This window comes from Falco biarmicus, chromosome 5 (assembly GCF_023638135.1).
Source record: "Falco biarmicus isolate bFalBia1 chromosome 5, bFalBia1.pri, whole genome shotgun sequence".
In the NCBI taxonomy this organism is placed as follows: Eukaryota; Metazoa; Chordata; class Aves; order Falconiformes; family Falconidae; genus Falco; species Falco biarmicus.
The window spans coordinates 33,074,992-33,147,080 of record NC_079292.1 but is presented as its reverse complement, the minus strand read 5'-3'; the positions used below and the strand labels follow the sequence as shown (position 1 = coordinate 33,147,080).

Sequence of the window (72,089 nt, the reverse complement as noted above, 5' to 3'; positions counted from 1 at the left end):
ACAGAGGGCTGCTCTGTGGGGAGCTGCATGGCACAGCACCTCTGCAGTGGTGGCTGACTGCGGGCGGTCTGGAGGTCTGTTTCACCGGAAGCACCAAGATTAAGGCCATCTCCAGCTGATCCCAAGATGAGGAGGAGACCGAAGGGGCATAAATGTGACTTATGGTCTCCTCCATGGACACCTGAACCCAAGCAGGGCTTGGCTGGGCTTCAGCAGCCTGCAGCTACAGAAACCGATGGTGCTGAGTTTCATCTGCAGGGGCTTTCAGAAGCCAAGACATCTGCACCTTCCTCACATGTCTGGTCCTGCTTGGTCTGTCTCCATACAGTGACACAGAACGGCAGTAATGTTTAAGCCAGGATTCACAGCTGCATGTGCCAGATCCCTTTAAAAAAAATGGAAAAATGAACTGGACAGGGTGCAGTAAGCCTGAACTTCCTTATGTAAAATGAGGCTGAACAAAGTACTTGAGCAAATGCTACTGGGAACAGCCCTGGTGAGGATGGGGGAGACCAGTGCATCTGCTGAGCCAGTCTGTATCTTTCAAGCACCACCTCTTATGCTTCATATTCCCCTCAGAGCTGAGCCAACAAGTACACAAGCTCTCCTGATCTTTTTGCCAATTCTATTTAAGGCATATACAGTTCCACGTCTCATTATTTTTGTTGCCATCTCTGTGAATCCAGCAACCGAATTATTAATATTTAAGTAATTTAAATAGCTGCAAAACTGCATTATAAAGTAGATTCATTCTTATTCAGGTGTTACTGATAAAATGCTACAAGCCTACTTCATCATAAGCTCTGAGATCAATGCCCGAGGAGTCCTGGACAAGAAGGGCTGCTCCAGCTAAGTGACAGCATGAAGGATGCCAAGGAACCACTCACAAGGTGAATGCATTGCTCTACACGTGCAGTAGTTTTTAACTGCTGGCCTGCATGTGCTAAAGAGTCATGGACACTCCCAATAAGCCTCTGTTCGAAACCTGAAAAGGCCAGGAAAGGTTTTGATGTAATTATTCTCTGCTTTTAAAAAAGCACACAGAAGAAAGCAGGCTGCTTTCTCCCATTCTCTCCTTCCATCTCTCTACTCAGCTCCTTTCCTTGGCTGGAAAGATGTTTAACAACCCCCTATCTTAATTAGGGGAGGCTGAACAGCAGGTTGAACCAGATGGAAGTAACTGAAATACTACTAGAGTCACAGTAATTCTCCATTCTTATAATTCTTTTATATTATTTCTTTGTTATATTTTTTCTTTCTTTTTTTATGTTCTTTGTTGCTGTCCTTTATTAAAAGCCTTCATTGATTTTGGTTATCTGTCCCTCTGCCTGCTCTGCCCCTGGTCACTCACATGCTTGCAGGAATTTAAATAGATTTTGAGAAATGACGCTCCCAATTCTGAAGGCTGTTTAAAAGGACACTGTCAGGACACTTCCTCCACTTTTATTTTAAAAGCTTGCTGTCTTAAAATTTGAAGATACTTTATTTTGATGGGATTGATGTTTAGTGAAGCATAAGTCAGATTCAGATTTCACTTATTACCTGGGCTATAACTGACCTAATATTTTTCATTCATCGGAGAACTGCTACCAGTATAAATATTCCTCACGCTAACATAATAAACTCAGGTCTTCTGCAGAAAAAACTAAAAATGAAAAAAAAAAAGGATTGTGACATTAACTTGCTGTTTTACGTAGTTACAGGAAATGGTGCTGAACTCTTTTTTTTTTTATTTAGGATGTTTTTGATATAAAGATGCATGGGGAGAAAGGAAAAAATCATCAGCAAAGTCAAACATTTGTTTCCTGCACTTACTTAAACAAACACACTTTTTTTCTGTGAATATTCTGGTTTGGAAATTTTACCATGTAACAAATCCCAACTGTAAGATCCCTTCTTGTTCTTCACTACAGCATATGAAAACTGTTCTTGGAAAAAAAAAAAACCAACAAATCAAGTATTATCTTTGACACAGCCATGTTGAATGATGCATCTTTCTCTTTTCCCATGTGTTTTTGTTTTGTTGCCAGGGTAATCTTGCCCACAAAAAATGGTTCCTGACCAAAAGAAGCATATGGTAATGAGATAAGGGCCATCAACGGCTGCAGCAGAGAAGGAGGAAATTTAGAAGGAGATAACTAGATGAATAGCTTTTACACAACTGAATGTTGTGTGAAGGAAATGAAATTGGACTACAAAGCTTGCAGTATGTGACCCCATTATTTAAGTTTATCAACAACGTACAAGACCAATTCCCCTCTCCTCTGTACTCATATGTTTCCACAGCATCCTATTTATCTCTTCAATGATCCAGTTGCTACTGCACTCTTCTGTTGGGTCCTAAAATTCCCCAACAAAATAATTATAACATCATTTCTTCTCTCTCCTCTCCCTCTTCTCCTTTCTGAATTTTCTCTTCCCATCATTTCCACAATGCATTCACCAACATGGGCCAAGCATGTGAGAGATTTTAGTATCTGGTCATAGATGTTTTCTGCTTTGTCCCATGCTCCAGGAGCACTGTGCTGCTGCATGGGTTGGGAAGCAATGTCAGGTGCTGCTGACATGATTTGGAAGTATTTAATCCCTTTACTGATACTATTTGTACAATGATGGAGTCCCAACAGAGGGAGACAAGCTTGCACACGCTGCAGAGCTGACCTGCACCCACACCTGACGCCAGATACCTTCTGTGGGCTCTGCTCAGCTGCACAGCGCAGCTACACTCTCTGGCACATAATTGCAAGGGGCATACGGGCACTGCCACTGTGGTCCCCAGGGTGCTGGTAAGGACAGAGGTCCCCAGCACTCCCCCTCTGTTCTTGTTTCAACATATAGGAACCTTCAGGCTCCTTCCCAAAGAGGATACAGTAGCCAACTTGCCGAGGTCTCCCATGCATCCCCAGACAGCAAAACAGAGAGGAAATAATTTTCTCTGAGAGTCCCTAAGCTATGTCCTTGCCAGACTTATGCTGGGCACATGTCTTCTGCCCACCTAGCTGGCAGTTTCTTCCTTTTGGGGTACAGGGGATCAATCATATACACTGTGCTTAATCCAGTTCAAAGTAATTTAAATATCTCATTAAGGTAGAAATGGGTTTGTACACTGGTCCTACCCTTCTCTGAGCAGAGAGAAGATAGCACAAGTATCATAAGCATAGGCTTAAGCAAAGCATAAGCCGATGGGCTTTGGAGCTAGCCTGTACTTTTCTTTGTGACTCAAAAGACCTAAACAGCAAACAGAATATAAACACCGTGAGGCCATTGATGGTGGGCCATCAATCAGGCTCAGGAAAATTAAGGGCTCTTCTTGCGGATAGCTGACTTGGAATTGCTACCAGAGAAAAAACTGGTAACAAATAGGGTTTGAGGTGTTTGTGCTCTGATCACCATGCCTGTTGATTAAGAAGCTGTTATTAGTTACACACAGTCATCCCTCCAAAAACACGAAATCCTCCAAAAGCAGCTGCTCTGATGAAGTGGTGAAATACTGCACATATGTCAAAGGGTAGCTTCTCCAGGCAGAAACATGCCCTGGGCAGAAACACCTCTTTTTGCTGTAAACATGAAACTACAGCAAATGTCTGTGTCTGGACCAGCAATTACCTGCTCTGCACCCTTCACCCCCAAAAGAAATGAACTTAAAGTTTTCACTGATCATAATCATGCAGGAATTCTCCCAAAAACCATCGTGTTGATTTGTAATTTTCAGACATGAAATGCTTTCCTCAGATAGAAACGGAAAGTAAAAGAGAATCTGACATAATACGACTGCAAAGAAACCCAGAGGTATTTTGGACAAAGCCACCTTTTTAGTCTTGTCCAAGAATCACGAACATGAATTAGTTGGCAAGCAGTTGTGGATCCACTCAGTTATCTGTCCTAGAAAAAGAAATTATAGTCAAGTCAGTAAAAGAAGCTGGTTGAGAGAAAGGAGGAACCACAACAATTTTAACTAGCACTGGTCAGCAGGTTAGTTTGTTGATGGAACGCTTCAAAGAGCCATCAAGTGTCCATCTCTGCATTTCTCCCTCCTGCTGGTGGGCTTATTGAAGATTTTGCTGCTTTTATGCCTGAAAGAGCACCATTAGGATGCTAACATTTGAGAACAAATAAGATGGTCGGACTTTTTTTAAGGGCTTCACTTAGACACCGAGTGGGGGATGCTTTCACAGAAATACTGCTCTTGCCTATAGAGAACCTGTTGATGTCTCAGTCTGGCACCGAAGCACTGTCATTGCAGAGAATATCTCTGAAGCTATCCTTTTAAAGGGAACTGACTGGGAAGACAGAAAAAATCTGTTCTGAAGAGAAATCAACGTCATTGTTGCAGCTCTTGCTTATATAGAGCCCAATTATTTCCCTTTTAGGTCTAGCTTTTTTGAACTTTACCTCAGTAACAGGCCTTCTTGCATCACAGTTTGAAGTAACCACAAAGATAATCTTTAAAATCACCTCTGTGCAGCTGACAGAACTAAATTCCCTTCTACTGACTAGAACAACCTTATTCTAAATGCTGTGAAATGAAAGCTGATCTAGTGTCTCAACAGTGTATTTTACAAACATGTTCTTTTCTCCAGCACCCAAGAACAACAGCAAAAAACATATCATGACAAAAGCATTGTTAAGGCAAAATTAAATTTTGTAGAATTTCACATATATGTTCATTTCCATATATTAGCAAAGTAATGTCTAGCAGATGTGCAGAGATGAGGGATGTTTAGGGCAGTCAGATTCAAGAGAACTGGGTCATCTCCAGGTCTGATACAGGCTTTCTGGTTAGAATGGTCTTGTACCATTGTGTCATTTTCCCATCTGTGAAAAGGAGACAATACTAATTCCTTTGGGTGTCCCAGTCGTGAAGAGTTTATAACCTTCATTGGAAAGACAGTCTCTTATACTATGTGCAATGCCAAGAACCAGGCAGTCTTCCAAGACTGGGAACCCACAGACAAAGCTAATATAAATATGAGGTTATCATTGCAATGACTAACTTGCTATTAATTCAGCTGAAAGATTACTCAGGCTAGTATAAAGCACCTATTCTATATTGTATATTGTATATCATATATTGTATATTGTATATTGTATATTCTATATTCTATAAAGCACTGGCTGCTCTGAAGTATTACGTGTTTTTAGACATTAACATATCAATTGTCCTAGCCTAAAGTATGCTTGACTGACACAAGTGTTACTCAGTTCAATTATTATTAAACAGTTGAAAGTCAGTTGAGCAAACTTTTCATTTTCTTACTGACTTTTTAGAGAGGTTTGCTTGGAGTTAATTGCCAATTAAGCCAACAAGTGGTTTACAAGTGAAAAGATACCAGTAAGTGTTGATAGCTTCTAATACATGACACCTTCCAGAGATTGCTTGGAGCTTCATTTCCACCTTAGACAGAGCTGAACAGGGCAGCCAGGATTTTAGCCAAAACCAGGGTGGGTCAGAGTCAGATGGAAAATTACAGATTGCTTAAAAGGAAACACAGGCAACATGCAAAATCTTGAGATGTCTTAGAAACATAAATGCTCACATAAACACTGCAGATCTAGCACTGAAAAGCAGCTTCCTTGAACATCAGAAAACATCTATTTACTCCTGTGAAGAAGTGTAAAGTAATCAGACATGCATTTTCCTCACTTTTGCGAGACATTTTCTCTTACAAGCTTTTGAATTGCAACAACGTAAAGTAAAAAATGAGAAAATAATATGTATTTTTTTCACAGTACTAAAACTAAAAACATTCAGAGCTCTTTTAAGAGGGATGACTAGCTTGTGGTTTTGGTCAGTTCCAGTGAAGACAGAGGAGACATTTTCTGCACCTTCTTTTTTCTTCAGCACAAAGCAGTACAGGCAGATGATACAGCCAGAGATGTGCATATTTGTAGTTTTGGATCCATTTGTCATCTTCCTGCTAGATCGTTTACTCTGTGCCTGCACCTGTTTCAGTAAATGGAGGTCTGTGCAGTGGCTGACTGCTGTAAGCAGAGCAGAGGGGGTCTAAGGGCCAGGCTGGGACTTTGGGGACATTCCTAGTGGATGGCTTCAAAGAGGATGCTGGTTGCTTTTTTTCCACTCAGGGAAACGAGTTCCCAGGATGAGTTTGGGTGCCAGCCTACAATAACCTGTGCTCTCTAATGAAGAGTTTGTCCTCATCAGTTGGCTTTTGTGAATACTCTGCTAATAATACATTTGCCGCCAGTGTCACTTTTATGAGGAAGCCAGGGCAGAAGCAACAGCAGCTCAGATGCTGCTTGTTGTACATTTTTAGCTGTGGATAATAAACCTGACACAAATGCTTCTCCATGTGCTCAGTGAGGGAAGGGTTCTCATGGGCACGGGAGGCTGTGGAGGTGGGACCCAGCCTGCCCAGCTCCCGGCACAGCCACCCACAGCGCTCTGCATCAGAGCATCCTTAGGCATGGGCACAGGGAGCAAGGAGGAAACCAGCCAGGTGTTCTGGTAGAAATCTGTCTGTGTTTCACCAGAAATTATGCTTCCTGGAAGACATTTTTATTTCCACAAACTGGTACACTCTGATCTGAGAAAAAAAAAAAAAAAAGAAAAGAAAAGAAAAAAGCTTTCTAAGAACCTTTTGTGTGGTTTTGACATCTCTGAATGGCTTCTGAATTGCAGGGCTTTTAGTTCTGGTAAGCAGATACTGTTTTGGCTAGCTCAGGAGACTGTTCTGTAACTTCATCTTCCCTGCTGAACTAGATGTTCCCTGAGTGGGAGGAACTGATATCTGAATTTCAAAGCAGTTAATAGTCTTACTTGCACTTTTGCAATATTTGGAAAATTGTAATTAACCAGCTTAGCTAATTTACGTTTTTAATATTTAAATGTTGCTTGTTACACAGAAGCTGATTGCTGTAGTAGCTTCATTCTGAAAGCTCATTAGAACTGCTAAAAGGTTTAAATACACACAGCTGAAGAAATACATGCATTTTTATAAGGCAGGTATTATGGCAATACTTTGAATTTCATTGGCCTGAACAAATACGCCAGCCTTCTGCAGGATTTTTTAATCAAGCTCATTTGCATTTGCTTGGAAAGGTACATTGCTATTTTTCTGAGCTAAATACTTAAATGACATTAGCTAGCAGGATTTTTAGGTTTATGTTTTCCACTGTCATTAACCTTCTATTATGACAGAGCCAAGGAAAATCAGACAGGGGCCCTTTTGTGCTGTGTGTGATTCACACAGGATGTAGATAACACACGGACAGGAGGAATAAGACTGGCATCTGGAATTTCCTTTTAAAATGTAACAATATTATTTAAGCACATCATCTCTTTACTTAAGGATGCATGCTTCTTTTCCTGAGCTGGGATGAAAAGAATGCCTGTGGGATTAGAAAACCAAGTTATTACCTGCTCATTGGAAAGGTGATACAGATGAAAGGGTAAGAAGGGGACATGAAGAGAGGAAGGATGTGGCAGGGGCATGCTGCTTCTGCTGGGCGAAGTGGTGCGACCTGACGCTGGGCACAAGGACAAGACAGAGGTCTGGGACAAAACAGCCTCTTGTTATTTTCAGTCTTGTTTTCCAGCCCCATCCCAGCCAAACCGGGGGGTTGGGTCAGCCTGGCAGTAGGCCTTCTTTGCTTTTTAAGGTCTTTTTACCAGCATGTGTGATAAAACTGTTATCTACTGTGGTAATACAGCACACATTTTCCTTCAATGTTTTTCCCTCTCTGTCATGTTTTCCCCATTTGTGGTTATTCTTCCTGCTCTAGTAGCTCGCTTTTCCCAAAATGTAACTGATTTCTATCCATAGATATCTCAAAATGTGCAGAGTGCCAGACTGATTAGGAAACCATCAGCAGACACATCTGAATGTGTAAATACCCCTTTGTTGTTAGGGCTTTTCTGTCTGTTCAGCTATTTGGGAAACACACCCAAGAAGCCAAAAGATAGATATAGATACACACACACGCGCGCGTGCGCGCACGCACACACACACGCACACACGCAGAATTCTCCAGTCAGCAGATCTTATAAATGAACTGGCATTACCCCGCCAGCATAAGCCGCGGTGTGCTTTGTTTAGCATGCTGAAGCACAGGGCTTTGCCCTTCTGGCCTCCTTAGTCCTTTTCAACTATCCCTGGCCCTGCGAAACTCCTGCTGCTGTCCCTTCATCCATTCCCTACCTCTCTCCAAACCTGACTTCACCATCTACCTCTTGCCCTCTTCCCTGGATTTCTCTGGAGGCCCCGGTGCAGAGCCCAAGCTAATGAAGTGGGATGCACTCTGCTGGTAACTGCACACCTTGGGACCTGCAGCTGCTGGTCTTAACTGTCCTTCAAGTGAAACAACACAGAACTGAAAGAGAGTGCTCTGGTATTTACGGCATCCCTTGGTCCCATGTCAAGCTCAAACAAAGGGATGGGAGATGTCCTGCAGGTGCCACATCCTTCTGCCCCTTTCCTGCCTTTTTTTCCCCCTGATATTAAACCCTTGATACTTCTTAATCTGTTCTTTTCTGAGACTGGTAAATTTCACTGCTTGAAATCAATAGCTTCATTGTCAGAAAAAATTCCCAGCACAATAGAAGAGGTTACTACTGCAAGATCTAAGCACAACAGAGATCCCCAAATGACGGTTCTTCTTTCCAGTTCTCCAGAGAGACAGACAGCTATATTGCGGTCCTGTCAAACAGCATCTTTAAGACAAAGCAAAGGCAATAATTTTTTCCTTTCTCCTAATTTACCGTAAGAACCAAATACCGGCTGAGAGCAGGAAGAGCTTGGGAGGAAACATCAAGTGCAGAAGCTCTGGTCAGGGTAGAACAGTGATGCTGCATGAGGCAGTGCCATGGACCCCACAAACCAGAGGTGGGAAATCCCAAACAGGATGGAACAGCCAGGGCCCAGGCTAGCAGGTTGCCCATCTCATGAGAGCTGTAAAGGAAAATTAAAAAAAAGCTTGACAGAAGTCTTTAAAGGACTGCCATACTGCACTGGCTCCTGAGGGGATCTAGACAAGTCACTAGTGGGCTGAGCCATGTCCACCCCAGGTGTGCCCATGCTGGTGAACCTTACTGGAAGCAGGCTTGAAAACATGGTGCTGGAAGGCAGGAGATGAGGGTGAAAGGTGTTGGAAGAAACCCAAGCCACACCTTTTTGCAGGCAGGTCGTCTGTTCTGGCTGGTTTAGTTGGGAGTTTGGCTTTCCTCAGCTCAGTGTGGAGGAGGCAGCACACCATCAGACCCCCACCTCACAACACCCAGGAGGAACATAAGCTGAAGCTAGAAAGCAGTTGGTCTCTCTTACCTTCCAGTCCCCTGACAAGGACAGACTCCTCAGGAGTCAAGAAGCTATACCTTGCCATTGCTGCTTGGCTTCCGCACCCGGCAGTCTCCTGTTTCACCTCTCCTTTGGATTTGGACAAACACAAAAGCTTTCAGTCCCTACAGTGCAGCTAAAGGGCTCATTTCTCAGGCTCCTCATGCCTCTTGATTTCCTCTCCGTCGCTGGGAAGAGATAAAAAAGACAACTCTCTGTTTCCTGCAAAACACAGGGGGCTTGACACCACCCTGCTGCTGGTGCCCCGCTTAGTTGGGTGAAGCCAGGTCGGCCACAGGCACAAAAAACTGTGTCCTGGCTCCATGGCAGCTTGTGGCAGGTGGGTGTGCTGTGGCCTCCAGCTTCCCCCAGCCCCCCCAGGTCCCTGGCTCTCTGAGACCATTGCGGAGGGCCTGTTTTGGACCAGGACCCATCTGACAAGGCGTCCGAAGAGAAAAGGAGCTACTGTTCATTTATCTAAATTGCTTGTCACAGCTGCTGCAACGCTGCTGCCAGGCTCCAGAAAGCTGTCCGTCACCCACAGGCATCGTAAAGCTGAAACGAGGTCAGGAGAAAGTAGCTTGGATGAGTTTTCTTTTTCCCAGCTGTCTCCCAAGGGTGCTGCTCAGCCCAGGAATGGAATACCCAGCTCCATGTGGGGACTCTCACAAGCAGTTCTGCATGTGTGCATGGAAAGCAGACACACTTTCCTTCTCACAGTGCTCAAGTAGCATGTAATAACTGCTTACACCAATGGCACTTACTTGCAGTCCTAATGATTCCTTTCCTCCTCTCCTGCTCTGATGTGAAGATCAAGTTACTCATCAGGGGCTCTTAGCACTTCCCACGCCAAAACCTTCTTTCCCACCAAACAGTTCTCACATCCAGCCAGAGCCCTGTTGATACCTTCCTTCCTTTAAAATTGGGCGAAACAAGGCAGGGGATAAAGCCTCTTGATGGGCTGCTTGAGTGAGAGTCAGTCTACTGCAGTGGAAGTGGGGGTACCGTGGGATCAGAGAAGCACAAACCTTCATAAAATAAAATAGAAACTGCAAAAAGTACTGTTGAAAACCCCAGAGGTGCCGACAGCCAGCCTCATACTTTCCAATAACCCAAAAGATCTAAGGACAAAGCCTTGGCCCTGCTGAAAGAGGGGATTTCCATTGATCTCAAAGAAACTGAGGTTTCAATAAAAGTTGGGGGTTTTGCTGCTCACTTACCTAAATTCAGTTTCTAAATGTTCTGGAGACACTCGCAGAAGTACAAGCCAAACATGAGGAAATCTATCTCTGCCTCAAGTTTGTGACAAAGCATTACAGGAAAAGAGGCCTTCGTATTAAGTAATGGAAAAAGTCTAATAAAAAGGGGGATTTTCATCAAAATCTGCACGGTAGTGTGACTACAGCCTGAAGTATGTGAAAATACCAGAATGCAGTAATCAAACCCATGGAGGTCTGGGGGAAATCTCTTTCAGAGTCTCATTCTCAGTAACTGAATAAAGAAGAGTATTTAAAAACAGTATTCACTGCATCTGTTCCCTGTCACATGTCCTCCACAAACAGCCTTTTACTAAATTGCAGGCATAGTTAATCTATTAAGCATAACAAGAAAGAAACAGTAATAGCATCATATTTTCCCTTCGAGGATACTAATTGCCTGTCATTTTTTTCTCTTTATAAAGGTCATTTTATTGTTTGTCTTGATGCTGTTGGGAGGGGCAGGGGAGGAATCCCAAGCCAGAGGCAAGCAAAACGCTCTGGTTTGAGTTTTGCAGAGAGGTATTGACATCTTTCACAGGAGGGAGAGCGTGTGTGTGTGTGTGTGTGTGTCTGGAGAACGTCACGGCTCACATGCAATCTGGTGCAGCTTGGCAAGCTGCAAACACGGTGCCCACGCTTCTTCTGTGCAAACGGTGTTAATTCCTGTGGACATCCCTCACCATTAAAAGTGTGGCAGCTGTTAAACAGCAACATTTACAGGAGATAACTCCCAGTAATGATTTCAAAATAAACTCCAGAAACCTGGACCAGCACCAAGAGCAGAGTGATTCCGTGGTTGGAGGTGGAAAGGAAAAGGTCTGACCCTACAGAAGTAATTACTCGCATGGCTGTTGAATTGCAGTATTCACTAATTTTATTGCTTTTGTGTTTCTTTTCACAAATAGCCCATGGGTAGAACCATACATCTGAAAATGTCCTGCCAAATGAAGCAGAGGGAATAGCAGGAGCAGCTAGTGTGCGGCTCAGCTACCTGCCAACTGTTTTGGCAGGGGTGCTGGTGTTTTTTTCTGCTGCCTTAATTTTTATCATCACCATTGAGGAGTTAAGTTTGATCAGGAGAGTGGTATAGCAGTGAAAAAAAGCAGGAGAGATGAGGGTAGGAAAGGGCATGTGAGAGTGATGCTGAGGTGAGAGGAGGGGAGGGAGAGGCTGGGAGCCAAAAGCTGTGCAACCCTGAGGATGCTTCCCACCTCCACGACAAAAGCAGGGCCAGCTTGACTGTGAGCATGCCAGTGAGAGGAGGGCTTTGGGAACATAATTTATGAGTCCTGCTGTTAGGGATTCCTCTTTGTCATTTGCTCCTTAGTGCATTGTGCGTACTGAACATGTCCCCAACAAGTGCTTTAATGCTACAGAGATCAAGATACTGCACCTCCTGCTTCACCTCTGCTGCTTCAAAAAGTAACCTGCAAAATGCTTATGCAGCATTTAAATTTGTCATCTATATTTTAAAATACCATCTAAACAGATCGTCATGTTTCGTAAGGTAGGAGGGCTTAAAAAAAGTGTATCATTGCTTCTTCTCAATGTACCATACGAAATTACAGTTTCATCAGCTGTAACTGCACAGGTCTAAGATATAATTTCACATCTCTAAACAATTTTTCATATAACATGGTAGTTATAGTCAATGAATAAGTTATTCAATAAATATTTTAATTTTGTTTAATTAACCTGCTGTGGAATGCAAGTATATTTATAGCTGCTGCTAAGGGCACATTTCTAAGCAGTAAAATAATGGTATTTTACAGAAATTGGGTACATAATAGCAGTGCAATTATACTTCTAGCTGCAATGTGCATAATTTGTGATCTTGTAGGTTAATTCTGCTGGGCTGCACTCCAGTATTCAGCAGTAGCAGGCAATGAGCAGCAGTATCTCCCCGAGACACTGGCTCCCTCTTGCCTCTATGCATACTCCTTCAGACAAGGACATGTGCAACAAAGTACAGGTATGCCTAGAAGGATGATCCTGAGTTGCTCAGAGGGTGTAACTGTGTGAGAGCAACAAAAACCCTCAGTCATGGCACTCAGCTGAGGGCTGCAAGGGAGTTGCAGGCACAGAAGTCCAAAACCACGATGCCAGATCACAGCTGCTGCCTAGTGCTGGCAGTGTCAGCATCCCTGAGCACTTGGCTTTTTTCCTTTAGAAAGGAAAGTCCCAGGAGCTGCTCCTGTGCTGGGAACCATCAAGGTTGGATGGTGCACACACTCCTGAAGTGTGTGGGTTGAGCTCCCTCCTGTCCCTTTGGACCGTCAAAACCTCCTCCTGATTCCCATGTAACGACTTGGATCTCAGTGTTGCCTTAACAGAGGGCATAGGGCACTTGTCCTCCTGGTAAAAGCAAGTTGCCCATGGAGGAAGGAGTGATATGGGGCTCAGGACACAGCAGGGTTTGAGCACAGGCTGTGCAGGGGGCTCAGAAGTGGGAGGATTGTGAGCAGGGCGCTCCCCCATGCCAGCTCAGCTGAATAAAGGAGAGAAGGGTCAAAAAACAACAGTGTTATGGGGACCTGGGTGAAAGCTCTTCCTTCTTTGATATGCTGACACTTGCTTATTTGCAGTTCTGACATCTACGTTCAACATTGTGTAGAATGTCAATGATACCAAACACTGATGAAAGCATTCAAGGGGAAAAGAGAGAGCAGGGGAAACTGTTCCCTTTGAAAAGGTAAAGGATGAGAGCAGAGTATGTTCCACCAAGAGTTGGTCCACAGACAAAAGGAAAGCTTAGAAAGTTTGGCAGTCATTGTCCAGTGTCAATATTTATTATGGAGGAGCATGCCTTGCCCTAACTCGTATTATCTGGGGAGGGCCAATTAAATACTGTAATAAAGACAATTCCCATTTGTTCTATGTAACAAGACTGCCCATCTGTGTTTTGAACTCAGTAATAAACCCACCAAAGCTGCATGCCTAAGCAGTGAAGATCATTTCACAGTGCTTGGCTTGGGGAAAATCATGTAAGACTCTCACTTTCAAAGGGAAGATTTTTCAAATATTTTATCACACTTCAGATAAATATAAACTGGGGAACAAAGCAGATGCTCAACTGTATTCACGTCATTGTTTAATTTTTCCCCTACGTTCTTTCTGCAGATATTCATATTTGCTGTTGGACTTTAAAAGCTATGTTTCTGCCTCATTAAAATAATTCTGTCTCAGTAGTGACTTGTAACGTAGCAGTGTCTACTCTCTCCCACGACGCTGCCAGCTATGAATTCCCAGGTGCACTGCCCGTGAACTGGGAGTTATGGCCTTTTGTGATTCCATGGCCATGAAAGTGGGTATTGCATGTGCTGACATCTACTGTGTTCTGCTGCAGGGAAATAAATGAAGAAGAAAAAAAAAAAGGGGGGGGGGGGGCGGGAATCTGGTTGATCATTAATGTTGAGATTGGTGTTTCAAACAGGAAAGAACAAAAACTAATTGTACATGTTGGCTTGTCTCCTCTGATGGCTCCTGGACGCCTGAGTGTCCAGCATTCAAGTAAGTGGGCAGGTAATGAAGGAGGCAGAGTGTCTGTGTGATGGAAACAGGATCAGGCTAAACTGCACAGGGTGATGCAGAGCACTGTTACAATGACAATATCTGTGTGTTGCAAACTGGATATCAACTGCTACCACCTCCATTCAGAAGGAGGCAGTACCTCCACCGTGGTGGGGTATGAGGATGGGGCTCCAGCTATAGGCCTGCAGGGTCTTAAAACATTATTTGGATGTGTGTCCATCTGGGTATTCCTGTGAACAAGGCAGGACATCCCTGCGCTGGCTGCAGGGTGATTTGTAGCTCTGACAGAGCTCAGGTCCTGGGATGAAGCAGCCAGAGCAGGGTGAGCTTTGGCACAGAAAGTGACATAGATGACAGTTTGATCCAGATAAGGGACTTTTTACCCCTCTGTTCCCTGTAGGGCACAAGCACACCCTGGCTCCAGCCAAATAAGCCCTGCAAAGGCACTGAGTGATTGCAGAAAACAGGACTTCTCTTCCGTATGCGTGAACCTCCAGGTGATGTTTAGCAGCTCCTGGGTCAAACTGTCCTCAGGGGCGGGTAAGCCCTTGTGAGGTGGGATACAAAATGGAAAGATGCCATCAGGGTGTCCCAGGAACAACCCTGCCCACTGCAGTGGGTGCTGCCTGCTGTGCCACGCTGGGCAAAGCAGCACCAGCACAGCTGCCGAGCCAGCAGCGCACCCACTGCAGGCTGCTCCACAGCAGTAATCTGGAGGTAAAGACAAGACAACTGACTGTAAATTATAACCCAAAGAAGAAACTCCATTGACTCCAATGTGTTTGATGTGGGACTGAATTTCACCTATTGTCCACCATGCTTGAGATACAAACAGGCTTTTCTTGAACATCTATGACTTCTCACACCACTGAATTACAAGTATGTTTATTGTGGGTAATGGTAAGAAAACAAGTCTCCATTTATAATCAGATTTCCTCTTATTTCGTTTGCTGGAACAACCTAAGATATTCATGGGCTGGAGCATGTACAGTGTGTGCTTACATCTTTGCTCTTGCAAGGCAGCAGGGTCACACCACAGCTGGTGGGACTCGTGCTATGTTGTGCCAGTAATTGTGCCTCCCAGGAAAAGCCTCTCCCACTGTCCACCAGCAACAGAAAGGACCAGGCACATCAGCTACTTGTCATTACTCTTCTCTGTTATAAAGTGTTTTAAACAAGAAGCTCCTCTTCTGTGTTAGAAGGGGGCTGCAGAGGCATGAGATTTATTCTTTAACAGATGGGCTATACATACATGTGGTCAAGATAGAGATCTTGAAAGACTGGGAAAATACAAATGCGCTCAGGACTGGAAGAAAAAGAAATTATAATTGCGGAGCAGATAGAAGTCTGAATAGAGAGATGAAAAATAGAAGTTACTTCAGTTGATGGAAGGGCGTGGAGATCATTGCGAGAAAAGTACAATCAAATTTAAACATATAAATGCTTTGTCCTTGCGGACAAGAAAAGGGTACCTACTTTGCACACAGCTTTTTAGCTTTGGATTTATTAGTTTAATTTGCAATTGCATTTTTAACCTACCTAGAGAATATCAAATGTGAAATATAAAGCAAATCGCCCGCTTCTTGCTGAAAGGCAACAGACAATACTTTAACCTTGTATTTGCTGAGTTTCTGCTGTGTGTGTAACTCTAATTAGATTCTTAGCTCACACTAATATTGTGGTACCAACTGCTCAGGAGCCACATAAATATTTCTCAAACTTCCCAGCTGAAAACTATTCATAAGTCAGGGTTACATATTGATTTTCAAGACTGACGACATTTGAGCGGCTGAGAAAATGAATGGGGTTCATCTAGGATCACATCCTTAATCCCTTTGTGTAATTGATATCTGGCTTCTGTAGCTCCTTCCCTCAATTGAGAGATAAGCAGTGTAACTTAGCATTACCTAATTGCTACTATAGCCCAGGGAACCAGAGAAATAGCACCTGTACTTCCTTAAAGGAGTTCTTTATGAGTTCTTAGAGAAGATACACGCATGTCCTCTAAAGCCTTGACTTGCAAGTATTGCACAGGTCAAAGATAGTGCGTAAGTGGAGAAAGTTTCTGGAGGTGTTATGTTTGCTGGCTGGATTGAGAAAGCTTGCTTGCTGTAACCCCTTGCTCCGCACTGGCTCCAGTCAAGAAATGTAGAGGCACAGCTATGGAGTTGGTCTGACCTCCACTTGCTTCCCGGTGCACTCCAGTCCCATCAGCCAACCCTACAGGAGGAGGCAGCGGGAGAGGGGGCTGTCCCTGCTCTCAGACCCTGCGTGCCACACACAGAGGGAAGCCAGCCAGGTTCAGACCTGTTACACGGTCATACTGCTTTGCAGATTTTGCAGTTGCTGTCCAATGATGGTGGATTTCAATTTGGTACTGTGGATGGATGCAAGAAGAAAAAGTTTAAACAATAAAAAAAAAAGCAGCCAAATTCAGTTCAAATGAAACATGCTGCGCTTCTGGTTATAAGAGGCTTTCATCTTGGTGGGTTCCTGGAAACAGCTCCGTAAACCACAGGCAGGGAAGAACGGACAACATTTCTAAGTCATGGAGCTTCCTTTCAGTTCCTTAAACCATATCTATGAGCCCAAATTTGATTTTCGGGCATGGTGGCACCAGCTTAACACTGTCTAAATTTAATCTGAGTGGCACATAACCTGTGATCTTGAAGATCACACTTATTAGGTTCCTAATGTAGTTTTCCAAAGAGGTCATTCTCCTTGAGCAATATGAAAGAGCTCCACTGAACCTCATCTTAACAAATTGCAATTGCGCTCAGTAATTCAAGGCTGGTTGTCCTGAGCTTGTTCTTCCCAGGGACCAACTGCTCTCCAAAGCCACTGGAAAGACCTTCTGCAGCGGAAGAGTGTGGGGCAAAGCAGACTCCTCCCGTCAAAGGCTGTCTTCTTTAAGGTCAGACCAGCTAGGGAATGCTAAACCCTTCACTTCTTGCTGTAGTTATCTTTGAGGGGGGAAATAATTTCCTAGTATTCTTAGTGGGTCTTACTCTGTAAAGGTTTGTGCTACAACAGTCCTAAAGAACCAAGTTATGCCAGGAGTACTGTGCTAGCGGCAGTAGGTGTTAAAAGTAGTCGTCTGCCTACAAGATTACTATTTTAGATTAAGCTGAGAAATAAGGCATGGGAAAACATGACTGACACAAAGGAAGAAGAGTGAGGCTGGCATGGTTTCCATGGGTTGACTGTGTACACAGGTTTAGGTATGTGTGTAAGTATCTAAACAAATACTTAATAGGACATTTCCTCAATTCAGCAAGAAGGGTGAGGAATCCAATTTAACTATGTAAATAGTCAGATACTGTGTCTAGAGAAGCAAATGAGTTTTGATGCAAGCATTCATACACAGCTTTGAGTAATGACTGATTTTCATGCTATGTAAATCTGATCTTCTAGGTATTACTCTCTGGATAAGACGTGTGATTAAATTTAATGTCAAAACTTCAATGTGTTCTCAAAGCTTCTGGTTAGATAGCTGCTTACATGGTGATTTATTATGCTCATGAAGGCATGACTACTACTGTTCTGCTGATTGCTTTCAATGTCCTGGCTATGGAGAAAATTAATATTTCTGCATTGCTAAAATGTTTACAATTCATACTTCCAGGAAGCCAGCAAGTGGATAAAGTAAAAAAGAATAGATGTGGTGGATTCATGCTAATAAAGAACAATATTTTCTTAATTTCTTGAATTTTGTCCCACAATATTTGCAAATTGTTCAAAATGAGATAATGTGAGCAACCCTTGCCAGTCTTCTGCACCCTGCTGAGAAGACCTTGGTGGTCAGGACAAATAAAGCCATATGGTATTGGGAAGTCTGCATTCAGTGCCCTGTCAGATCAGCTAAGCAGATGCCTACACAGAAACAGTAAGCTAATTTTACCAAACTATGTCCTGGAACTTGCAAATTGCACGGGTATGAAAGAGGTGAGCAAATGTGTAACTTCTAGCAAAACTGGTGACACTGCAAAATCAGAGGGTTGGGAGGGCGGAGCTGAGAGACCTACATTTCTGCAATAATAGCTGAGCTTTCAAAGCATTTGTTATGGTGTAACGTATAAAAAGGTTTCAAAAATAGCACAAAACATAGAACACAAAAGGCAAAACTATGACAAATGGCAAGTGTATTAGAAAGTGATCTGAAGTATTTGCAATCAATGAAAAGCTCCCTCCGCACAATGGGTTATGTCCTTGTTTTTCTTCTATTCCTGATGGACATGACTGTCCTCAGCATACCTGGTGTGGTTATCTGTGAAGAGGAGGAGCAAGCAGGTACATTTGAGTCTCACAGCATAAGGAGCTAGGATGGCCTCTAGCTTGAAAAGCAAACAACAATTAGAATGTGGCTCTGGAAATGTTCATCAGGAAACGTGCAATTTCAACCCTGCTGGACATGACATGTGTTTATGTGGTCAAAATATTCTTTCTTTCAAAAGGAAGCTTTCTGAACAGCCAACAACTTCGGTAAAGGAGAGGAGCTTTTCTGCATCCAGCCATTACTCCTGATGCTATGTTGCACAAACCCCTCTCTGCAGCCCAACAGTGTGGCATAAGCTCTGTGGACTTGGGGAGGCTTATGCTCAAAGTCCTGTGTGCAGGGAGGTGCTTTGGATTCTGAGAGTTTTGAGTTGTCTAAGTATTTGAACAAACAAAATGTTCCTTTAATATCAAATCAAAGTCAAATCAGTTGATGCTTTTCTTCTCTAATACCAAAAATGAAGCTCAGGGTGCTTCAGGGCTCTGTGATATGCACATTACAAAGGTGTATTCCCTCCAGCCTCGTTACAGGTTTGAATTATTCATGAAAACCTACCTTCTATATCTGCGGATATAGAAGGTGACACATTTTTCAAATGAAAAGTCTACTTTGTAATGCAAACCGTTTGTGGCAGAGAGAACGCAGAAACAGCCAGGGTGTAGGTTGGCACAGGTAACAAAATTGGTTCCAGAGACCATCGCTGGCCTCTCTGGCTGACAGAGAGATTTTGCATGTCAGTCTAGAAGACCATTGGAAGAGCAGTGAAAAACAAGAAAGGTTTAGTAGAGTTGGCTTAAACTGTGTCTGACTAGGCACTCAGGGTAAGTCATTTTATTTTTACGCACAAGCAATGAAATACGATGCAGTAGCTTCGATATTGATCAGCCCTTATAGAGCTTCTGTTTACCTTCTCTAGCAGGCTGTATTTGAGATCAAGAATGTGCTGTAAAACACAGATGATATAAAGCAAGTTGTAAAGAGAGATCACTGGGGTCTCTACCCTGTGGTCTTCTTCCTACCCATACTGCCCAGTTCTTAACATCCTAACCAGGAATCAGCAAGGCCACAGCTGTCCAGATGTTGAGCTGTGGGAATTCTCACTTCAGGTCCCCACTGGGCTGAGGGTCACTTAGACACCAGGTCTCTGCCCTGGGCAGTGGTTGGCCACCAGACTGCTCTGCGATGCATCAGCACCACCGTTGTCCCTAATTGAATATACAGTTAGGGTCAGAGCAAACATTTTGGGCTTCTCCAGGAACAATGTGGACAGCAGTGGGGGACATCCCTCCCCCAGGTGCTGGGAGTGCCAGCTCCATCCCCATCTCCCTGGCATCCTCAGGGTATGCCTGACAGTTTTTAATGAAATCTGGGTGGATCCAACTAATTCGCGGAGAGAGAATAAGAAGCAGGAGCCAGAGCCTCCTGGGGAAGGAAGGCTGCCTGCCTGCTGGAATTAGCCCCTGCTAATACCCCGAGGTATTTAACCTCAGACACTGATTGTCAGACATGCCAGTGTGATGTGAATTCATCTGAAAACAGTGACTTTTTGTGTTTCAGTTTTACACACATACAAAAGCACATATAGATATAGGTACAATCTGTGCTAAGAATAAGTTTGTACAAGGGCAAATGTAGCTTTGGGCTATGTTGGGGGTCTGAGCCCTTCAGGCAGCTCTTCAAATGACCTCCAGCCTGCAAAGCAATAGAAAACCATGTGCTGTGCACGCAGAAGTGAGCATGTGAAGGCTGAGAAGTCGCAAAGCCACACTGAAGTTACAGTGGTTGTAATTTCAGGAGGCTGATGGAATGCTGCAGGCATCATTCAGCTCTGCCGTAGCTGAACGCGAGCCTGAGGACATTAACTTGGTCCTGGTGGAGAGACAGGCACAGAACAACCCCACGAACAGAGCACTTTACCTCCCTTAATAGCATTTTCTCCACACTTTGGTTTCCTGCCTCTGCCTTGCCTTTACTACCTTTTAAGCAATTTCAGCCAGAAAATGCATAAATTACCTTCAGCTGGACACATCTTTCAGACTGTATACGTTTGAAAATGTTGTTCATCCTCTTCGAAATGACTCTCTATATCTTACTAAACACAGTGAAGGGGGTTGCTTTCTCACTCAGGAGCCTGCTGGTGTGGAGAGAGAACGGTACCTTAGTGTGTTATGAAATCCATATCCCTGCAGTGAAAGGACCACTGCCTTCATAAAATATTAATTTACCTGGCTCTGAAATCACGCTTTCCCTCAGCCTTCCCAGATCTGCCCTGCAGAGTCCCTCCGTGTTCCATCTATCCTTAGCCTTTTGCGAATCCTTTAACATCCCTGTCTCTCGTTCTTTCTCACAGACACACACATTGAAAAAAATAAGTTGAAAGAAGCAGCGCAAAGGCACTACAGATGATTTATGTCAGGCTGGGTGCATCGGAAGAACTCACTGGAGCAAGAAGGCTCTGCATCGGGAAGAGGTCAGCCCACTATTTCAAGTGCTGTCATTAATCCCAGGGACACATTATGGCTGGTGACACCAGTGAAGTGCACTCATGTGTGTACCATTTTATGCCACAGAACCGGAGACAGCAAAGCCACTAATTCCACCTAGGCTGTGATAGGATTTGAGCACCTAACCCTCTTAAATCCTGTTGTAAACCCGAGTGTAAATGTCTGATGTAAAGCAAGAAAAATTTCTCCTGTCAATAGAGCACATCTGTACTGGTTCTTAGACTGTGCCAATACTGTGAAACATAACACATTTAATTCACACCGAATGCCTCCTCCCTCCAACCCTGGAGTGCTGTATGCTTGTCTGTGTGTACATGAGAGAAAGTAAGGCTGAGTGAAAGCATGTCTTGAATTTTGTCCCATTTGTGCAAAAAAAGTGAAGAGAGAATTTTTTTCATCACTAACATTTAGAAACCCACTATAAAAAATAAGAACACAGAAGTGAGGGTGTGCAAAGTTGAAAACATTAAGGGATTTGTGCTGCTGGGTGCATCATCCACCTCCTCCTTTCATTATGTTTTTCTGTATATATGACACAGAGGCAGTATTACTTCATACTTCTGGAATAAGTTTAAGGACCCAAAGCAATTTTACAAGTATTAGTCTGATAGCAGCTCTGGATATAGGGCAATGATCAAGCAGGGAACTGATGACAGGGCTGAGAAAAAGCTCCTCTTTCCCCTGGAAGTAGGACTGCTCTGGAACACCATCACCACCCTTTTTCCACATCTCAAAAATGAGGTTTTTGCATATTATTTTGAGTTCCTACTCTTTATTAAATCACCGTGGAAGAATACAGACAGCTCCATGGTCACTTGAAGTCACAGATCTATTTTGTTCTGCTTCATCATAAGACACAACGATCGTCTGTAAGAGGCAGAAAATAATCCTGATGGAACAAAGGAAGGAAAGCAAATATTTCTTTCAGTGACCTCAAAGTAAGCAGCTAGTGAACTGTGAGCCCTGAAGCAGATGAACGAGTGAGGTGCCTTGATCTACAGCAGTCACCATTAGCAACCGCCGCAGTGGAGGCTGTGTATCACCAGGGACAGAGGAAAGCAGGGGGCTTTTTGCCTGCTGATTTAAAGTAGCTGAAGACTGTGGAATACAGAACCTTATATAGATTGCATTGTTGTAATCTTTCAACTTCTTTTAGGTGCCCTGATTAATATTTTCTAACTGCTAGAAAATAGGAGCTAATGCTTTGTGCACACTGAAAAAGAGGGATTTCAGCTCTTCCCCAGCAGCGTGAGGGCTGTGTGTTCCTCACCCTAACGGCTTGCAGTGCAGCTGACCTCTGACCTGTCTGCCTGGACTGTCCTGCCCTTCTGGGAACAGACCCTGCATTTTGCAGAGCCCACATAACAAGGAGTTTGACACATCTGGCAGGAGCAACCAGCTGCCAACACAAATCAGACTCCTGAAGGAGAGGGGCTGCTGATTTAGCTCAACCCCTCTCCTTTGGCTTTACCTTATTTTATAAATGGTGCATTTATGTCTCTGACAACAAGCCTTGGTACCAGTGAAGTGATGAACTTCCTTATATACAGCAGCAAGTGACAGCCACCGCTCTAGCCAAGAGAGCTGATTTGATTATGGAGTCTGGAAAATATTTCTTCTGAAGATTCTTGTCCCTTTTCCAAGACCTAGGAGAGTCTGATAAATATTCAGACTTCTGGATGATTATATTGACTAACAAAAGCCATTAGCTAACCTCACGTACACATACCTGTTTTCAATTTTTCTTCTATCTAAAAGGCATAATGAGGATGCCAGAGGATACAATATTCCTCTGAAAGACATATTCCTCTAAAAGAATAAAATATGTTGGTGTAGAATATAAAAATATTCCTCCTTAATGACTCCAGGACAGAAAATTTTACATTTTTCCCAACCTCAGACACACCAGACACATACCTTTTAATGTATACACTTATTTTTCTTTCTTGGTAGAAAATGCTGTTTGTCTTTCAGAAAAACCTGAGGTATTGATTGGGTTTTAATTCAAAAGCTTTACTAAATATGTAAGCTGGTCAATCAGACACATTTAGAAATAAACTTAGGACGTGACCCAGTAGGGGCTCTAGACTGTCTTTTCTAGTTACCCACGATTTTTTCATCATAGTACCAGATTAATTTTGACTGTGAATCTGCCTTAGCTTATTCTAGTAGTCATTTAAGATTTTTTCTATATTTCTGTTCTTCTGAGAATCAACAGATTCTTCTTTTTCAGGGCTCCTCACTTTTAGTTCATATAAATACCAGCAGCACTGGTGGCAGTAGCAGATTCTGTGCTCTGCCCCACCACCTGGAGGAGGAGATGTTCAGCTGTTTAGATGGCATGCAAGTACCACTTTGCATTACCTTGGGCATCACTAGTGCTATGTGACCACATCTTCAAAATCCTCTTCTGTTTAGTGGAAATTACATTACCTACATAAAATAAATTCTTAGATTAGAGTGGTAAAGCCCTTATTTTGTTACTTAAAAAAATACCAGATTAGGTGTCCCTTCCCTTCCCAGCCCAGCCCAGATTGGCTTCATGAGCAAGGTTTAATGTCAGACTGTGCTGAAAAATAACTGCAAGGACCAGCTTCTTGTTGCAGCAAAATGCCGCTGATTTGGACATGGTTCTTGCATGAAAAAGCTCTGCAAAGTAGATGTGTTTGCTGTCAGTGAGGTGTATTTTGTCTGTGCAATTTTTGCAATAGTGCTTTCTACCCTCACATTTTCTAAGCATGCCCTCAGAGCCTGACATTTTTGGTTATGTTGTGAGAGAAGCAAAACTTGCAGATGTGTACTTTTTTCCCTTTGTCTGTCTTTGGAGATCTTTTTTAAAGCACCTTGCTACCAGCCAAGCTGACTGCAAAATTAGAGAAACCATAAAAGAAGGGAGTGATTACAAGAACATTAGGAAAGAAGTAATGTGTTTAAAAAAGTGAAACCTCCTTCTAGAGCCTGTGCCTCAAGGTGCTTGTGGTAACTAAGTAGAATCACAGCATCACAGAATGGTTAAGGTTGGAAGGGCCTCTGGATGTCATCTGATCCAAGCTCCCTGCTCAAGCAGGAGCAGCTAGAGCAGATAGCTCAGGGACATGTACAGCTGGGTTTTGAAATTCTCCAAGGATGGAAACTCCACAACCTCTACGAGCAACCCATGTCAGCGACACTCCTCACAGTAAAAAAAAAAGTGTTTTCTTGTGTTCAGATGGAATTTCACATGCAATTTGTTTCCATTGACTTTTGTCCTGTCACTGGGCTCTGCTGAGAAGAGTCTGGCTCCCTCAACTTCATTCTCTACCATCAGGTGTTTATACACATTGATGAGATCCCCCCTGAGCCTTCTTTTCATGCTGAACAGTCCCAGCTCTCACAGCCTCTCCTCACAGGAGAGATGTTCCAGTCTGTTAATCATCTTAGTGGCACTGCTCTAGACTCAATCCAGTATATCCATGTCTCTCTTGTACTGGGGAGCCCAGAACCAGGCACAGCACTCCACACGTAGCCTCAACGGTGCTGAGCAGAGGAGAAGGATCACCTCCCTCGAGCTGCTGGCAATGCTTTTCCTAATGCAGCCAAGGGTACTGTTGGCCTTCTTTGCTGTGAGGGCATGTTGATGGTTCATGTTGTCCATAAGGACCCCGAAGTCCTTCTTGGCAAAGCTGCTTCCCACCTGAAGCGTCCAGCATATATTGGTGCATGGGATTGTTCCTCCCTAGGTGCAGGACTTGGCATCTTCCCTTGCTGAAGAAGTAACTTTCGGATACAGTCCCCCAGATGTTTACCAATATGCATAAGGGATATACTTCTGTTTTATTTCTAGAGTATTTCTCACATGCCAGTATCATCAGCAAAGTGTCATTTTCCCCGGCAATAACCTGAATCGTATGTTGGGCTGGAATTATTTTTGCCTTTCCCAAACCCACATTTGGCTCTGCATAGCTTGTCCTCATGATGAATGAAAACAACACATACCCCTGCATTGGCAATAGCTCCCTTGTTGAGAGGGTGGTAAATAGTATCATTATACCCCCAAATGGAGATTGAAAACAAAACAGGGAGATTAGAAAACAGCTGTTGGGGGAGTGGTGATGATGGGGCGGAAAGAGGACACTCCCAAGGCAAATATCCTTCTGCATCATGGCTCAAACCAAAATAAACCAATCTAAAAATAGAGGGAACTAAAGGGATAGTCACTGGATATAAAATGTGAGTCAGACCATACTGAAAAACAGGACAGGTGGTGCAGCACATTGGACAAAAGGCTGTTTACCTTGTGCGGAGAGGAGACATGGAGAGTTCTGATGGGCCCCAGAAAAGCTTTCCCCCTATGGTCTTGGAAAGCACCTCCACCTGTCACCCTGAGGTGCAGTGTGGGCTAGGAGGGGCAATTTCCATCTCCACTCACGTTGTTCTACCCCATGGAAGCTGCTCTCCCCAGATCACAATGACGCTGCAGAAACATGGGCAGTATGAACCTCCTCCATATTCTCCTTTTGACCTGCTACCCAGCCATGCCGACTCAGCCCCTCTCTCCGCACCGCTGCCCAGTGTGGCCTCGGCCCCTCGCCTGCTGCTGCTGTTTTTTCTGTTTTCTGGGGGCTGCTGCCGTACTGCTCCCAGCCTCGGGGCAGTGGGCAGAGCCGGATTAGCTGGAGAGGACACCACCACCACCAGGGACTCACCAGCCTGGGCAGTCACTGCAGTGCCCTAAGGGCCAAGAAACCTGTGCTTTTGGTGACAGGCAAGGTGAAGAGACAGATGAACTACTGGGGTGAGTAACACCTAAGAAGAACCTGTGACCAGGCATGACTTGCTCATAGAAGAGAGCACTGAACATAAGAAGCATCTCTAAAAATGGACTCAGTGAAACTAGAATCAATCCCAATAAAAGCCAAGGTGAACAGAAATAGTGGTCTTAACTACTTATACCATCAATCAACACCTACAGCTGATCACCCCACCCCTTCCCTAAGCGGAAGAAATTAATGACCTTGTCCTCTGGTGTAGCCAGTTCACTCAGGAATTAACCTTAGCAGAGGCTCTGACTCCCAGCTCCAGACAGCAACCAGTGACTGCCACGGGAGAGCTCATGGGTCCTGCTTTCTGAGCAGGAGGGATACAGACACATCCCTTTATGTGATGAAGAGACATCTGCATTAAGGGCACACGTGGGTATGCATTACATGAGGATAGCTTCCCAGAAATAACCACCAAGGCACCATCAAACTAGTCATGAGCTTCTGGATTAAAAAGTAACATTATTCAAAAGCTACTACAAACATTGATTGATGCACTGCTGAGGAAAGCTCGCACTGTTGTTTGGAAAGGGAGAAATCGGAACAAAAATGTGTAACAGAGACTGTTACAGTGGAGTTGCTGACTGTGCGAAGCAATGCTGGCTCATGACAAACTGGGCACCATCCCTCCACCGCGGTCTAAGGAAACTGGTGCAAATGCTGTGTTGCTCAGGGCATTGCATGTCGATTGTTCTTGTCTGTGAGTGGGCTCAGGGCACTGACCGTACGGGCTGCTGCTGCTGGTGGGCTTGCACTGAAAGGGACCTGGCTCCTCCTTAAACCCTCTGAAGACAAACTAATACAACCCCATTGCTTCTAGTGTTAACTTCATGACTTCATTTCATTACACGCTTGATGAATTTACTGTCTGGATAATTTGAGCCCATTGATTTATAGATTCTGGTTTAATTATAACCTTAGCATTATCATTACATTATTCCATTTTTAATTAGCTCCGTAAGACTGCAGTAAGTCCAACAGTTAGGCTTATGTGTTTATTTGTCTGTTTGTACTTTGCAAAAAAATGCAGAAAAAATGTGTGCTAATAGCTATTTAGAATCTCAGACACTGGGAAGGAAAACTATAACAGATGCTAGATGTGTTTGGCTTTTTTCCCCTAAGTAACTCACACAAAGCAGAAGATACTGCCTCTCCCACACAGATAACGAGCCACACTCACCAAAGGAACAAATGACAAATTACTAACAAGCCACTACAACTTCACACCTTATCAAAGAGGCACTGATTTTCCTAGGTGAGGAAAAAAAATAAAACCCGAGGAAGATGAAGAAGAAAAACCATCAGGAGAAAATATTCTCAGGCAAAAAGTACACAAATCAGTGCACTTTTAGAGAAGTACCTTCAAAGAGAGAGAGAAAAAAAAGGGCAACAGTTATTTTCAGGGATTTTCTTTGCTTCAGGTCTTGACAAAGGAGGGGAGGATCTGGACATAGAAAGGGAGAGAGGCACAAGGTAAGTGACTGTAGCTGTGTGGTAGATGTGCAGCTGGGTTGTAAGCAGCCCCTGTACGGTGCTCGGCATTCTCCCACATCAGAGAGCATGTTGCCATGTCCCTGACAATGCACAGAAGGCCAAATCCTCTGACCTTATGCCTCTGTGCCATTTATTGCTGGCTGCTTTTGTTTACTACAGTGCCAGTGACAACCGCTTGAGCTTACTCTGCTGCTGTCTGTGCAGATCTCTGCAGAGAGAGGAAGCTGGTGCCTTCCTCTGGCTGTTGTCACAGGAATGAAATACTGGAAAGCAAATGCCTTATAGAATGCACAAACTGGGAGGTTCATGGCACTGCTTTGATCTTTACATTATTCCACAGAGTCATTGCCTGACTATTCAACCCCTGTTTGACAGGTTGGATCATTAGAAAGAGGGACATTAATGCATTTAATATATATACACAATCAGAATGCTGACTGTTGACAAGGTCAAAGAAAAATAATTAAATGCCATAATTAACACAATATATTGGTCATTAAAATATGATGCCTCATTCTTTTACAGAGACACTAACAAGAAAAAATGACCTTATTAAATGTCTTCATGTTGCTGTAAATCAGGGCATGGCTTGTACCTTGTACAGTGCTGCTGGCCACAGGCTGTAACCAGCCAAACCTTGGGGAGATGCTTACTGCAAAGCTCCACGCCCCACAAAGCACTAGGCAGGAGTGTCACACTGAATTACAGCTGGGGGACATCGCTGAAAGGTCTGTTCCAGCAGTCATCTTTGCTTTAAACCCACAACAATCCACAGACCTCTGAACTGACATAACTGCAGCACAGCTAAAATGAGCCCTGCATGTGCGTTGCAGCAACAAGCAACGGTAGGGACTGAATGTAGCTTAAGTAAAAGATGCATCAGCTAAAAGTAGCCAATAGTAAGCATCATGATCTAGTAGATCCCAGGGCAAAAGGTTTGGGTTTCTCTGTCATAATTTATGGGGGCCTGTTTTCAGTCTTAATCCTTCCATTATTCATTCTTGCAAAGTGCAGAAGAGGGAATTCACTACTCATTTCTAGCACTATTTGAATTCTGGAGAGGGGCAATGCTATGCAATCTGTTATTCTTATTGGCAGTTGGTGGCTTCTGGTATTTTGGCCTAAGAACTGAAAGCCCATTAGAGGGTGTATCAACAGCACAGCTACAAATAAATCTTTAAGGTTTGACAAATACTTCTTCAGTTGCAGCAAAAAAACAAGCTGCTGTAACATTAGGAGGAGATTTAACTAATTGGAACTGCTTAATGCATGCTCAGCAACAGCTGGAATAACAGAAAGCTGTGTCTGACTACGAACAGCAGATGTTATGAATTTCATCTGGTCAGATCCGATGGCTGATGGGGAGGTCCTGCTCCACATCTGTGAAACAGTCACCAGATTCCTCATACCAACTTTCTGAAGCAGGCATTACAGGGGGTTTGGAAACAGAGGAGCGTGTTTTCTCCAGAACTGTTGATAACGGAATATGCAGCTTTCAGACAGCCTTCAGAGTAGGATGAAAAAACAGTGAGTGTGTAGACACACATTAAAAATGCCCATGGTGAATACCAATATGTTTTAAAAAAACGTGATATGTGCTCCAAACATCACAATATGCAATTTTCAAGTCGGAGATTAGGCAATATTAGAATTGGAAACAAGTATGTGGGTTTTATTACAGTAATTATACCACTGCAGTTCTGGCATAGATGACATTAATTAGACTCTGTAAAAATGTCTTCCTGTATTTAACATGTTCATAAAAGACAAAGCTAGGTGGGCATAAGCCCTCCAATGTTATCAAAGCCATGCAGATACTAAGGACAGGATCCAAAGGGCACTTGCATGTAGGTTAGGTGGGTTACAGTATACTGTATACTCTGTAGTAATATATACGGTATACTGTAATACTCTGTAGTAGTTACAGCAGCCTGAAAAAAACCTCCCAACAAGAGTCTATGCCCAAGACACTACAAGCATTTCTGGTTTTCCTCTAAGCAAGCGATGGGCAGAAGGACTCGTGGTCAAGTTTTGCACAGCATCCTGCAGGCAAGGGGATTTGGGCAGGGAACGGGAAGCCCGAATTCGGGTTCTTCTGCAGGCACCGGTGTGCACCTCCCCGGTACCGAGGCCAGGCACGCGCCCCCTCCGGAGCCCAGCAGCGCTGGGCTGCTGAGCAGAGGAGAAGCAGGGGAGAAGCAGAGCAGCAGCACCGAGCGTGAGGCTGGAAGGGGGAGAAGGGGAGTCTGGCTGCTGCTGCCGCGGGCTGCAGAGGGGAATGGGGAGGCCTGGCTCCAAAGGCTTTGTACACATCATGTAGGAGGGAAAGCTTTGTTCTCCATTTCTCTCCATGAACTGATTAAATTACCTTCCACACATTTTCATTGACTGTGACCTACCTTACCCATCAGACATTCATCCACGACAGCCTGGGTGTGGTTTCTGGTAGATCTTCACCCAATTTGCTGTCTTCTAAGCCTCAGAGATTTTTTTTTTTGCTGCAGGAGGAGGGGGAGGAGGTGAGCGAGATGCGGGAGCAGAGAGCTGACGTAAGCCAGGCTTCTGTGATCTGGTCTCAGCAACAATAAGAACTGCGCTCCTCCATTGTTCGCCAGTTCTTTGCAATCATGTTCATTCATTCCTGCCTTCAGCCTTATTTCTGTGAGGACCATGGACTCCAGTTTTAGATGCAGTGACACAAGACTGCATATCAGTCCTGTGCTCTTTTCACACAGCGGAACTGCGAGGAAAGCTTCTTTCAATCAATTTTACAATGAAAAAAAAAGTATTGGTAAGCCAGGCCTTATGCTCCATTTTTATTGGATGAGAGACATGTAGAAGCAGGAATTTTCTCATTCCCACGTTGGTCAGAATTGGATCTTGATTTTGAACAAAGTATCTTTCATGTTTTCCAGATATCCCTCTTCTGTTCCCACTTTTCCACTCTTGCTGGCTGCATGTGAGGAAGGAAACTGAACCTCCCATCAAGCACGAAATGAGCTTCTTTCAGCAAGAATGTCATCTTATACGAGGTTAAAGTGTCCAGTCACTCTAGGCATTACATTACGGGGAAGCACCCTGTGGACATTAAAGATGACTTGGATTTGGTGTTGTGTTCTGCTTTTCATGCCTCTCCCTTTGCTTTGGCTCCATGACTGGCCCTCTGCTGTACAGCCCAGCAGCTTCCTGGGTCTCCTGCCCTTTTTCTCCTTCACCATAGTAGCAAACCTGGTAAATTGGTGCCAAAATCCTTTAGGCTTGCAAAAAGATAAACAAGTCACTGGTGTTAACACCAAAAAAATCCCAAAACAAAACAAAACCTTTTATGTGCATCTCATTATCTCATTATATGTGTGTGAAGCCTTCAAAGGCTTGAATATACTCAAAGCTGGTGCTCTGCAGGCTCCACAACCCTCTTCTTAGCCAACTGTCTTTTGCTTTAATACCCCTCTGTCCTTCTCCTTCCAGGCTGAAAAAAACAGTGAAACACCACCAACTTGCTTAAATTAAAGGAATACTAGTAAGCAAACCTCATATGCATGGCTTTGTGTTTCTTGTTAAATAGTCTTAATTTCTTTGTTCTTTCCCCACCCACCCCATGCCATTTAATCAAGCTTTCCCCTCACAATCAACAGTGGGGGTTTTACCCCTTCAAAGATCTATTACTGCAATCACATATCTTTCATGTATTTCTTATCCTGACTCTTCAATGCCTGTTTTTTCTCTCTGACCTGTCTCCATCAGGTGTGGCTGGTGGGCTTCTTTGTTCACTCGTTTGTACCCTGCCTTTTAGCATGAATCCTCTTTACATCAAATGTTCAGTTCTCTGAAGTTTGTGTGGAGTCCGATCACTTGGAAAAAGGAAAAAAAGTACAAACATTGCTCCTGGGGCACAAATGAAAAATGGAAGAGAGAATGGGTTTGTGAGGTGCCTGGCTGTCAAACGCAGCTCTGCATAATATCAGTCAAAATACCATGGTAAATAACAGAAGCACATGAGAATTGTCCACAGATACTAAAACAGCACATAGAACCATTTACTTGCTAAAGAACATACTGCATGCCACAAGCGGCTGGCATGCTTGCACCTGCTAAATATTTTTTGGCACTGATGCTGCCTGCCAGCTTGAGGTCAGTTTGACAAATGTATTCATGAAGCCACATCTCTGCCTTTGACTCTGTGGATAATTTCTCATGCTCGCTCTGTAATTACTGTGAAGCAGTGGAATTTGACAGGTTCATGGATTGTTGACATAAAGTGAACAGAGCAAAAACCCTTCTTTAGGAGAGTGGAAATTGAGCGCTGATCCTCTGCACTGGTTAAATGAGTCCAACCACAACACTCAAGTGATCCTCTGAAACAGGTTGTTGCTTTAGTTGAAAATGTCTACGTCAGGCTAAGGCTTTAGCAGATAGCTGTGTCTGTTACATTGCCAGCCCCCAAGAAATCATTCTGGATCAATCAGAAGGACATGTTTTGTCTGTCTGAATCCAGGCCTTCTATGAACTAGGAAGGAGGGGATGGCATCACTTAAGGCCAGAGAGACACAGGACATTGAGGATGCAGTGGGGATTGGACCCAGCAGAGTGTGTAAGCTTCCTGTATGGATTAACCCTTTTCAGCTCCACTCAGTTACACCTGCCTTCGGCTAGAGTTCTGGGTGCTAAACCTCCTAAAATTGTTGCTGGGTCCAAAATCAGCAATACTTGTGGAAATGCCAACCTAAAAGACAAACACAAGCAAGGACATAGATTAAAAGGAAAGTGCAGGTTGAAACGGTTTGGCATTAAAAGACCGTAAGAAAAATTAAAAGCAAACCACCCATGCTTGACAAAATGAGAGTCCGAAATAAAATCTGTTGCCTTGCCTTTTGAAACAGGGTAGCTACATCAGCGCAGGCGTGCACAGTGAGCTGCGTTACTGCATGTGAATAGCAGGGTGGTTGTCTGGAGGCTCACATGGACCTACCAGGTACATATGTACTGAAGGGGGAGGGGGAGGGGGTGAAGCTGCTTGGAGTCTCCCTCCCCCTCACTTTAGCATTGCTACTGCAGCCCATACAGCCCCCCTCAGATGCACCGTTCAGTTACACGGCTCACCCTGTTTCTCCCTTCCCCCTTTCTTCCATCCACCGGCACAGCTGGATCTGTCCCCAGTGAGGAGCATCAGATTCCTCCCATCTGATACGGATGTTTAATGTTGAACAACAAAATTATTTTGTTAGGCGAATAAAACACAGACAGATTCACTGATAACCAAAATCTCCCTGTTGCTGTCAGTGCACTTGAAAATGTCTGCGCTGCAATGGGAAGATGCACTTTATTTAGACTGAATCCACAGCCTAAAAGGAAACAGTAAGCTTTTCAAATTAGTGCTGTTCTTTAAAAGCTTCTCTTTGGTAGTGTTAGAAAAAGACTTCTTCCATAAAAGGAAATTTTCTAAATTCATTCTCCAGCTGGTAGTACTTTGCTGTCCTCGTAAAGATGCTGCTTACATTGAGGAAAGAGATTAGAACAACCACCCCTTAGCCCCACCCCCAGAACTGCTTTTATTTTGCTTGAAGAAATGATGAAATGATCCTGGAAAAGTTGATCCCCATGATGGAGAGGGGCTGCACTGCCCACCAAGCACTCTGCCAGCAAGTCTCCAAGGCCAGCGTGTGCACATGGACAGCACGAGCAGCTGTTTAACCACTTTAAGCTAAAATGCAGGCTGTAAGCTGGGGTGAATCACTCTTTCTGTCAACTAGGGAAGAATGTGGGAGTGGGGAGGGTAGGGATATAAGTTCTGTCAAAGACTAGAGCAACCAGCAAGAAGAACTGCCATTCTGGAAAAATTGCTTTTTTCTGACAATTATCCCAGGCACTTGGTCATGTGTACTGGTTCACCATAAAGTGGGTGAGATTACAGATTCCTAGAATATAGCGTTGAAAAGGCCTCATTATTAAAAACTGCCAGTCATTAAAGCTCCTCAGTCTCTTGCAGTACTCTATTTCTCTGCTGCCTTGCAGCCCAAACACCTATGCTGTATTTCCTCCACTGTGATTGCATCTTCTTGCTCCTTGTTCACCTAAGGCAGAATATGGGTACGGGAAGAAATCAACCACCACCCTCTTTATGATGATCTTTTGCATATTTAAAGACTGCAGCCAACGGTTTTCTGGGGGTTTTTTTCCAGATTTTTCTCCACTGGACTACGCAGTCCCAGTTCTTTCAAAATTTGTTATGGGTTATATTTTCTAGAGTATCTGTTGCTTTCCTTTAGGCTCCCTCCATTTCTCTTCAGGGGTGCTATATAGCACAATTTTCCAGTGAAGTGGAACAACTACATCTTACTGTTTTACATTAAAAACCTCCCGTTTAAGTGTTCTCGCTTGATGATAGCTTTTTTTCTCATCAGTATAGCACTTATTTCAGTTTGTGATGCATTATCAACCCCCTCACATGTTTTTCAGAAGAACTGATGCTTACATACTCATTCCCTATCCTGCAATAGATTGTTCCTAAGCCTATGTTCACACTGAACTCCCTACTGGCTATTTAAGACTATTCCTCCAATTAGACATTATCCCTTGAAATTGCGCTCATGTCACCAGTGTGGTTACAGTTCCTTCCAGGGTCCCATCCCCTGAAGACTGAATAAATATACAGACTACTCCATCAGCAAGATCACTAGGATGGACCCTTGCCAAATCTCACACAATGTAGTCTTCAGTTAGACAGTAAACCATTAGTGACTACCATCTGACTTCGCAGATCTAAGGTATTCTGGTGCCTGTCTTACCATTTCACTGGCCTGTGACGTAAGATCATGTCAAAAGCCTTACTAACACCAAGACACATGATTAAAATTTTCTGGTGTTGCTTGTGTTGGACAGGACAAAAATATTTTCTTGGAAGCACCTGAACACTATGCAAAGGCCACTAAAGGAACTGAGTGCTAACAGATGACAGAGCAAGAGTACAGCTCGTAACTCTGCTGCAGTGAAAATGGAGACGAGACTGGGACTCATTCTCAGTTAAATTTATCCACTTAAAAATTAGGCAGCTGGTCTGTGCCAGTGATGCAGGGTATCCTCCCCTGTCAATGGAGAGACACAAACACTGGTCTTCAACATTGGTCTAAAATGCAAATAAATTATTATCAAAAAATGCCAATTGCTTTGACTAGCAAAACTAGGTAGCTCATATGAGGTAAGGTAACTCCCTTTTCTGTGTACTTTGGTTCCTTCCCTCGGCAGAATTTCATTAATGTGAAATATTAATGCTCTCACTGACCGCCAGCTTCTTTGCAAGAGAGATGGGGTTTCACTGTGTACTTGTGCGGTGGCTCTTGTCAGCTGAGGTCTTTGAATACCCTTGTAATATCAAGCGTAAAGCAAAAATGTTGGGTTTGGTTCTCCCTGCTACACCACAATGACTGAAAATGTGTTGTGTCTGAGGAGAATCAGAACATTTCTTTTCTCTAGGCCCATCCCTCAAGGCCCAGAGAAAGCCCCAACAAAAGCAAGATTTGGACTGTAATTGCAAAGAATGGACTGGACATCTGCTATGATTCTATTTATTCATCTATCTATTTAGATATCTATCTATTTAGAAAGACTCTTTTTAAAGCACACAGAACTTCAAAGCTCATGCATCAGGCCCAGATTTTAGGTCATAACACTGCAGTTAGCCTCACAATCACGAAGACAATTAGACCGAGGAAAAGAAGTATCTTTGCTCAGGTGGGTGAGCTGGAGCACCCTTTGCTGCTGCTGCAGGAGAGCTTCATTCCTGGCTTCAGGTTGACCCACAAGCAATGGCAGACGAGGCAAAGACACCAAAACTATCCCTGAAGTTTTCATCAGAAGGAGATGAAAGGGATGTGAATCAGCTCCTAAGCAGCTGCAGTTTACAGTATGGCTTAATAGCGTGACCCCAGGTCAATGGCGGCTTCCCATAACATGCTGCGCTGCAGGCGCTGGTGGCTTGGGGGCTGACTCACGAGCCTTCCCGTCACCCCTGCTTTGGGGACATGACTCTCTGAAGGAAGGCAGGACAAACAGCTATGGCAATCAAACTTAACCAGCCACCACAGTGTGTCGACAGCTCTGAATCATCCAGTGAGCTGCACCTGCACTCCCCAAACACTTCTGCACCAGGAGGATGACTTTATCCATGGATTTGCCAGGGACAGGGCACTCTGTACCCTTCAGGAGTTGCCCAGCCACCGTGCAGGAGGCCTCTTCCATGGGACCCACGGTAAGCTTTGGTGTGCAGTTCTGGTGGGGGCCAGAGGGCCCTGGCCTTACCGAGGCGGCTGCAGTCGGCCATTCTGCAACCCTGCTGAAAAGCTGCCTGGGCTCCATCCTCACTGAGATAAATTTCTCCAGGAGTTTATATAACTATGCTCACACTGCCCAGCCATGTGCATGATGGCATGCAGCATAAATATCCATGTTCAAAACTTTATATTAAAGAAGCAACACTTGCCTGTCCTGGGTCACCATTGCAGAACATACACTTGGCAAATCTCCAGGCAGTGGGATGCCCTAAGTGTAAAAGCAGAGTCTAGCATTCAATTTTTAAAAAGCAACATGCTTAGCCTTACTAGCTGTGAGTAGGAAGCCAAAAGCTCTTTCTATAAATTGTTACAAAAACACAGATAAGCCGTGTGTGTGTGTGTGTGTGTGTGCGTGTGCACGTGTGCGTGCGTGCATGTGTGTCACCCAACATCCTGGTACCTGCAGTCCTCTTTTCTGCTGTCCATCCTTTCGTTGTTTGCTGCTGCAGTCACTTTTGCACAGTGGAAAGGGGAGACTGAGAAGATCATCCTGAGTTCCACCTGCCCCAGCCACTATTCAGAAAGGCCCACAATGCAGGTATGGCTTCAAAAACACATGGCAGTGCACAAAAAATGAGTTCAAAAGGCCCAAACACCAGGGTTTCCCAGAAAGAGCAGGGGCAAGTAATGACCCAGCTCCTGTGGGACTCATCCAGCAATCCCTCCCTGTATTGCCAGCTAAATCAGGAGCACTAGCCAAAAGCTATCTAGGAAACTAGATTTCTTTAAGTAAAACTTAAGTAAAACTTGCCTTTAAAGGCAGTCACTTGTTATCTGAGATCCTGCAGGACATGATTGCTCCAGCCAGAGGGATGAGTGCCCAGCTATTTGCCAATTCCAAGTCTCAGACCTTCCATGCAAAGAACAGTTTACAAGAAGCCAGAGCTACTAAGGCTTCCTCACACCGAGAGGATGAGGCAGGGAGGGGAAAGGGAGGAAGGGAGGAAAGGCTAGCAAAGATTTACTGAGGCAACCTAGTTCCAACTTGTGGCAAAAGGCTGCCCTGAATCTAAGAGGGAACTAGGGTGAGGAAGCTAATACTCATACTCATTTTAATCAAATTATATTTGGATCCTTACCTGGCCCTGTCTTTTTTTTTTTTTTTTTTTTTTTTTTTTTTATATCTCCAATAGAAGCAGAAATTTGTCTACTATTACTACTGTAGTTATTATCATGCAGGGCAATGGATTTTCAGACAGTGCCAGGTGGATTTGGTTATGATGAAGACCATACCTCTTCCAGTGCTTTAGACAGTGATTTGGGTGCAGGTCTACAGAATAATGATGCTACAGAATAGCAATGGAGAGTCATTTTCAGTTCCCTTGCTTCTCACTCAGGATTTTATTAATCAGAAGAATTACAAGTATTAAGAAGTATAGGTTTGCTATGGAAGAAAGGGATGCTTGTATGCCTCTAGAATAAGTTTTGCAGGACTCCTATGCATGGGAAGGTAATGCGTGCCATATCCAGCTCAACACAGCACTTAGCACAGGTCCAATTACAGACCTCCTGCGTTATCATCTTACATTTGTAGGCTTTTGTGACATGAAATAATGAAGGAAAATCAGTCAAAAACTGAATAGCTACCATCCTCTTTGCATAAAACCGGGTGGGAAAATGTAAATCTATTCTCTCACATAGTATAAGTTAGCTAAGATTACAAAAGAAATGAAAAGCAATGTATCCAGTGTCCAGAGCTAGCCTTTTCAGGGGGACACCTTTCATTAGTAATCCTTCTCCCCATACAAACTGCCCTTTTCTCCCTTACACGTTTTCTGTCTCCTCACACCTGCTATTTTCAAGGTTAGGATAATGGAGTGCACATCCCCAAGGAACCAGCAAAATGGGTATGGAGTATTTTTCTTGCCAGGAAGAATGAGCTCAGCTCAGACAGATTGTTTACACAGACAGACCTCCCCAAACACTCGTAGTCTGCATTAGGTTTACTCGTAGTCCACAGGTTCCTCTGATCATACAAGTGATTTCATCTCACTGTAATACATCAGCTTAACAGGACACATCCTTTGCAGGTCCCTTCTAAGACTGTGCACTGGTGCTCCACAAGTAACACCGGTAACGATGTCAGTGATGGTCAGCACGGCAGGCATTTGCATTCTGTTCCAGTTTTAAGTAACAGAGGCCTATTTTCAAGATGAGTCAAGCCATTTTATGCCAAGAACAGTTGGCAGCAGTGCTACTAAAGCATGTATGTTGCCACATTGTGTTCAGTCATTTTAATTTTGCAATCATAGGGCCCAACAACAGGATGTGAGTTAATGCACCTTTGATTAAAGCTCAGGCTAGTTTTCACTATTAATGAGCATCAGAGCTTATTTGCTACACAAGAATGCAATGACTTTGGAAGAGTGTTCATATATTTTAGCAAAAAATAATAATAATAAAAAAATCCAACAACAATCAGTCCTTCTCGAAAACTTCTAGAGAATTCAATAGTGATGATGTGACTGAAGGCATCAGGATGGAATTAGCAGCCTATTTCACTTCCCTGAAACAACCTCATACTTGCCTTATACCTGAGCACAGATGAAGTATCTAAGCTAAGGCAAATAATGAAACAGTATAGGTTTATTATAACAGTATAAAACCATAATAGGACCTGGCATTCTTTATCTCCAAAGGTCACTGTGTAGACTGGGCCCTGAACTGCCTTCTCACTGAAGCTGGGAGATTTGCCAGAATAAACAGTAAGGGAGGGATGAAGAGCTAAATTATTTTACAATGAAGTTGCTAATAGAGAAAATGTGGCTATTACTAAATGATGGTCCAAATAGTTTGTAATGCCTTTTTTTGGGGAAGAAAACCAATCCAACCCAAACAAACAAAAAAAAAAAAAAAAAAAAAAGCCCAAACTGGACTGGTATCACAGAGAAAAAAAATCACTTGGTTGCTTATGCTTCTTCCTAGGTATGCAGACCTGGGCACTGTTGGAGGCAGAACAGGACTAGAGGGACCCTTGGTAAGGACCTGTTGTCATTACTTATGGTAGGACTGGCCCCACAGTGGTCTCCCTCATGCCCCACTGCTAAATCATAGTTCTAATCAGAATCGTGACTATTATTGACTGTGAAAAGGGTTGCTCTGAACAACAGGGTTTTTTCTAGGCAGGCACAATACTATTGCACACAGACATAAACCTGTACTTATCTACTCAAGGGCTGTTCACTTTCTAGTCTGCACACAGGGTCATTTTGAAACCTTGCATATGAATCACTTGAACTGAGGCTAATGAGATTGAGAAAAAAAAAATTAATTTCTGTAAAGAAGCTGCATTCAGTGCTTTGACATAGTCTGTATTGCTTTCTTGTAATGAGCTAAATAAAAATTTCCTAGATTTCACCTTTTTTTGCTTTTATGACTCTAGTAGAAACAGTTTTGCTTGCCTATCTCAAAATGGCTTGAGTCTTAACTTTGCCTTAACACCACTTGTATCTGTGTACTTGCCTAAGTATAGGCAGAGCAGTCAGAAGTTTCTGTGATTCACTTTTGGTTATTGCCTTCTACAAATTGGATGCTCAAGGCTCTGCTTACATGTAGGGAAGGAGAAGGCCTTCTAGCAGCTCTTTGATTTGGGGGGGTGGCTTTTTATTTCATTTTGTTGGTAGTGGTGGTTTTGTATTGTGGCTTTTTTTGTTGTTTGGGTTGTTTTTTTTTATTCTGTTTACATTTCTTTCTTCCCCATACTCCCCAGAGTGGTACTGCAGGGAAATGTAAGAACTCAGAACTGGCAAGGCTGGATCTTGAATACTGTATTCAGTTTTGAGCCACTCACTAGAAGAAAGACATTGAGGTGCTGGAGCGTGTCCAGAGATGGGCAACGAGGCCGGTGAAGGGTCTGGAGCACAAGTCTGATGAGGAGCAGCTGAGGGAACTGGGGTTGTTTAGTCTGGAGAAAAAGTGGCTCAGGGGAGACCTTATCGCTCTCCCTGACAGGAGGCTGTAGCCAGGTGGGGGTCAGTCTCTTCTCCCAAGTAACAAGTGATAGGACAAAAGAAAATGGCCTCAAGTTGCACCAGAGGAGGTTTAGATTGGGTATTAGGAAAAATTTTGAAAGGATTGTCAAGCACTGGAGCAGGCTGCCCAGGGAAGTGGTTGAGCCCCCATCCCTGGGAGTACTTAGAAGGTGTGTAGATGTGGCACCTGGGGACACGGTTCAGTGGCGGACTTGGCAGCACTAGGGTAATGGTTGAACTCGATGATCTTAAAGGTCTTTTCCAACCTAAATGATTGAACAATTTGATGATTTAGCCATCTAAACAGGAGCAGGAGAATTACTGCTTGTACAGGTGCTCTTTACTCCAGGGGAATTGAAACACTGCCTCTGCAGCAGTCCAAGCTAATGCCAGCCTAACAGCAACAGGTGAAATATAGAGAACCCCTGGCACCTCACACTACATTGTTTCAGGAATGGCTTTAAGCAGCCTGGTGTGAGTTACGTTTCATCAATAATGACATCAGCCTGCTACTTTTCCTGTTAAAGTAAAGCAGCAATAAGCAGAAGTAGTCCCTCTCCTACCAAAAATTCACTGAAATTATGCAAAGAACTCATCACTTTGAAATATGAAAGAAACTCCATGCCCTTCGCAGCAGGACAAACTCAATTAGACAGAAAAAATGGAACAGCTGCTTTTTCAAACAGACAGATGACCTTATGGAGTAATTTTCACACTCAGTCAATCAAAGCTTGTGGTGTGATTCATTGACCATGAGAATGAAACTAGACAAGAGACATTGTTAAAAGGTCATTCCTTCCTATGGATGAAGGAGGCTCAAGTGAAATATTAAAGGAGTGCATGCCCTTTCTCCAAGAGATGTTGTCCACACTTCCATCTACAGTCAAACAAGAGAAGACTAAAAAGCAAACATTCTTCAGTAATGCCAAACACCGTGCATAAACATTAATGTCTTGCCCATGTCCCTGTGGTCAGTGACGAAGGTTTCCTACCCCTGAACTTTTCTAGGGAGGTTAGACATGGCCAATGAAGTCAATGAGAATGTGTGTTGATTACAATGGGCAGGCCTGTTGTGAAGGAGGATGGAGAACAGCTGAACAGAGATGACAGCTACAGCTTACAAGAGCAGGTGTTGGGATTTAGCTTCAACTGTTACCATTTGCCTCATTTAAGCCAATGTTCCCAAGCCTAGGGACCTATAAATACAATAAAGAAATAAAGATCCTTATGGAGGAATGCACAAATACAAGCCAGAAATCTTTTCCAGTATATATTGGTGTCTCTTGCTTCTTCATTGCAGGCAGTATGGGTAGGACCAGAGCAGCCCCTTCCTCCTGCAGTTTTGGCTTTAAGTCCAGGAAGGTGATTTAATCTCTCCTGAGCAGAAAGCACAAGGAGGTAGTGTTTTTTAGGCACCGTCTCCAAAGGAGAAGGTGATCCCACTCATACCTTCTCTTCACCGGTTAAGATAATGTGATGACCATCAGGACACCATTTACCACTAGAAGTGACTTGAGAAAGGGGAGCTCCTTAGAAACCATGCTGGGGAGAGAGGGTTGGTCTGAGACAATGATCTGAAGAGCAGAAGGAACCATGCACATACGTGGAGGGACTTGTGAAGCTGAGATACTATAGGGAGGGATAGAGGAACATTTCATGCAGGAATGTGGGCCACCACTGCTGCCATGATCATTTTTTGAGTGAATTCACCCACCATACCCTGGCAGCGTGATGTTAGCATGCGGTTAGGTATTGGCCACATTTCTGGTTATCTCATCAATGCTGAAAAGCTGGCTGCCCTCTGCAATGCCAAGTAAACAGGTGGCTGACTCTGAACAGAGCTGCTCAGCTCTTGCATCCACCGGTTGGATAGGCCAAAAGATCATAATCATCAGTTCTATTGTTGTTGCTTGTTTGCATCTTTCTCCAGCCCATGTTGGGTCACTGCTATCAATGGGCTGTTGAGAAACCTCCCTCCACAGTCTCCATCCTGTGCCCTATGAGCCTTTTATAACTTCCAGCCAAGCATTCAAACACTCCTTTCTATTAATAAACCATCTGCTGGGCTAGAGAGAAGTTTTGACTGAAATATTTTCTCTGTACAAAACTCACCAGTTTGGGCATACACATACACTTAATGGTTTGGGTTTTATCAAATCCTACTGGTTTAGAAAAGTAAAACTGTAACACAGTTGTTCCTCTAAATGCTCCTCAACTTCCTTTTTTTTTTACATTTCTTGGAAAACAAAGGGGAAAAAAGTTATTTTCATTTTTGGACTACAATGATATTTCATTAACAAACATATAGTTAAAAATACAGAAATGATAGCTCAAACCCAAAACTAATTGCAGGCTTTTTCCCAGCTTTTGGAACTGTTTCCCAGCTGTACTGGTTATCCGTGCAGCTCTTCCTCCTCTTGCTCTTAAACTGCCTCTGCGAGTCCAGGGAACCATGCATGCCACCAGGAAGGCAGACAGACTGTTTCTGCAGCCATGGTACTCATTTACTGCCCTTGTTTGATTCATCTGGAATTACCCTTGTTTGACTCTTCTACAAGTCTGTTGACTTTGACTGAATAGAGATTTACATAATTTCCTCATGGGAATTCTGAAAGCTGGTAACATACTGCCCTGAGAGTGTTATTTCCCCATTTTATTTCCATAGCAGAATAAATTTGGATATGCTGCTGCATATTGCAGCACATGATGTTTTTTCTACTCACTTTTGAATCAGGCAAAAATCTGAAAGATGTATCTACAATTGTTACTTGGCTATGGTAAGAAAAGAAAGAACACCTGGATCCCATCTCCTTTTCTTATCTCCCTCAAAGATGAAAGAAATACTAATCAAAATATTTGACAAGATCTTCCCACTCTACACAGTGCCAGGAAAATGCAAGTGAGTGCCTATGTGGCTAGATGCAGCCACACAGCTATGACAGGCTGTAGTCTTAGTACAAGACTCATAACATTAACCCTCCTCTGCTCTCTACTGACCTAACGCTCTGCATTATACACAGTGCTCATTATATGCCATATGAATGACAAAAGTTCAGGATCAGCAGGCTCATGAGAGGACAAAGATGCAGAAGATTAAACTATTTCTTGTTTGGTGAAGCCAGATAATAGAGTAGCCATGGACATGGTGAATCTGATGAATGATCTCCAGTTATGACTTATGCGGCCTCTGGCAAAGCAAGTGAAGTTTCTGTTTTTTAAATCTTGTTTAAAGTCTTTTTGAAGTTCCTTCACTTAAGTAAATAACAGCACAGAGTGGGAAGTACTTCTGTAGGTGCACAAACACAAGGGAAGAAGCTTACCATTAGGCATCTGTGTTTTTCAGCTCTTGTTTTTTCCATTAATACATCAGCAATAGAACACTTTAACTCATAGACAGGGTGCCAAGATGCCTTGCACAAGAAGATGCTGCAGATCCAGTGCTGCACTAGGTGTTGTAAGGGCTTATACGCCTGAAAGTGCTCACAAAATTTGGGTAATTTCCTTCCCTCTCTCTCTCTCTCTCTCTCTCTCTCTCTCTCTCTCGTCTTTAAAGTCTGTGTCACCACCAGTCTTTAATCATTGCAGTTTCCCTCATATGACCAATTTTGTCTGATATTTGACATTTCACACCAGGGGTTCTGGCTTTTTGCTCATGCCTTAAGGAAATTAACTGGTAGCAGTTTGGCATACATTTTCATGGGGATAAAGGTTACCAAATTCAAGAAGCACTGTTTTACACTGCTACTGTGGGAGGCAAGCCCTGGCAACCTAAGCACAGCAATTTTATAACACAGCAGCCATCATTAAGATCCACAGAACATGCAGAATTGTACCTTTTCCTACCCTTTTCCACAAAGAGCTCAATGCATTGCCATAGTGCCAGTATCATGGTTCATTTATTTTCCAATGCACCCTGCTTTTGGCGGAACATAAGATATGTAAAATGCTGTACTAGCTATTTCAATATTTTCTTAATTGATACATTCCCTTAGAGTCATTCTGCACCACTGGAGCAGATCAAAGAAGATTGGCTTTCACTCTCAATCCTGCGGCAGAGCCAGAAGCATCCTAATTCTAAGCAACACAGGAAGATTTCTTAAACACCATCATTTGCATTTTCCTGAGTGCTCAGCTATCAGTACACACTGTTCCCTTCGTGCTCTTTTCCCCTGTTCCCTCATGAACCATTGCACTGTCCTTTTGCTTCGTCTGCTCTATTCCACCTCTTAAGTCATCTTTCTATTTTTTTACATTTATTTTTCATACCGTTCTTTTGCTTCATTTTCTCTCCTTCCTGCGTGCAAAGCCCTCTTTTTCTGATTGCTACTTTCATCCTGGGTCATTGTTTCACAACCTCTCCCTCCTTTCAGCATCTCTTTCCCTTTCTTAACCCCCTGCTCTTCCCATTTTCATTGCCAATCCCTGTTATTCTTTCAGTTTGAGTGTGGAAAAGCAGGATTGTCATGAGGACTCTGTAGCCTTGCACTAACACCTGAAGGCCCAGAGAAAACCAGAGTCCCTTTGTGCCGCAGCCTTGCAAACACATCGGTGCACAGTCCCTGCCCAGGGCATTTGCAGTCTTTCTCCCCAGGGGAGGATTTTGCAGGCTGGAGGGGGACTTACACACTTGCTTCACACCAACTGCTCCCTTGAAAATTGCAGGCTAAACACACAAAGGGCTGGAGGGGTGATCTGACTTGCTCAGAGACACGGAATGCAGTTGTGGAACAAGGGATAGGAATTAATTGCTCATCTCCCCGTCTGGTACATTAATGGTATGACAGGAAAGAGACAGCAACTGTATCAGGATTTTTTTTCCCCTTATGGAAAATGAACCAAGAAAATGAAGCGGCATTTACAATTAGCCTCACAATGTGTGCAACAGTCTGGATTTTTAAATAAGAAAACAGCCTACATTTCCACCCCCTCTGTTCAGCTGGTGGTTTACCTTCAGGCAAATCTAAAATTAAATCCCTCTGAGGCTGATGACAGACTTAAAATGGCCTGCTGTATCCTATCTTCCCCTCGTAAAAGAACACTTTTGGTCTGACTGCCTATTATGCTAGTGACTTTAGCCTTTATAATTAATACTGCTCCAAAGCAGCCATACCTCTAAGACCCCAGTGGTAGCATATCAGCTCCTAAATACCTGCCTTCCAGAGGCAGGTAGCACCACGGGGATTTATGTGCCATTCTCCAGACACCTGGGTCCTTAACTCCAGCTTTATCTTGCAGGTGCTGAATGTGGCTGAAAGACACCATGGTCAGTTAACTGCAGCTCCTCCAGACTCTGCAGAAGTCTGCAAAAAAGTGGTGTCATTTCAGACAGAGGCCAAAGCTGCTCAGGGAACAGCCCCCTCAGGGGCTACTGCTGTGCTCTTTGCAGCATGGAAATCTGAGCAGTGATTAGCACTTCTCTTTTAGTTTGTTTTTATTGTTAATGATCCATTTTAGTTTCTCGTGTGGTTCCCTTAAAATAAAATGCTTTGGACTGATCGTGTCCAGCTACAAGGCTGTAACTCTTCATCTCTCCAAGTGAGTTTTCAGCCCAGTGGGGCTGCCTTTGAATTCCTCTCTTGCTTTGCCTTCTCCTAATAATGAGGAAGCAGACCTGCATGGCTGAATCATATTTGTGTATTTTCCCAGGCAGCTCCTGAATCCTGGAGCCTGCTCAGAACAGAAATGTCATGCACAGCGGGACTGGGTCTGGCATGTGGGTGGGTTTACTCAGGCAAGGAAATCAAATCTGGGCCCAGAAAACAACACTTGACGGTAAGGGGATGGGGCTCAGCCTGCAGCTGGAGCTGCAGTTCAACCTGCCAGGGTGGCTGAACATTGATGGTAAGGCAAAATAAACTTTCTTGACTGGTTGCTTTTGGTTGTTTTTTTTCTAACGCTGCTGCACTGGGTATTCTGATAGGTTCACTTCAAGGCTTAACAAAAATTAAAAAGGGAGAAAAGAACAACTGAATTCACATCTAAAGTATTTTGGAAAGAGGCAAAATGAGTGAATTTCTCATAATTTCTTTTTACTCCCTTCAAAGTGGGAAGAAATCACATTTGTATATGTGAATTTTGAAATATAAACAAGCACTCTGGCCCTTGGTGCTTTGCTGCTATTTATTTTTAATAATGAAAGCAAACGAGAAAAGGAAAGCATCTGTCAAGCATGTAAGCACCTTTTGAACATGCTCCATGCACCTGTGAGAAAAAAACCCAGCAGCTTCTCTCTGCCCTCAAGCCCAGAAGGGAAATACAGTCCAGAGAAGGCTAAATCTGAACAGCTCATACGTACTGTGCTCCTATCCTCACACTTCTCTCTGCCCAGAGAGAGGAAACGGCAATATGTGGGCTTTAGAATTTAGCAAGAAGTTGCTGTTGCACAAATACTGTTTCCCCAAATAGATAAATAAAGAGAAAAAAACAAAAGGGTACATTGCCAAGGAGAGAGAAAACTCAGAACCATCAGCACTAGCCCCTTCTCACTGGGTGTCCAGTTAGACCATTTCTGCCAAAACTTGCAAAAGCGGCCTCAGGGATTTCACAAGCAAATGTGATGTGCACTTTCAAAAAATGAGCAAGCCAAAAACTTACTGATTTGTATAAAGACCTACCTCTGCTTCTTCCTTGTTTGGCAGCACATCTCTGTGCATCATTTCATGTCAAATCTAATCTGACAAAACTCTTCCGGACTGATGCTGTGCCTTTATGCTCCTCCTAATGGACCATGACTGGCTATGGCTCTTACAGGCAAGAGTTTCAATAGCAAAGATTTGCCATGGACATCAGAGATTACCTAAGGATATAAAACTTCCTGATTAGGGTTTCATATGGCTTCACACAACAAGATGAACACAGCTTTAGGCAAGCGCTATATAGGCAAACGATGGCAAAACACTATAAGGCAAACAACAGAAGTATGAATCAACAGCCACCTTTTATAGACTATAGCATGGATAGGTAAAGTTGTTCCTAGACTATTACCTACTCCCATCTGAATGAATTACTGTGTACATCGCTGATAATACCTTGGCACACATCAAGAGCAATGCTGGCTTTATGCCATTAGCTGGTAAACACAGCAACAGGAAGAAATGTCTTGGAAGTCAAAAACTAAAGGTCATTTGGTAACCTGCCTCCTTGCCCTCTCATGTCAGCAGTGGCCTTCCCGAAAGACTTCAAGGAAAGCTACCATTTGATTTGGAAGTGTTCCCTTCTTCCCTGGTCTCTCAGAGCATCATTATAAGCAAGGGAACCATTGCCAGCTTCCCACAGCTCTCCTGAGCTGTGTTACCAGGTCCATGCCCTCAGTGTCCGACCCTGCTGTCCACAAGAGCCTTGGTGTACAAGGGTGAGCAACGCTGTGTCAGCTCTTTGGCTTTCAGCAGTGTCCGTCCTGCATGTGATTCAGAACCACAGTCTACCCACATACATCATCTATATAACCATGCAATCCTGTTTTTGTTATCCCTGCCATTCCTCCCACCTTCCTTCCTATTGCTTGTGTCATTAGCTTATTGCACCTCAGCCACAAGTAGACTATAAATTCTTCAGGACTTCTTATGCTTCAGTGTCTTCTTGCCTAATGGGAACACAAACAGTCATTACAAAACAAACATAGACCTCAACAGCTGGGACAAATAAGATGCGTACATGTAATTTCAGTCCCTAAGGTCTGTTTGACCTAGAAACCCATATTTGCTTCAAGCAATTCCTCTTGTGCTTTCTGCTTTAGGTCAGAGATGAAGTTGAATCAAACCGTAAGGAAATGAAATAAATGCACATGATCATTTAATGATCTGAAAGTCTAGTATGTTTACATTCTGTTTCCTGGGCAATTGACAACTAGATAAAATCCAAGAACTGAAAAAAAAAAAAAAAAGAAGAAGAAAACAAAAGAAGAAAAATTGAAGAAAAACCCCTCTACCAGTAGAGCTCCCTGAAAGGAAAGCAATTCATGCATCACAGCTTCCTTGTAACATAGTCTTCCACAGACTGAGAAAACTATCAGCTGCATCTTATTTCATATTTTCAGGTTTAAATAAGATATGTAAAAAAAGCAGAGATGAAATGTCAAGAACGCATGTGGTGTCCTCCAGCATTGGCTTTCCAACACAAAAGACGGAGTGCCTAGTCAGAGGAGAGTGATCCAAGGAAATGGAGGTAGGTATGTCTACATGGTATGTGAGACTGGAATCTGTGACCAGAGCTACAAGCAGCCACCTAACAGGCTGGGTTAGGGACATGTGTACCGTGCTGTGCACACCCACACCAATATGAGCCATCCTATCCATCTCAGCCTCTTGCAGAACATGACACAATGCTGCTCCTCTGCATGAGCTGCAGCCTGCTTCCCTGATGTAGGCCATGCAGCCTTACGCCAGTGTACAGGGCACTTTGAGACCGATGGCACAGGGCTTAGACCAGACACGTGCCCAAATCCGTATCCCTACCACCTACGCTGTACAGAGGAAGTTGTTTGCCTCGCATTGAATAGTACAACACTAAAGTGAAAAAAAAAAACCCCAAAACAAAACAAAACCGTGAAATAGTAGAAAACTAAAGTTTTCTGGAATGCCACCTTGACCCAGCCCTAGGCTTCCCTCCAACTGCATGGATGCTTCTGTGCCTAAAAAATCCCCTGCAAAGACCTCCCTGAGGCCAGGGTTAGTGAAGATGGTGCCCTGCCTGAACACCCAGTGCTGTCTGGGCACCGCAAGGCACCTGAGGTCTAACCCACGGTTCAGCCTTCTGATGGGATGTGTGTTTGCAAATGGGATGACAGCTGTGTTTGCAGCAGTGTCACAGCCAGAGAGGCTTGGGAGCTAAGGTGTGCGATTTCACACCTCTTCCTTCCCAAAAGGGTACCCTAGTTGTCAGGCCACAGGTGAATTTTGGAGAACTCTCACACATATGTCAAAATAAGCCTGTGCTCAAGTGTTAACAGGATGAGGAAACTCATTATTAAGCATATTGGAGTTTGTAGCAATCTGCAGATCTAATTGAATGTGGTCTGAAACAGGCTTTAGACCTTAAGAAACCACAACTCCATAACAGCCCTTTGTCTAAATTTCAGCATGGGAATGAAGTATCAAAACCAGTATGCCTTTGGCATGGATTTCTCTTCTTCACTCAACATTTTTTTCTCTGCTCAGTATACTTACCCAGCCAGCTGCAAACCTCCCCAGAGTCGCAAACAAAGTGATGAGTCAGTCTAAAGCAGTCTCCAGCTCTTTGCCTGGAAATCTGGCAGGCTCGCTGATGTTACACCATCAAATCAGCTTCTGCTATCTTTCTTCAGCTTCCTTTCACCTGTGTTGCCAGGGCCTGATTTTGCTTTAATTTACACTCAGAAATTATTGCTCATAAATGGTTTGCAATAGTGAAAGGACAGAAGAGGACTGTAGTAGGAGGGCAAGGAAGCAAAACAAATAGAAAAGCCCAAACCTGCCCTGTGCTGACTGGTCAGCTTTAATACATGGAGGCGGTTTGCAAGGGCTGCGACCCATGGGCGGCTACAGCTGCCGGGCTGCTGGTGCCGGCTGTCTGTGCCAGCCCCGGTGTGGCCACCTGAGTGGCTTGCCCAGCAGCCACCCGTCTGCCATGGCTTAGAGAGCAGCACTTTGCAGTCAGTAATGCCTCAGCAGCTCACAGGCAGCTCACATCCAGCTGTCTGTACTCCAGGAGCAGGGTGGACAGCTGGGGCAGCAGTGCTGTCAGCCCCTGAGCTCCCGCATCGTGGCCCAGACCCCTGCAGTGGGTTGCCCAGCGCAGCCTCTGGCTCAGCTCCTCCTGCCAGCAGGGCAGGGAAGCAAGCCGAAGGTCCCGGTTTGCCATGGAAATCAGTAGTATAGGGAGGGCAGGACCTGCACCAGGAGTTTCTCTGCACACAGGTGTCTAAACAGACAGAAAGAAACCCTGCTGTAAATTGACCTCCAGCAACATTGTCTTGAGTAGCACCAACCATGATCTGCACTGGAGGAGACCCAGGCACCTGTAGCATGCATATGCCAAACCCCCCGCCCTGTGCTCAAGTGTCAACAGGATGAGAAAATCATTACCAAGAGAGAAGATGCTAGCATTTATAGTATTACTTGCTACATGGCTTACATTAACATACGTTCAAGAACAGCATCAGTGATCTGCTTTAAAATCGTCATGTTTGAAAGAGAAGACTTTTTCTTCCCCCAGCGTGCTTGTGCAATGCACGCAAGCATACTAGAGCCTGCAGCAATCTGCAGATTTAACTGAGCGTGGTCTGGGCATGCAGATCCTGTGTGTGCCTGGGTCTGTGGGCAAAGCAGGTGAGGGGACAGGGAGGGACAACTAGACGGTGAGGAGGGCAGCACCCACCTGTCTGCCTGGCTGTGCTGAGGGATCTTCAGTGGGACACCTTGCAGCCATCTGTCCTTCCACTCTCAATGGGATGAAAAGAGCCCTGAAGGTGAGATTTCAGCTGCACAGCAATTTGGGCTGAAGTTAGGCCAAACGCAAGATGCCTGTAGCTTTCACTCTGAAGGCATCTATGGTCCAAAAAAGACCTTGTGTTGGCCTTCAGCCCAGGATGAACTTCAGCCCTTTAGAAAAGAAAACTTTCAACAGAGCTAAACACACTCTTACTGGTGTTATCCAGGAGTTAGGCCCACAAATAAACCTCATTTTCTCATTCTTTTATTACCAAGTCCACAAAGTCCAACGCTTACTTTGGAGGAAGAAGAGCTGTGCATTGCTCTTTCGCTGCCCATCCCAGCACTGACGATGCCATCCTGCCTGTAACTGTCGCAGTAGTGCACATGCCCACTCAGCAGGCTACTGCTGCCATATTATATATTAAACCATGTGTTTAATGTTTATAGGTCATTTTGTCCTCATCTGCATTATAATTTTGTTGCGCATCATAAATGCAAAATGAGTTTCACTTCTTCTCCCTACGCCTTTGGTTTATTGCATTTACATAAAGCTGTCGAACATTTATGACGATTTTTATAACTTTATTAAATGAGGTTCTTCAGCTACCAAGAAGATGACATTTCTGCAATAATACCGTTATTTCCCAAACCCTATTGTCTGGTATCTTTGTCCTCACTGAAGTGGTACATTTTTCATTAAACTTAGCAGTACATGAAGTCATTAACATGACAGTAGTGTGCCATTAGGGCTGTTGTAGCAATGCTGGTAGTGACTTCACCCTTGGGTCATCTGAATCAATTGTTAAGTGTCGAGAGATATTGAATGACTTAGAAAACTTAGAATTTCCTTGCCCTAAGTAAGTCTTCTACTCAGACAGCACAGAAAGCTAGCCTTTGTTAGTTCAACTCATCTGGAAAAGGAGAGCAAGCTACCAAACACTGCAAGCCAAGACAGCCAAAAATATTAAGACATCCTTTCCTTCCTCTCTAGCATTCTTTGTAAACTGAATCTTTTTTTGCTCCCAGTAACATGTTTTCATTTTGATTTTCATCTGCTTTAGTGATTAAACTTGTCTGCTAACCCTGAGGGCTCTGCTGATCTTCCTGCATGTCACAACCTGTCATCAGAGTCACAGTCACTCTCATCCAGTGGGGAAAAACTAAGTGCAGAAGCAACAAATAACCTTAAGACGTGGGAAGCAGCCTGCTAACAGTATAAAGCCTGCCTGTTTGTTTCTCTATATAGCATTTAAAACCTATTGGACGACTCAAAACCTTCTAAAGACATATGAGTCTTATCCCTGAACCAGTGAGCTGTGTATCTGTATTTTTCAGACGAAGGTCCAAAACTGCTTTGCAAGTAAGGGAGAAATAATTTTCAATTCACTTCCCAAAGTCTCTGAACAAGCCTGGAGCAATACAGAGCTACTGATATCTCTTAATACTGTCTGAACTGGCAACAGAAATCACAAGCCAAACTGTCTAGCAATGCATCTCAAGGCAAATATGTCACCTTGACTTAAAAGGATGCTAATTTTTATCGTATTGGGAAAATAATATTTTACAGCTACTTAGTACAAGTTGGCACAAACACAACAAACACATGGCAACCCAGCATCATCAACGCTGTAAAATTTACATAACATAACCTGTAGTTTTGGTTACAATGAACTTTCAAAAATTATTAAAGTCAACATAACTTTTCAGGGTCCAGTCTTAAAATTTACAGGGGCTCATTACGGAGATTTTTTGCAGTGGCATTCCTGAATCATTTATTATTTCCTACATTTTGGGACTGCTGATGAACTCCATTTTTGTGTATCACTTACATGCTAAGAAGTCCTGAGCCCTTCACTGTGACAAGTATAAAATGCAGCTGAGACTGTAAACTCTGCAGGGCAGGAATTGTGTGTACTGTACAATAAGTAAATTAGTTTAGGCAGAATCTTGTAATTCATCACTTTAAGTAGGACTGATGGCAGGTTTATAATAATATAAGTTATTATAGACTTAAAAAACCCCAAATTCTTACCAATCTGTAAAAGTAAGGGTAGAAATCTTCTATTCTGGAAGAGAAGGGTGGGGCACTACCTCCAGCTGAAATTCAGTGGAAAATTGTAGCCAAATGGTTTGGCCATTTCCAAAGCCCACTCTCCTCTTGTCTGCTTGTGTTAGCGTTTCCAGAAATGGTTTGTTTGAACAGCTGCAGCATCTCCCTGCTGTGCTGCTGGGACTGGAAATGTGACTGGTGATAGAGGGGGCAGGCAACAGCCTTGTGTTTTTCAGGGCCAAAGCTGTGAAAACGCATTCAAGTTTGGCCACATTATGAACCTTGCAGGTGATTTTAGTGTGTTTGAGTGGGGGAATAGGAAAAATATGCTATGCTGATGTTCAGCACCATTGCCTGTGCCAGCTCAGTCACCCAATCCCCCTTCCACCCACTCTGGACTAAATAGGGCAATTGCCTGTATTACATCTGTGGGCCACTGCTGACTTTGCTACGGCCAGGCTAGAATAGCTGCACATAGGCATACAGACAGATTTGGGAGAGGAAGGGCTGCTGAGGGCAGCAACCATCTGAGTGCAAAGCACCTGGAGAAAGAAAGAAAGAAAGAAAAAAACATAGACTGTCTATTGGTTTGCATCTGCTTGGCCAGAGAGAAGGAAGGAGAGGGAGGGAGGCACCTTGCCAGGTACCTGCCACAACTGGCAGTGCAAAGAAACAACGTGTGTCCCTTGAAGACGCGCATCCAGCTAAGGAGGTGCATCCAGCCATGGAAGACTACTCCACAGCTCCCGCAAAGGTGGGGCAGGTTGAGTCATGCAAGAAGAGTCAAATACAGCCTACCCTGTGTCTGTTCCGTGGGGGAAGGTGTGATGGCAGTCTTATGGACAGCTGGTGTCCCCTCCTATACCATGCATACTTACCTCCTGTGTAAGTCAGCAGCACCGATTGCACCTTTGCTTCTTTCCCCCATCACTTGTTGTTGCCTTTGGTGTGCAGGAAGCCACGTGCTGCTGCCACAGGTTGCTGTAGTGCCATGGGTTTGTGACCATGGTGAGTCATTGATCTGCACTGCTGCTTTGCACAATCAAAGACGTGGGTTTCATGTTTACAGCTTTTAACACAGGCCAGACACAGCCGTCATGGCTCAGGAATAGCTTTCCTCCAAGGGTCCGGTGACATACCTGCTGTGACTAATGTAAGAGCTGCCTCTTCCTGGAAGAAGGCTGCTTGTCCCACAGGACAAAACAGATTTCCCCAGGTCTTCCTTCTGCTCTCCCCGATCTAAGAGGTGTCAAAATGCCAGGGATCACTCTAGATGGCTTTGTGTACAGGAGTAGGCTGCAGTGGCGTGGATATCTAGGGAGGCAGGCTTCTCCAGGGGTGCTGCCAGGCCGTGGGGGCAAATGGGGTACCTGGTGGTGATACAGTTAACGTGGGGAAGACCTGGGCTGTTCCAGAGGGCAGATAAAGCAGCAGACATACAACTGTGCTTGGCATACAAATGAGCCGTGAATTTCATTTAAACTGGTTTTCTTTTTAACTGTAATTTTACAGCCAGCAAAAAATGTCAAAGCATTGGAGAACATTCAAAACTTGTGAAGATGGGGGGTTGTTAACATAGTTGTCACTACAAACTTGAAATAGATCTTTCAGCTCCATGTTAAAAAAAAAAAAGGTGATTCCCTTTCTGTCCTGTGAGCCGTCTTCTCAGTTGCTTCTTCCACTTCCATGGGAGCTCTTGCCCTCACTGCTTCACAGTGTGACTATGCTGTTCTTCGGGCTATTTTATCCCATGCATGCACAGCTATATGTGTGCACATCTATATATGCTGTTTATACATCTATATATAGCACACAGCCATATGTGTGTGTATCTATAGATATAGAGGAAGCAAGAACACAGACTTTTGCCTTCTACAGAGCTGGCAACGTTTATGGTGATTCCTGTACTGCCTATCTGTTTGGACATCTTATACATCCTTCACATAAGCTGGGTTGCCATCATAACTGCTCCCTTCAGCTGGCTCAAGCATTGGACACATTCCTAGCACTTGTATTTTTTAATCGAAAGCTTCACATTTTTTGATGACTTTCCTGAAGCCTCAGCTCTGAAGACCACGGTTTACAGGAAAAACTTTGCTTTGTCCTTCTTTTGCGTTTGCGTTTGCATTTGCCTTTGCCTTTGCCTTTGCCTTTGCCTTTGCCTTTGCCTTTGCCTTTGCCTTTCCTTTTCCCTTTCCCTTTCCTTTCTTTCTTTCTCTAAAGTAACCTTCAAGCCTTTTAGTTGCAAAAACATGGACTATACAAAAGACCCCAGATACCAGAAAGCAATTAAAGTTCTTACTGTCTTTGTAAGATCTCATGGGCTTGCACCACCCAGTTAATAATTTTTCAGTGCTTCAGATGAGCAAAAATAGAAGTGTGTTATTTTATTTGTAGTCCTCTGTTTAGAGAACCTTGTTTACTATCTACCAATTACTTGGAAATTTCTTCTGTGTTTGCATTAGCGGTAATAAAGGTACATTATTCTGCCTGTTTGGCAAAGCTGGTTACTTTTACTCATAACAACTTGTCTGGCTTTGTACATTTTTTAATTCAAGCTTTTTATTTGGTATATCATCATTGGTGTGGTCAGAAATGAGTAGTTTTTAAAGGTGCTAATTAATCTAAGAGCCTCTCTGTCACCATTTACTTCACCTCAGATCTTTTTTCCTGCCTATTTCCTGCCTTTACTAATTTTCTGTGCATATTTTAAGTGGAAGTACATAGCCTTTTCCATGGGCATCAGGCTTCTGAGGTTTTTCCTTTTTTTTTTTTAAACATGCCCATTCTTTCAAAGAGCAGTCATAGATAAGAGCAAAGTTTATTCCTATTGATAGTGTAATCTATTTCCTATTGCTGAGATCAGTCCAGCGAATTTATTGCTTCTTGTTTACAGTCTGAAAGAGAACAAGATCTTTTCCCATCAGTCTTCCCAGCAGTCGTGAATATGCACTATTTATTGCTTTTAAATTTCTGGTTAAATAATATTCTGTCACCTCTGAGGCAATTTCAAATGGAGAATGTTCCTGAGGACAGTTAAGAGTCAGCAATGCCTTTTCATTGTATGGAATGACATAAATGACAAATGATGAATGAAGACACCATTAAGCTTCATAATTTCTTTAGATGAGTTTGTCTGACACCTGTTTAAATTGAACATCAGTATTTGCAGAGTGAATACCAATTCTTCCCACAAGCCTTCATATGGATTTTACCAGGAGGAGAGTGTTTTGATTGTGCAGTTAAAAAATTCCAGAAGAAAAAGCAAGTTAATCTTATGCATAAGCCATGAGCAGTCATTGCATGAAACCAGCCATAAATGCTCTGCAAACATGCAATCAGAGTAGCCAAGGCAGAGTAACAGCAGCTACTGGGGATTTCAATGTACCCTGGACATGACCTGCGGGTCTTGGTACACCACATGGGTGAACAGCGAGATACTTCAGGTCAAAGCCACACTGGCCTCATCTGTTCAGAAACAAGCTGGCTCCCCTCTCAGATTAAGAGGTCTTTAATGACAGCACCCTAATTACCTGTAGTTCATTAGCGTGCAGCAGAAGTGCTAGTTCAGTGACTGGACAGATGCCCTTTCCCAGGTCCAGCTGTGCCTTTCCCAGCCTGGCCCAGACGGTAACTGCTGCCCTCTTGCCCAAGGCGGCCATTCCTTCGGTGTTACCAGAGCACCAGTCCCTAACCCAGTTCAGTTAAAACAAGCCAGGTTCACAGAAACAAGAAGTTTAATCTGTGCACTTGAAGAATATTTGAAATTAGCAAAAGAAGCAAGAGAACATAATTTCAAATATACTTTACAGCCATAAACCTGCCCACAATTTTGTCACTCCAGGCTTCATACAAGGCCACAAAGATAAACTGAGCCTCCACCCGAAGGTCAGGGTCATCTGACAGACTGCTATCACGATTGAATTGGGTCTGATGTCTCAAATATTTATGCTAATTTTAGACACCTCTCACATTGCTCAGATGGGCATGTACTTTTAGAGAGCTCCCTGATTCAACAGCCCATCTCACCTAAGTTTCAGTGTCCTTAATGGCAATACAGGCACAGGGATGTACATGTCAGTGTGATTCAGGCTCCAAAATCCTTATTGGCAAGAACAAGTGAGAAAAGGAGATAAAAAGCAAAACTGGAGGCTGAATTTCCAGAGCAGACTTAAAAAACAACACATGACTCTTCAAACTCCATCATGAATTAGCAGAACATTATAGACAAAAACATCCTCACACGCTGCCCCACGCTGTGCTTTGCGATCAATGCAATTAATTAAAACAATTTCTAAAGATGTGCAGCTGGCTAAGTGCATACTGGTTGCCTGTACAAAGCATACAGCAACACAAAGCTAAATCTCATGTCTCCCATGTACAGAACTCCTGCTCTAGGTAGAAGCTCCTTGCCGAAAGATGTGAAATAAAACCCTCAAATCCAGTGGTACTGGTCACACCTGTGATCAGTGTCATCCTTAGGAGTCTTGTGGGATCTTGGTCTTCATGCTTACTTAAAATACACATAACAAAAGCCAATTGAACAGAGTCAGTTTGTTTAAAGTATTTTCTGTTTTCAAAACTCCAACAAGGTGAAATATGCGTCACTGCTAGGACAACCCTTCCTCTACTCATTTACCCACATTTGGTTTGTTCAAACTGCATTTACATGCAAAGTGGTCTCCTCAAAGAAGTCTGTGATCTCTGTAGCTCCAGTGAAGCTACCAAATTTCTCCCTGCTGGATTTCCCTGCTGCAAATGTGTTCCAGATCTGTCTCTCAGGAGCCAAGATTCAACAAAAAAAGAGCTGCCAGCTACATGAAAGTTTTAAATCTGTAGCAAGAAGAGTAATGGAATGAGGATAACAGTTTATTTGTAGAAGTAGAAGCAAGGAGTCTAAATAAATGAAGCAACTGATAATTGTTTAGACATTCAGAGGTTTTGTAAACTATTCATTAAATTGATGGGATCCAATGCATCCTTCCAACATTTTACGACATAGAAACGTATATGGATAGGCCCTTTAGCACATCTCTCTGCAGAATTTTCTTTCCAGGCTACTTATGGCACTGAGACATCTAGTTATCAATTAGCCAACAGGTCCATGACCTCTGTGAACACCAGTTTTGAAATTCTTATCCAGGGAATCCAGACCATCTCACAGATATACCTAGACAATTTATGTGCTTGTAAAACTTCTGCTGGATAGAATGGTAATAATTAATTGTTCTTCAGCAGAGAGCCTAACCTAGAGCAATCCCATACAACAGATCACGAGTCATTGTCAAATACCTTTTATTTTCCTAAGGAAAAAAATCAACTTCAACATAGTAAACTAGTACCTACTTAGAAATAGAAGGAGTGTCTAGATCCAAAGCAAACCAGAGCTAAGGGCTGGAGACCCAATGCCTTTGGCTGTTTTTGCATTAAAGTGCCTGGTGATCCCAAACTTAACATCTACCACCATTGTTCAGGGGGAGACCACCTGAGGTCTGAAAAGATATTTTTTTTCTGTTTGTTTTATTAGAAAACCATGAAAAAAATCAAGAATCTCTTATAAAGACCATACTTTCCGTTAAAACATGAAGTCACTGGAAGATAAAAAGATGATTTATTTTCACATTTTTAAGGTAATGCAAACAGTGTGTTTGATTGTGGAAAAAAATCATTAAACAAATCTGAAATGGTACCTTTTCCCTCACCTGTTCAATATAATTGCCCTGGTTTAAAGTTAGTTAACTCAGAGCAATATTTTTCCAGAAAGACCAGTCTGTCAATACCGATCAGTTAACAACCCAAAAGGTTCCTCTTTTGGTCACATGACAAAACAAATTACATCATTATGATAAAACTTCCCTGTAAGTCAGGAATGTGTAAAAGTACACTGACTGCATACTGCTAGAGAGTGCAACAAGAGCAGGCATAGAGGTGACACATGCATTACTACCAAACACTGAAGACAAGGTGGAAAAGGTGGCAGGGCATGTTTGTTGTGCCTCTCTGGAGGGGTAAAATGAAGACAACACAGGATAACAGAGGATTCTCAGACTATAAGAGTCATGCTTCTGTTAAGCAACGCTATCAAATGTCTAATTATTGAAATATGTGAGTGCAGTATCAAAATGGCCATTACCAGCCTGCTGTATCAGCAGATTCATACATCTGAAAGCAAGCAAGAAAACTATTGCGAGAAGGTGAGGTCACTACCAGAGCCCCATCATTCATTTAAAGATGCACCTACAAAGTAGTATGAGGGAATTAATAACACTCGCTTGATCCATTCACTAATAAGAGGCAGCAGCATTGAAAGGAGGGAGGACTGCACAGGGGATTGGGCAGTTTTATAATTTTCCAGTATGGGCTATACCTTAATGTCATATAATGTGGTGGTAACAGCTCAGCTGTCCTTCCTTGCACTGGATATGGGCTATACCTGCCTCTCTGCTGCCCAGCCAGAAAACCATATTCTAAATGCATGCTAAAATAAACATTTCCAGCCTCTTTATGGCCAGGGCCAACAAACTCCCAACAGTTACACAATATGTGCAAAGCCTCCAAAGCAATATTTCTGCAGCAATATTTCTGTAGCCCTGTTAGCTCTGTAGTACACACAGCACAAAACACAGGAGATTAGACTTTTAACACACAATTTTTAATAGCTGACAAATAATAATCTTTGGCTTTCAAAACTTTGGCAGGGAGCCATTTAAGAATTATAGGCTGAACTGTGAAAGAAAAATGTGTTTTGAAATCCCATCTTTATTAGTTAAGCTATCATTATTACTATTCAATTATAGTACAAATGTGCGGCTTTCATAATGCAAAATAACATTTCAAAGTCTTTCAACAGGATTAGATGCAATGTGCCTCTCTATTCAGGCCCAGTTCTTCAGGATACCAACGTGCCCCCAAATCTCCCCGAAACCTACCAAAAAGGCAAAACGGAGGTGATGAGACATCTAAGAACAGCAAAAAGGGTCATATAGGCCTTCGTTCCAATTATCGGTGGGAATAATTAATGATAAAAAATGTAATCTCTGCTGGGTTGTTGCTTGCAGAAAGACAAGCCAACAGGACAGACTCACCCTTTTACAGGAATAGGAAAGAACAACAGTTAGAAAAGAGTAATCCCTCATCAAAAATGCTGAGGAGGAGAAGAGGTGGGATGAGAAATGAGGAGCCCTCTGTTTCAGTAATACTGCCTTGTTGATCTTCCCTCCCTCCACCATGTGGTTTCTATTTTCTTGTATTAATCTGTGCTTCCCCTCCCAACATTTTTTCATGTGGTTGTCAGTTTGAGGTCAACAAGTACTAAGAATGGACTGAAAAGAATTTCCAGGATGTTTTTTAGGACTATTAATAACTTTAGTAGCTATTCAAGCAAACAGCGCTCAAGTGTTCGTCGTACTCCAGGGTGTAAGCTCATCACTTAAAGAGGCTGATTCAGAGTTTCCTTACATTACAGATTGTACATACTGTCAGGTACAGTATGGGGCTTTGGAGACAAGATGTCGCTTCCAGTGAGATGCTGAAAAAGAAGGAGCCAATACTGTATCCACCAACGGGAACATTTTTCAAAGGCAATAAAACTCCAGAGACAGGTCTCAGGGGATGTTTAAGTGTTGCCACTTATAGTACTGTACTTCCTAATTTCAAGGCACCCCACTGCATGGCAGGCATCCTCAAAGCCCTAAGGTGTGAAGTATTCCTCAACAACACGCAGCAAGGCTGAAGTACCTATCAGTGAGATTGGCAGAAGACAATGAAGCCAGACAGGCTGCCAGAGGCTATGGGGAGAGATGGCACTTCTGGAAACACATGATTATGCTTCATTGGTGCTGTGAAAGCCAATGCAGCATCCCTCACCACAGCGATGCAGGGGAACTCAGCTGGCACCTGAAGGAGAAAGGCAGCATCAAGCCCACAACGCAGTGAATCATTCGAAGTAAAAGAGATCTGATCAGGGATGTGCAGCACAACACACCTCAAAATCACACCAAAGCCTTGTGTAGGGCAGACTGCCAACCAGATGATGACCTGTGCTTCAAATGGGACAGAATACCTTAGCTTCACATGTCCCACTACACTGCTTTAACCAATATAAAAAAATTGTGCAAAAAAAAAAAAAAATGGGCAAAGTGGGAAGACACAGCCAGAATCATTCTTAGTTGTCTTCTGTGAGGCCTGACTTTGCAGATGTGCTCTGAAAATAGCTTAAAACAAAACAAAACAAACAAACAAACAAAACCACACCAAAAACAAACAAACAAACAAAAAAAAAAAAAAAGGAAAGGAAGAAAGAAAAAAGAAAAAAAATCGGGCCTGGAACATGAGAGAGGCCATGGAGCAGATGATCCAAGAACCCTATGGAGGCCCAGGCATGAGGCAGTCTGAAGATGCCAGGTGTGGCTGCTCATACATGGACAGATGTCTCCGTTTACGAGTAATCCCCTCTGCTTCCAAGGGGATTAAACATATGACCTTGAAATGCCTAAAAACAGGGCCCAAAGTCTATTTTAAAGTTGATTTTTATAAATCAGAGGATGATGTTTATCAAAGGAGAGACTAAAACTTGCACAGGAGGTAAAGCAGCGCTATGCCAAATTTCAGAGTGATGTGTGGGGGCATAAATCACACCAGGAGGAGAATATCAGGGATTTAAGTGATGAATTCAAGACCAGAAGAATATGTGCTTGATAAAATGTGCTATCTTGGACTCCTCCTACAGACAACAGCTTTTGGGCATCCAGGGATTCCAGCATCCTGAGAAATGCTGCAAATTATGTATTTTTTTTCCCAAAGGCTTTGTTGTGTTCTCCTTATAGATTTTGTATTTCAGAGAGTAAACAAAAACAAAAAAAAAGCAATACTTAGAAGTTATATTAATTTTCTCTCTTGCCTCCCCCTCAAAATGGCACAGGTTAGCAGAATAAAGATTACAGCCATTTATGAGCTGCCTGTGCTCATTGACCTTCCAGAGCAAAGAGCGGGGAGCAGCGGCAGCTGAGGCACCATGGGCTGGCAGAGGCACGGGGCACACACGTATGATCAGAATGGGAGGAGCTGCAGTGCTGGGCTGTGGGGTTTGGTGGCTGGGCTTTCCTACAGGCTTATTTGTTACCCTGGGCAAGTTATTTAACCTGTGTCCCCGGAGGCCCAACCTAAAAGCAAAGTGGTGATGAACCTTCTCATCAACTGTGTTTCTCCTGGCTTTTCTAAATGACCCTCAGGGCAGGGACTTTTTCTCAGTAGAGCTTGTTCCAGCCATGATCCGAATGGGGAGCCAAATGCCTGTGTGGATGGGGGAGCCAAATGCCTGTGTGGCTCTTCTCTACCATACCCGAGTACCCGATCCCCTCCCCTGGTTAACTCTCCCCTCTTTCCCTCCGCATCTATGCAATGACTGCTCCAATGCATTTGCATTTCAGTTGGTTTGACACTCCCAATGCTATTTACTCGTGTCATTGGAAATCTAATGGCATTTTTTCTAGTGCACAGACATGTTTCCATTAACTGTGGTTAAATTCCAGCTAACACAGTTACATGATCCTTACCTTCACTGGCAATTGCAGGGGAGTTAATACCACATTTTCACTTCCTGCATTTAAAAAGGAGACAACTGTATTGTTTCAAGTTGTTCTGTGCATAGCACATTCCCTTCATCGTTTTGCAAAACCCAGGAAAACTTGTGAGATATGCTAAAGGTCAACAGAAATATATTCTCCATGGGATATCCCTAGAACAATGCCTCCACTGAAATGTTTGCAGTGAAGCTTTGAGCTTTGGTGTGTACGTGAGTATGAATGTCCAGAGGGAGGCTGGCAAGAGCCATCACATTTGGGGAGGAGGTAAAGGGACAAAGTGGTACTAATGTTGAAAACAAATCTGGAACAGGTAGAGAGGAACAGATTTTGTACCCTCTGAGCTGAAACAGCAAGAAGAGGCTTGGGGGACACTGCACACAAATTTTGCTCACCTCCACAAAGCCAAATGTTATTGCAGAGCTGGATGTAGCTGTAAGCCTGGATGCAGGCATGGTATTCTGTTCTGATTGCTGTAGAGAGACAACATCCTCTATACCTACTCCTCAGCACAAAGGGGCTACACCTCTACACCTACCCCTCAGCAATATCACACTGCCCTTGGAGGCATCGCCTGCTCAGTGCCTCTCTCCAGGCTGGATCTCTCCAAAAGCTCCACCCCTGCAGCCTCTGCCTGTTCTGGAGGCAGAGTAGTGATGAAGGTCCAGTAGTGATGAAGGTCCATCTTTGGGAGTCTTGGGGGGCAGAAAGGCCAAAGTGCAAAGTCTTCCTCCAGCAGCCCTTTACCAGCCCATCCCTCCCCACGCGAGCCCAGACTACACACAGTGTACAGGCATTATAGGGTGCAACCCCCATCCTCCCTCCAGTAAATCCACTCCTGATCATCACAAATTAATTTTGTAGGAGGTCATAAAGTGTGGAACAAATGTTGGTCAAGGGCATCACATTTTCAGATCAAAAACATGCTCTTATATCCTGAGCAGATTAGATTAGGATTCAAGTGGATGTGGATCTGCAGTTCAGGATGCCTTGTCCTGTTGATTTTTCCCAACATTTTCCAGGGCAAAGGTTAGATACATGTGGGAGATAGTGGATTTCCTGAAGGCATGCTATAATCTTTCCCATACAGATGATGGAGTCAGGACGCCTAACATCGGTCAGAACGGTGCTTCATTTCTGTCATCCGTGATGGCTAATCGCTTCTGAGGCTCGTGGACTCAGCTAGGTACCATTCACTGAGCTGTTCCGATTTACAGCTGCAGTTAATTTATTTTAGGTAGGTGATTGCTCATTCTGTTTCACTGACTTACCATTCCCAGATTTTGGAAGACCACAATGGCTTTTTAAGCTAATTGGACTCCGCTTCCTCAGATTCTTACACAAACATTTAGCACAAAGCACAGACTGCTCTTTCCTCAGCCATCTGGCAGAGAAGCCGAAACCAACAATTTTCCAAGTCAAAAATCAGACATCTGAAAATAATGTTAATGTATTCTAACCCCTTTATATATACTGAACAAGCCAACAGGCAATTTGGAATATGGAAAACGGGCTGTAGGAAGGACACACCGTTCATTTTGCCCTTCAGCATCCCCAAACAATCAGACTAAGGCTGCAAGATTAGGAACTCAAATCCACCCTCCCCTAGAAAGGCAATACTGCCTGCAGCCCAGCATCTGCTACACCAAAGATCAGGCAAGGGAACTGAGTTTTTTTTAATGGATTTATGCTGAGAAGCAGAAATTAACATGTATACTTAAATGGACACATGCATACGCACACTTCTATGGGATGTGGGTTGTTGTTTGCTGTCACCACATTACATCCTACTTGCCTTGGTAACAAAGACTTTCTAGCTAAAATAATTTGTAAGTCCCATAGTATACACCTTTGTCAGTCAGGGCTGGAGAGCCTGTCTTGCTAGTGTAACAGACTCCATTTTTCTGTAAAACAGAGGGTTTAGATAAAGCTGGCAGGAAGGAGAATGATAAGATGAATTACTGACTTATGAAATGATCGCTCCTTCCATGTGACACAGCTAACAGGGGAAACGGGGAAACTGATTTCAGCTTCCTGGACCTCCCAGCCATCCCAATGCACAGCAACAACAGGAGGAGAAAGCCACTGCTGCGTTCAACACCAGTGATGTTCCAAGAGGTAAACAAAACTGCACGCTGTATTCAAAGCACAGAACTCAAAAGGATGTATACAATATGCATGCAATAAGCCTGCACTGTATAGATATTTGTGCTTTTCATATTTGCCTGCATAACGCAATATAAAAAAATCTCATATAGTCCACAGATGTCACATGTGTGTCCATCAAGAATTCTGCTTTTGCAGGACTTTTCCAAAGAGGAATAGGCATATAAAACAGTTAACGGGACAATTACAGTAGCATTTAATGATGACGATGAAGAAACTGCCCAGAAGCAAGAGAATTAACATTTGGCAGAATCTTTTTTACCCCAGACCAGTCTCTAAATGAAAGACCATCCTCACACAGAGGATCACTAAAGTGGAAGAAGATGTAAACTCTCTCTATCTGATCTTCTCTCCAGCAAAGAGATTTTTTTTCTTTTTAAAAATTAAACAAATGTATTTCAAAAAAGTTTTCTTAGCTCAGCTTTTCTAAAACATCTACTGCAAGATTGGTGCTTGATACTGTCATTCACAGTATGTGGTGCTTTTTCCCATACATTCCACTTGCCAGCAAAAAAACCCCTATGCAGAGCAGCACAGGTACTTTACAGCAGGAAGAAACCCAGTCTGTTGCGCAGTGCCTGTATGCTTATCCCGCAGTTTCTGTATATGGCCATCCAAAAGGCTCATGAGCAAACAACCACAGACAGCAGCTTCTGCATTTCCGACTTCCATTCCCTGTTCTCTGTTAAAGTATCAAACCAGCACTACGATATACTGGCAGGAGTACACAATCTCCCGAGTAAATCTGAAGGGTTAAATTCCCACTGAAGATGGTGGATGTTTCAATGTGCTGGGGGCCTACTGGTACCTCTCCATTATCATTGTACCCCTTCTTTGGTAACAATAGGAGAACTATTGAAAGGAAACAACACCCCCTTTGTCTTTGCTGTTAGAATGGTTTTCATAGCTTAAAAAATGCTGGGCAAAACCGATCTCAGAGGAGGATATCATCCCTGTCCAGCCGGCAAGGATAGATTACCATCAGCTTTCAAAAGCAGCAGTGTATCTTTTCCAGCCCTGTGAGCCAAGCAGATGGATGGCTGGATGGACAGTGTGGGGGTAGCCATAGTAACCATCATCCCGTGAAGCTCCTGCTCACATCTCTCTATCACAGCTGGGGAGAAAAGCCAACAGTTCAGTGCCGGGGTGCAGATATCCGGTCAGACCTTTGCCTCTCAGCTCCAGCTGGGTTTTCCATTCCTCTTCAGCAATTTTTTAATCTCACCTTCTTCGTCAATGCTTTATGGATCATGGTAAAATTCAGTCTCAGGGGAAGATCCCTTGAGCAAGCGTCTTCCCAGCTGCTGCACCCCATGTTGTGGGTGGATGTGTGTTTGTGGCTTTCTCTGCCTGCCAGGAGCAGGAAGCCCCTCAGCCTCCCCCAGGACAGGCGAACACCTCCATCTTTCTTGAACTCACCTAGAGCACTGACTGCATGGCACATGAAGAGAGATCAGGTCTGACCCAGCTGCCAGCTTGCGTGCAGCTCATCAGCCATCATGCATCGAGAAGCACAGGGCTCGGAGCAGCTTTGTGCTGTACCTGTCCCCACGGGAGCTGGCTGGAGGGTGCTTGCATGCAGACACCACCCTGGCTTTTCAAAGGTAGTAAGAGCCCAGGTGCTGCAGCCTGAAAGGCAGCTGCTAGGCTTGGATGCGGAAGAAGGCTGCTCTGCCAGTGACTGATGGTGTTATCCACTCTCATCTTTCACTTAGGGTTTTTTCATAATTTCCATCAAAGGCAAAAGTCTCTTCTCAAAGCAAAATTTAGTGGCACCTGCGGCAACTCACCTAACTACCCTGGATGCACTCAGACAGGCATTTTAAATTTTAAAATGTACCTGTTGAAAAGCAAATATAATCACTTGTATTAAATTGGGTGACCAAAGCCCATGCCTGTTTCAGAACCATGGAATAGCTGAGGCTGGAACTGGCCTGTGAAAACTGTCTGGTTCCATCCCCTCATCACTGTCCTTTTATGTAGCCTGTACTTCCTCAATTTGTCTGTGAGGATACTTTGGGAGACCGTGTTGAAAGCCTTGCTAAAGTCAATATAAACAACATACTGTGTTCTGCTCATCCACTGTAAAGGCTACTGGGCTGGCCAGGCGTGATCTTCCCTTGGTAAATTCATGCTCACTACTCCCAGACGACTTCTTGCCCTCCATACATTTAGAATTCATTCGCAGAAGGATTTGCTCCATCACCTTACCAGGGATCAAGGCAAGGCTGACTGACTTGTAATTCCCTGCATCTTCCTTCTTGCCCTTCTTGAAGAAGGCAGGACATTTTTTTTCTTCCAGTCCTTAGAACCGCCCCCCCCCCCCCCCCAATCATTGTGACAATTCAATGATGATCAAGAGTGGCCTTACAATGGCATTGGCAGCTCTCTCAGCACTTAGGACTGTATCTGTCAGGTCCTATAGACTTCTATGTGTCCAGCTGGTTTAAATGTTCCCTAACCTGATCCTCCCCCACCAAGCATAAGTCTTTCTTGCTCTAGACTTTCTCCCTGGTTTCAGGGACCTGGAATTCCTGAAGGCAAATCTTATCTGTGGAGACCAAGTGAGTGAATGCATGAAAACTTGTGTCTGCAGCCTCATACTGCAAACTTGCTTGAATCGACATGTGTTTGCTCTGTTTGAAGGAACTCTGAAAGACAGACCTAAGTCATAAGCCTATTGAGCAATTGCCAGCTACTGCTGGTGACCTGATCTACCTTCAGGAGCTTAATTTGCACAGCAGTCATGTGGAGTCGGTCAGTATTCCTCTCCGCAACTCCACCCTTCAAACAGTTCTTGGACCTCAGCCAAAACAAAATCAAAACACTTCCAATTCGGTTTTGTGAACTGCGAGAACTTGTTAATCTTAAAGCTCGGTGACAATGAGTAGATTAGGTTAAACAGCCTGTTTTGAACAGCCTAATCCGAGTGTTCCCAGCAGACAACTTCAAATACTATTGACTTTATTAGCATGCACTGCAAGAGCAGCCGTAGATTACTGAATGTATTATGGTTGTCACTTCCTTCCTTCTCATCCGTCTGAAGATATGGAATTGGCTAAAACGTGCCAGGTGTATGAGCAGGCAAAGTGAGTTGGAAGCCACCCATCCTCACCTTTCAGAGCAGCAGGCACCCCATCCAAGGGGAAGGGCAGGGGCTGCACAGCCCTGCTCACCCATCAATGCCGCGCTCACATGCAGCCCTCTTGCTGCCAGCACATGCACCATAGTGCATGCTGTCCGCCACAGACTTACAATTAGATAAGCAGCTAAATGTTTAGATTTATTTGTATATTTACTTTGCAAGGCACACAGCTGAAATCAAGTCCACTCACATTACTAGAATGCTTTTTTTTGCCTTACTCTTTATTTCACCTCTCTTCCTTTCACCTGAGTCTTGCAAAATTACATTTCTGAAGCACAGAGGTATTAAGCAAGGAGCACTGTGAAAAGAAAAGCTTAAAAAAAAAAATATGAATAATTCTGCATTCATAGCAGGGTTTGAATAATGTCTGTGGAACCACACGCTGCGAAAGGAGGAGAAAACCAAATACTGAACAGCTGCTCATTAGAAAAGCACCAGCCATCCTGAGCCCTGAAAGACACAGGAGTCCTGTGGGGGAAAAACACTGCGTGACCATGTAATTAAAGGCTCTATCAGAGTGTCGCAAGGGGCTGCAGCAAGGCTATACTGCCTTTGCAAACCTGGCACTCTTAAAATGCAACTGCTTGTCATTTTCTGGGGTCAAAAAACAGGAATTCAGCCCCCAGGCCACAAATTATGCTGTGCATGGTTTCTGGGACACCTTCCAGGGGGGAGCTGAGAGCTCAACTGAAGGGACCTCTGCCACTTGAGCCAACAGGAAAGCTGGCAGCAGCATGTTTGATGTCTTCTCACTTGTATGCAGAGCTGGGGTGAGATGCTTTGTGCTGGCACATATCTGGGTTACTCTAGCATTTGCCAGCAGAAAAAGAACCCTGAAGTGCCAGACACTGGTGTGGCTTCCTGGATGCATTGGTGAAGCCGGTGTTGGGTATCCATGTGCCTTATCTGCACGAGTATACAATATGTATGTATACAATATACGCCAGGATGTTTTAACACAGGTAAAGTAATATGTTCCTCTCTGGCTCCATTCTTGAAAACAGTGGAACTACTTTGACAACAATTTAAAAATGAAAAATCTGCTTCAGACAGACACTCAACATGAAAAATTTCATGCCTGATGGGTATATCTGGCACAGCCGTCAGCAGTTTACAACAGAGGTTCTCAACAGAAGCATTGAGCAAATACATTACCAGCCCTGCCCTAAAATACTAATGTTCAGCTTGAGAAGCCATGATTTTACTGTTAGTTTTGCAGAATACGGGTGCTTAGAGGTCATGACTGATCTCCAGATGTGTTGGAGAAGGAAGAGCGATTGCTGCTGGACTGTAATCACTCCCAAAGTTTTCCACAGAGAAAACCAGAAAAGGGCATTTTTGTAATCTACTGAGATATAAGACTATCACAAACATGGACCAGGAGAACTGACTTTCTGAGCCTGTATTTATCCTGCAGGTTAATGGAAAATTAGCTTTAAAAGCTAATGAAGCTAAAATGCAAAAGGATCCACTGGAAAACTTCCAGGAATTACAAACCCCGTGAAGCTTCTGCTGTTGTTTTCTGTGTTCAGTTCTACTCCTTGAAGCTCTGCACTGCACTTTTCAAGCTATACAAACCATTGACACCCTTGTCATACATAATCTTGTCTTCCGTGACTTCAGCAGCAGCTTTTAGCCTACAGCTGCAGCTGGGGAAGGTGCAAAGCCACCTTTCTTGTAACGGTGAGCGGGAGGAAAACTGTTCTTTGGAAATTCCCCTTCTCCAACATGTGAGATTTATTTCATGCTTCCCCAGATACTCCCCGGTGCCCACCAAAGCTGTCTTATCACTCCCCTCCTCAACCAGACAGGGGACAGGAAATACAACAAAAAGCTTGTGGGTTGAGATAAGGACAGGGAGAGATCACTCACTGATTACTGTCACAGACAAAATAGACTAGACTTGGGGAAATTAGTTCCATTTATTACCATTTAAATCAAAAAATCACTTTCCCCTACCCCTCCCTTCTTGCTGGGGTAAATCTAATTCCTGAGTTCCCTACCTCCTCCCATCAAACGGCACAGGGCGACAGGGAAAGGGGCTCATGGTCGTTCATCACAAGCTATCTCTGCCGCTCCTTCCTCCTCACACTCTTCCCCTGCTCCAGTGTGGGGTCCCTCCCACAGGAGACAGTTCTCCATGAACTTCTCCAACATGAGCCCTTCCCACAGGCTGCAGTTCTTCATGAACTGCTCCAGTGTAGGTCCCTCCCACGGGATGGATTCCTTCAGGAATGGACGGCTCCAGCCTGTGTCCCCCGCGGGGTCACCAGCCCGGCCAGCAAACCTGCCCCAGCTGGGGCTCCTCTGCCCACGGGGCCACAGGTCCTGCCAGGAGCTGGCTCCAGCCTGGGCTTCCCATGGGTCACAGCCCCCTCTGGGCATCCACCTGCTCCGGTGTGGGGTACCCACGGGCTGCAGGTGGGGATCTGTTCTGCCATGGACCTCCATGGGCTGCAGGTGGGGATCTGCTGCACCATGGAGCTCCATGGCTGAGGGGCACAGCCTGCCCCACCACAGGCTTCACCGTGGGCTGCAGGGGAATCTGCTCTGGCACCTGGAGCCCCTGCTGCCTCCTGCACTGACCTGGGTGTCTGCAGCGCTGCTGCTCTCACATAGCCTCACTCCTCTCTCCTGGCTGCACCTGTGCAGGGTTTTTTTTCCCCTTCTTAAATACATTATCCCAGAGGCACTACCATCACCACTGATGGGCTCAGCCTTGGCCAGTGGTGGGTCCATCTTAGAGCTGGCTGGCCACTGGTTCCATTAGGCATGGGGGAAGCTTCTGCCAGCTTTTCACAGAAGCCACCCCTGTAGGCCCCCACTACCAAAACCTGGCCATGCAAACCCACTACAGCAACCTGATGGTCCCCGATGGCTCTAGGGGAGTCAATTCTTGCTCTAGTGCTTCACTCATCTTGCTTCCAGATATTTCCAGTCTGGTCCCACCCATCTCAATTCAGTTACCCACTCTGAGCCAAAGCCTTATCTTCTGCAGCGCTCCTTTGAGTCACCATCACAGCACCGGCACCTTTTGTTAAAGGCAACAAATTTCATGCAGAAATTTATGAGGTTTTTTTCTTCCTTTTGCCTTCTCACTTTCCCTTTGTTTCATTTATCAGCATGAGTTACGAACCTGCGGAGACGTTCTGTGCCTACAGATTTCCTATGTGACTAGCTTTCATGTAAAGGAGTAAATACTGCAGGTCTTCCTATTACTGTGAATAAGTGTGTGTATATATATATACAGCAATATAATTCTATGTGTATATATAGAGACAGACCAATATAAGTACACAGAATTATACATATGTAAATATAATGAAACAGTGTGAATCTGGTGGAAAATTTCTTTTTTAAAAAATATTAAGCTTCTAGATTTCACTAATGCATTGAACATCTGCAAAAACAGACAAAATGCTCATTTTAATACTGAAGTAAAAAACCACAGACTTTCTGTTTCATTCAAATAACTGTGTAAAACAGAGTTTCCCCAAGATAAGGTTATTTGCTTTTGGAAACAAAAGCCTGTGTTTGCCTTGAACATGAGTGCCGATGTTGTCTCCTGGGTAGCTGATGCTGCAGCCCCGGTGGAAGCAGATGGCAGCCGGAGCTGCCCCCACAGCTTTGATCTGCACTGACTGCTCCCTCCGAAACCACTCTACACCAAAGGCCTTTGCTTTTGTGTGAAGTGAGGATATTCTCGGACTCTACCAGAGACCAGGGTATGTTCACAACCCCACGGGCACCCCCTGAGAGCCAGTTGTCTGTCTTCACCAGCATGCAGGGAGATACCTTGGCAGACCAAAGTGGCAGGGGGATGTGCTTCCAGGGTGAGTGTTCCAGAAGAGTTATTTCATAGGCACCTTGCAAATACTGGGTGCCACCATGCATTTATCTTCTACATCAATGCATGGTTTACCTTAGCTGTGCAGGATACAGGTGAGATACAGCCCCAGCAGAGCTAGCTAACTAATGCAACACAAACCCTGCTAAAGAGACAGTGTGTACCTCCAGAACAGTGTCCTCTGGACCAGGGTGCTCACTAGTTTGCATCGGTTCAGCTCCGGGAGTCACCAGGCTGCTGTATTTACACCAGGTGAGAATCAGATGCAATAACTAGCAGTGAGCCTCCAATGTACCGTGAAGAAAAAAAATATCTGAGTCCAGGTCTTGAATAAATTACTTCTTAGTATGTATATACCTGTGGGAAATAAATATACTTTGGAGTTTTTTTCTACAGTCCTCAAGAGAGAGAATGAATACCCATGTTATGGTATAAAAAAACACCACCACCACCAAAAATCTCATTACCGAATTCTAAACTTTTGGGACCCATAATCTAATCCCTTTTGAAACTGTAAGAGAACTCAAGATGCCCACTGCCTCACAGGCATTTACGCCTGGATTTTTCTTCCCCTTAAAAGACATGCATAAGGAGTATACCAAGAAAGGACTATATAAAGACATCTCTTCTTCAAACTACATGCTGCTCTCAGAAATGCAGGTGGTGCTGGCCTCATTTTGTTGTTATTGCTGCTTTGTACCACCGAAGCAGCTGGACACACAGTTGGGTTGGTGTATTAACTACCCTTTAAATAAAAAGTGCACTCACATTGGACTGGAACATCTTGTTCCAATCTTGTGTTTGGGTCCCTTTGAGATGTAAGCTGGCTTCCAGGGAGTTGTATCTAATCATATCAAGGCTCCATTTTGTGCTTTAGAGATTGAGAAGGTGCAGTTATGAACTGTGATTATTGAGAGGACAGAGATACTGCCAGACTGCTACCCTGGGAAGGGGCCAGGAGGGAAAATCCAACCAAGTAACAGTGGCTGACATGCCTTCCCCTCAATCCCTGTACACACAGGGACTCCTTAGGAGCACAAGTAAGGTAATATTTAAGAGACTATTATGATCTCACCCCCACCTTACCACACTTGCACACCCCTTGTACACTGGAACACTGGATAAAATGGCAATTTGAGGATGGGAGGACTCTATGGACGCCCATGTCACCATCTTCACATCTTCTTGGGAGAAAGAGAGGTTTTCTGAGAATTGCAGCCGTGTTCCACTGTTTGTAACTTAAATACAATCACTTTTCTCATGTTCTCCTTTCCTGCCTTCACAAAACAAAACAAAACAAACAAAACAAAAAAAAAAAAAGTGCACTGTTTTCAACCCAGCTGTGAACACAAATGCAGCCTGTTTGTATCACCTGTTTCGCAGGTGAGAAAGCAAATTCAGGCTATCTGCCTGATCCCAGCTCTGCTGGAGTTGCTT

General features: G+C 43.8%; 1 pseudogene; it reads left to right on the top strand.

Annotated features, from left to right (window-relative positions):
* Nucleotides 1–18,279: 18,279 nt before the first annotated feature.
* On the top strand, nt 18,280–66,753 carry LOC130149765 (leucine-rich repeat protein 1-like; annotated as a pseudogene).
* The last annotated feature ends 5,336 nt before the right edge of the window (nt 66,754–72,089 follow it).